Raw genomic sequence first — 64,668 nt, 5'->3', positions numbered from 1 at the left:
TCCCAGAAGTTCGTGGCAGCAGTCATATCATATTTAGAATGGGAGATTACCATTCAGGAGGTTTTCTGAGAGCTGTACACCAAGCTGTCTGCTCATGCTTCTGTACTAGACATATGACATCAGATGTATGAATAGCATAGCTGTGAATTCCCATTTGGAAAAAGCTTTGAAACAAAAGTGCTCAGTTTGCTTGGATTTTTCCCCTTTTCCTCAAATTTCTGCCAGTTCTCTTCTCCACCCCTCCTTTTTCATGTACTTTTTCTCTTTTCAAGTATTTTTCCTTAGGAGGAATGTTACCTTTTAAGTGCTAAGCTTTGGGGAAAGTCAGAAAAGCAGAATTGTAAAAAAGTAGCAAACAGCATCTTTCCCATCCTCAGGACAATAGCAAGAACCAATCTGACACCCAAGATTACTTATCAGTTCTCCCACTACTAAACTAATTTTAAAGAGGGACTGTCTCCAGTGAAAGAGGATGTGGAGACTCCTTCAGGCCTGGCCTGATGTAGTAGCAGATGCCAAAAATAAAGGTCTTGCTTCCATTAATGCTCTTGTCACCCTCTGGGACAACACGCACCACCTCTTGCTCCGGCCTGGGCTGTCCTCCCACACCCTTCACTCTCCTTGGAAAGTGTTCATGTCACATTTGTTCAGGCTCCAAACACATTTTTCTATCTGTCAGCACTGCAAGCTCAATCCAGCACCTAAAAATCAAACCATGTCCTGTCTGCTTCATATATCATTGCTGTCTATAATGATGGGACACCAGAGCCCAGCTGGAACAATTACTGATGTCGCGTGAGCCCAGATGCAGCATCTGCTGCTGTGCCCAGCCTGTCCAGTGAGCTCGAAAAGACAAAACCCCAGCTAAGTTGAACAAGTGCCCTGGTAGAGAAAACAAATGTTTTTGTTGTAAAGGACATGTTCAACCTTGGAGAAGAGTGTTCAGATTTGCACAGCATTTTTCAACCTCAGAGTTTTCCAAAGGGACCCTGTAATAAGCTGCTTCTCCTCAGGTGTCCTTCACCATTCTCACCTCAGCCACACCAGCATGCTCAGCCCCAATGGATGTGGCTGTGGGAGACCTGTGGTCTGGCTGGCTGCACCCCTCATTGGAGCCAGCTGTCGGCACAGGAAGGAATCCATGAGAGACCTCTGCATGGGAACCCACCTCGCTCCCAGAAGACACTCTTAACTTCATAACAGCACAAGCCCTGGTTCATCACCGTGAGGAGAGTGAGCACCAAGGACAGCGGCTCTCACCGTGCTGTGTCCTCAGGCAGAGATGATGTGGAGCAGCAACGGGAGGAGGGGAAGGCAGCTGACTGCTGCCCTGCAAACTCACCTCCACGCAGCCCTTGCGAGCCGTCTGCCAGGACTCTGGCAGTGGCTGTCCTGCAAACACTCCATTTACCATGCCCAGCATCGGCTCTGCTGTTAGCACTCTGGAGCACTACTCATCCTTGCAGAGCTCTGAGGGACTGCCTCTGCCCGGGAGCCTCTGATCCTGTCCTGGGGCACCTCACAATGCTACCACTGAAAAACCTCTCTAAAAAGATCAAAAGGCTGATCTTCCTCAGAACCTATCTCCTAACCCCTCTGCATCACTAATCCTCTCCATTTGCATCAAATTTTCCCTCGATACAGCACTCCTAACACAGCCCAGGAGAAAAGAGTTACCTTAGAGCAGTGATGATGCCATCAGACAAGATGAACAAGAAACTGATCCTTTTAGCACTGCTTAAGACAAGGAGTGACCAAGTCCTTGCACAAGGAAAAGGAGGGCAGAGCATTGCCTTCTACTTTAACCTTCTACTCTGGCCTGCAGTTGTAAACACCACCCACCAGCACTGGAGCAGCCAGCAGAGATTTCATGTCTGATGCCACAAAAGAGCTTTTGAGAGAAAACAGCAGGATTCAGAGTGAGTTGCAGATATGCCCAGGCGCACCCAGGGCTCTTTGGGTATGGGATAGCTCTCTCTGAAAGCACTGCCAACCTTACAAGTTTTGAGGGATCCTGGGCCAGAGCTGGAATACTCTCTTCTCCCAGGACCAGATTCTGCAGGCCATCAGTATAGATTGCATGAGTGAACCCTCATTTATCATGGCAGCAAGGTCCTCCAGGCTCAGTGCTCTTGAGGACTCTGTAAATAATTGATTTTATCAGTTTGCTGGTTAAACTGAAATACCAGGAGGGAGAAAAGGCATCTTGAATGAAACATTTCATCTCCTGTTTAAGTTTGGAGAATTCCATGACAGTAGACCTCAAAACAAAAATCTCTTCAAAGTGAAAAATGGGGAATGCTTCCTCCCAAAACATTGATGGAGAATGTTTTGTCCTTCTCAATATTTGGGATGAGAGGGTTTTTTTTCCCTAGCCAAAATCATTCACTTTGAATTTGGAAAGGGTTTCTCTCAACCTCAGCCTGCACTGTTGATAAATAAGATGTTTGACTGGAAAGCAGTGCTCTACCCTGGCTCTCCTACACATACACCATAAACACACTTCTTTCCTTCACTTGGTTCAAGCAAAAGCCTCGATACCAGTTGCAACAAGAAATTACTTTAGATGAAGGAAGAGACCAGGGACAGCAGCTGCTCCCTGTGGGTACTACTGCCTGGAAGATGTCCCTGAAACAGCATCTTTTATGATGCTGTGACTCCCTAATGCTGCTCCAACTGTCTCCAGCTCTCCAAGCACCACTTGTCTCTCAGATCTCTCAGTTCTCAGCTAGCAGAACAAGTCAAAAGAAGTCATTCCCATGAGTTTCCCCATGTACCACATGACATCCTGCATCTTGAGGGGGAGCTGAGAGCACATGTACAAACCCTTGCATTTTCTGTGAACTGTCTAAAATCATGACCCTTTGACAGCTACATCCTCCCTGTGGTTGCTGTTGCACCTTTCCCAACTTGTTTCTCCAGAGAGCTTGTGGGGAAATCCAGTGGCTTGCTCTGAAGCTTAAAGCATTCTTTCCACCTTCACTGCTCCTTTGATTTTCATTATTTACTCTTTCTAACACATGCTTCCTGCAAACCCTGTCATCCCAGAGCTAGCTTATGTGCATGCACTAAAAGAAACATAATCTGCAGCTGCTTCATACAAGGAAATTCCATCTTGGAGCTGCAGTGCCTGCAGCTGGGCTCCTACTGTTTCCACACTACGCAGATCTCATGCTTGAGGGCGTAGGGTGATCATTGCAAGAATCAGCGAGGGAGGCTTGCGTAGGAAGAGCCTTGAAAAATCTCCCAGATGTGCTGCTGTTATTTATTGCTTGCACTCCTGTTGCACTCCTAGTCCCCACTGAGATCAATCCTGGGTGTCAGGCACCGAACAAGTATAGTGACAGGGCAGCTCCTCATGCTGTCAAACTGAGCAAATGAGATGATGGTAACCAGCACCCTGCAAATCAGAGCAAAGAAGTGATTCACGCACCTGATGGGGGGAAGGCTGTGGCAGACACGGAAGAGCCAGTTGCACATGGTCCCACTCCAGTACCAAAAGGATGACACCAAATCCCCAATTGTGATCAGTGTTACCAGATCCCACTAGGAGAGGTAGGACCAGGCCCCTTGGGTGACAGGCTCCTGCAACTCATGCAGCATAACCAGATGATAAAGGATAATTATTTTACAGCATGTAGGAATAACAAACTTCTTTTCCAGTAACTCCCATCCAAAACTCCCCAAGAAGGAATCCCTTATTCCTGTTTACAAGGTGGGTGACAGCAGTGAAAAGAAATGTTCAGGGCCACAATGCAAACCAGGATGAACAGGGAGCAGTGAGTAAGCTAAGAGGCTGAAGATGCACAGCCCATCCTTGGCACCGTGGTCCCCCTGCACCCCTGGCTGCCTCGCAGTTCCTGTCCTGTGCATCCTCCCAGTTTTTTTTCATGGGACAGCAGCCCTAACAGGTGGAAAAGGGCCTGACCCCCTTCCTGGCTGTGTCTCCCTCGCAGCTCTGCTCAGCACAGACTGATGCTTTGTGTATTGTTAAAATATTGTTAAAAAGAAGCGCCTGCTCCTTTGTCTTTTTTCGGAATATTGCACATTTGTAAAAAAAAAAAAAAAAAAAATGTGATTAACAAGTGAAGACCTTGCCCCTCTCTTTACACAAAGAGGGAGAAGGAGATCGTTATGCAAGTTGTTGAATCCCAGCCGCTTCCCTCCGCACGGGGGAACGCCGTGGCGGGCAGATACGCGTCTCCCTTTGACTTTGGGACGCCCCCGCTGTCTGCACGGGTGGGGGGCTCCGGGGCGCTGCGGCCGCCGGTGCTTGCGCCCGCGGCGGAGGGGGGAGAAAGGGGTTAACTGCCCCCCCAGGCGGAGGGAGCTAGGACCCTGCGCGGAGCCCCTCCTCCCCCCTCCCCGCCGCGGAGTAGGAGAAGAAATGCCCAACTTTCCCCCTTCCTGCCGGCGGCGCGGCGCGGAGCGGAGCGCGGAGCCGGGCGGGCGGCGGCGGGGCTGGAGCGCAGCGGGCAGCGGGGGGTCCCGCCGCCGCCCCGGCCCCCGCCGAGCCCCGCCGCGGCGGGCGCGCCGCCGCCGCCGCCGCCCCCCCGGGCCGGCCCTCGCCTCGCCGACATGCCCGGGACGCTGCTGCTGCTCTGCCTGGCCCTGGGCCCCGCGCTGCGCGCCGCCAGGTGAGCCCAGGCGTCCGCGCCCCCGCCGCCGGGGCTGCCCCCGCGTCCTGGGCGAAGTCCCCGCGCCCGCCGCTGCCTCAGTTTACCCGTCGGGGCGGCGGGAGGGGAGGGCGGGCAGGGGGCTGCGGCGGCGGCGCCTCTCCGCAGCGGCCGCCTGTGGGGCCCGGGTACCTCCGCGCGGCCCCTCCGGCCGCCCCCGCCGGAGCCCCGCGCCGCCGCCGCGCCTCGCCCGTGCGCTTCGCCGCGCCGCGGACGGAGCCTTCCGTCGCCGCCCCGCCGCCGCCGCGCTGGCCGGGGCCCGCCGGGGCTGAGCCCCCCGCGGGGCGCCCGCGGCAGGGCACGGGCAGCTCAGCCCCGCGCCGAGCCGGGCTGCGCTCGGTGGGCCGGGGCTGGTGTCCCCCCGGAACTCCCGGGCTGGCCGCCGGGAGGGACGAGCGTGGCAGCGGCTCCCGCCGGCTCTACAGGTTGACGGGTGCTGCCCGGTGCGGAGCGCGGGGCCGCCGGTGCGGAGCGCGGGGCCGCCGGTGCGTCGGGCCGGGCAGGTCGGGAGGTCGGCCGGGGCCGGCGGTTCCTAACGCGCCGGTGTAAACAGGGATCAAGGCCCCACGCGCAGGGGGTTTTCCAAGTTTCCCTTTCCTTTTTTTTTCTCCTTTCCCCCTGCTCTTTTTTTTTTTTTTTTAAAAAAAAAACAATTTCTAGCCCTGCTACTGAGTTTAATGGCTGGATCGGGGAAAGAACATGCTGTCAGCAGATTGTTGCCCCTAGGGCTCAGAGGAAGAGGGATTTTACTGGCAGAAGCTAATTGGCAGAATAAGCTGCCTTAAAGCTGATCAAATCCCATTACAAATGCAGTCAGGGACAGGGAGCATGAATCCTGCTACTAAAGGTCTGGTCTGCCAAGGTTTCCTGAACTCTGGTGCTGGCAGAAGGATGGTCCCTTACATCCTCCCTTGGGGCACAGACTTCCCTGGGTCGAGGCAGGGATAACTGCCCCAGGCTGGGGATGGACAGCCAGCCTTGCCAGCATGCTGCTGCTCAGGGCACTGGAGGGCTGAGAGGGGAAACCTTGGTGCATCCCTGTTCCTGTGCCCTGCTGTCTCCGCAGTGCACTGCTGTGAGCACTTCATTTTGAGATTGGGAGTCATAAACTGCAATATCGCATGGAGGAGTAGTTAAGTCCTTTATCCTTCACCTGCCTTTAAGTGAGAAGCTTTACCCCATAGCTAACCCAACTTCCCTTCTCCCTCGTCTTTCATCTCTGCCTCTTCACTGAGTCCTGCTTTGCCAGAAGCAGGGTCCCTGGGCTGGGGGCTGATGGAGGAGGAGGAGAAGCCTGTGGGTGAAGAAGGAAGGGGGGAGAAAAAAAAGGAGCAAGTTATTGCAGGGTCTCTTTCAGCATTCCTTGTGTTGGCACAACTGCATGTTGCATGGATGAATTTCCCCTGCTTCACACTTCGTGGCGGTTGCAAGGGCATACGGGTAGTAGGTTGTTCGGGCTGAAGCGGCACACGTGAGCTCATCTCTCGGCAGAGGCTGCCGAAGCCGGTGCTGGAGCTGGCTGGGTGCTCTGTGCCGAGGTGACTCAGCACTCCCCGGACGGTGCCCGCCCTGGAGGCAAATGTACAGCATCGCCTGGGCACTGCGGCGGCTCGACCAAGTGGCCCCGCTCTCAGCCCCTGGAAGCAGGATCGCTGCACAGCATCGCACCACCCAGAAAGCTGGCTTGATGGATGGTTAAAACTGTGCAGACTTGACCAACAGGGCCACGTCGAGCATGCTGTGACAGGAGAGGTACGAAGACATGTCAGATGGGCAGGGTGCAGTTTAATGAGCCCCCTGTCCTTAAATCCTCCGCCAGCTTTTAATTTAGATTAATTTGCCTGAATATGCCTGTGTCTATAAGCCCTTGGAGGCATTGATATGGGTCGCAACAAGGATACGTTAGCATACAGTAATTAGGGTTGACGAGAGTGCTTTTTAACTAACTGAAATGTTGTCCTTGTGTTGCGTTGCTGTCTGTTCCTCTGGAGCTGGTGAGCAAGTGGGAGTTGTGTAGGGCCTGGGGGCTTGAATCTGCATTTGCAGAGGGTTAGATAGCAGGGCAGATCCCCAGGGGATGTGGCAGTCTTCTGGGATGTCCCCTGTTTCTGCACTAGGGACAGCTAAGAGGATGCCTGTCACCTCCCCAGCTGGTACAGGTTTTAGTATAAAATTTTAGCAGTCTTCTTCTTTGCTAATGCACCAGGTTGCATATAGGGAGTGGATACACGTCCCGGTCAAGCATCCTTCACTGGCATACTAGGGATGGAGCACTGACGTATTTGGGATCCCACAGCACAGTTACTCTCCCCCTCCTGTTGCTGAGGGAAAACTTCTCAGGACAGCTTTGAAACCGGGAGAGGGAGGCAGCCTGCCAGCACGTTGAGTGCCGGGTGCCACCGGCTGGGGCTGGGGTACTTCACTGTGCATGGCAGTGAGCACTTGCCGTGATGCAGAGCGTCTTACCTAGGCACGGCAGTAACACTGTTCTTGTCTTGCAAGAAACGGAGGTGCTGCTTTTCGTGTGCTTACCCATATGCTCAGGGGTCTGAACATGCTCAGACATCTGAGTAAAACAGGTACGTGTTTGAGTAAAACCAACTTGGGGAGGCAGGCCAGGCAAATAGCTTTGTCCTCCTGCAGTAATGCCAACAGCTGCCCGGGAGGTGACCAACCCCATCCATATATGCGAGCACAGCTGAAAGGACATTTGGCTGCTGTGCAGGCACCAGACAGGGGCTGCTGTGTCTCCAACCATGTTTGTCAGCACAGAGGTCTCCTCGCACTGTCCCTAGCTGTGTCCTTCAGCCATCCTCCCCTTTCCTGCCATGCTAGTGTTGCCTCCTGGCCCTACGGCTTGGCACCCAAGTGCTGTCAGGTAGATGTTTTGACATTTCAACAAGCAGAGGTGAGGGAACATGGCTCTGCCTTTTGTCTGGCTTACACTTCCCACGTGCAAGAAGCCAGAGCTGTGGGCCAGCACATGTTCACAGTACGTTCATGATCATGACGGGTTGCTGTGTGACACTTCCTTCAGCAGGTGGGGAGACCTCTTTGGCCATGCATAGCCCAATTTCTTCTTAATTCCTCTGCCTTTGCAGTAGTTTTGGGGCTCTTCTTGATTTGAATCAGGCCACTGGGAAGAGAGATTGAGGAAGAAGCAGAGGCCTCAAGTCACCTTCCCTCCCAATCAGCAACAGCTGGGGCAGAGGACTGCACATACACACAGGAAAAGTGCATTTTCACCAGGAAAAAAACTGCTAAAATGGCTTGATCTGGTTTTGTGGCCCAGGATTAGCTGTATTATCAGAAAGCATTTTTCTGGTAGTGCCTCTGCTTCTGTAATAGGGATATGACTCTTTGGAAATGCTATCCCAAACTTTAGGGCATTAATACCAGACAGGGCAAAGCCAGTTAAGCTTGCTCTAAGGCTGAGATCAGAGTAACCAGCCTGGTCTTGTTATGCCCAGGAGGAACGTTTAGGACTGTAGTCCAGCCTTACAGCTGGACTTGTCTCCAGTGGCTTTGTGTCCAGTGACTTTGGCTGGGCAGCAGGACATGCAGTGATCAGTGCTGGTCAGTAACCTGTCCTGCGCTGGCTTCCACTAGGGTCCAGTAAACACTGAAATGAGGTTTAGGTAAAGCTGTGCCCTCTCTGCTAAGGCTTGCAGGCAGCTAACATCGTCCTAAACACAGGCTGCAAGGGAAGGCAGCTGGGCAGAGCTCTGCTGAGGGCAAAGGCACACGTCGCTCCGTGAGCCCCGCAGGAGCGACTGGCCCCAGATGTCAGTTCTGGCCGGGTTTTGGGTGGGCGCAGCGGTAGTCCTGTGCCCATGCAGCCACTTGCAGAGGATCCTGAGGAGTTATCTGCTCAGCTGCGTTTCAAAGGCACGCTGCAGCAAGCTGGCCAAGCGAGCCCTGCGCCGCGTCTGCTCGGATAGGGAAGCACATCCTGACAGTGTTGCTTAAGACTCCTTAAACATTGTCAAAAAGTGCAGCGTGCAATCAGACAGGCAACAACAAGCTGATGTACCAACACCTAACATGTGGCGGCAGGCAGCCAGCTGCACAGAAGTGATCCCTTGTCGGGGAACACATCTCTGTGTCTGGAAGCTGGGGAGATGCAAAGAGCTCTAAAGTGATTGTGAAAGCAAGTTTTATCTGGGGTTTTAAAAGAGGAGCTTCTGATAAATTAACTGCAACATGTCAATTTAATGCTTTTTTTCCTCTCCAAGTACCTTTGCCAGGCTCTGCCTCCCCTAATACTGAAGGGAGATGGTGTATCAGTGATTACACCTTGGAGCTGCAAATCTCCAGCTGGGATGTGTCAACACAGTGGCAGCTCCTGCTGTGAGACCCTTTCTGGCACTGGAGCAGGTGACACATTGAAAGGGCAAATGCTGAGGGGGATGTGCTGGGTGTAGGATGGCTCAGCATCCTCTCATGCATATGGCTATGTCATTCTGGTGACAATGTTGTGAATGACCAGCCCAGAGCAGTGGCAGGTGGTTAGAATTTCCCGCGTGACCATGTGGACTTAATTTAATTAGAGGTTTTACGAAAGCTCCTTCAGGAAAAGGGGGAGGAGCAGAAGGTTTAGAAAAGGGTATGTTTGAAAGACGGTGAGAGAAGCTGTTAGCTTAATGGGTCATGTTCTGAGAAGGATGCAAGCTTTTTCTGCCTGGCTTGGAACTGGAAGATCAAAAAAAAAAAAAAAAAAAAAATTGTGGCTTTAAGTGGGAGCTCAAGCCCAAGGTTGGAGTGGAAGGGTTGTCAAGTACAGGGAATGGGTTATGTCAGCTCTTGGCTTTGGGGCAGATGCATTTGCATGAGGCTTTCATTTCCCAGGGTCTGTGCAGGGCAGATGGCAAGGTTCTTGGTAAGGAAGACATGCATGCTGTGTGCTTGGTAGTTTTAGGACCTTCTTTTCTCCAAAATGCTTTTGTTAGAACTGCCTGAAAATGCTGTTTGGTTGCTGTCCTCTTCCTTTGAGGAAGCAAGCTTCAGGTGTGTGTGTGTGTGTGTGTGTGTGTGTGTGTGTGTGTGTGTGTAAGTCAGGGCAGCTGAGGTAATTGGGGTTAACAAGGCAGCCCCAGGAGCTGGTGGTGCTGAGGGCAGCAGAGAGCTGGCAGAGAGGGCCAGGGAGGCTGCTGAGGAGGGCAGGGCTGGCCCCTCTGCTCCAGGGAGGAGCAACATGTTGCCAAAGGGAATATGAGGTGCATGTGAAGTGCCCTGTGACTGCTGCTGGCTAATCCTGACTGCTAGTGGGAGGAACCTTGTGTTTCTGGGGACTCTGAAGTAAGTAAAGGTGCCAGGCAAGTTGTGTCACCTTAGGAGTATTGCAGAAAGATCCTTGAGCTCCTCTGAGCAACGCTGGCCCTCCTCCTTCTGTCTCTGTGAAACCCAGCTATGCTCAGTCTCCCACAGCTCATCAGAGAGGTTCCACAGCAATTTCTCTTTTTTTTTCTCTCTCTCTCTGTTCCAGGTGTGAAAGCACAGAGGAATATGATTATGATTACCTCAGCATCAATAAAACCTGGGTCCTCACCCCTAAGGCACAGGAGACTGATGCCACACAAATCCTCAACTCACTGCTGAAGAACTATGACAACAAGCTGAGGCCTGACATAGGCAGTAAGTGTCCCTTGCGGCCACCCTTTGAGACTGGGGCAGCAGGTGGTGACCTGCCCAGGGGTGTCCTGTGTTCTCCATGTGGCTTTGTGGCTGCTGTAGTTGGGATTGCTGGTCAAATGGAGCCACACTGCTCCTGAATGCCCCCCACCTTTTTCAGCCTCTAATCCTCTGTCCTTTGCTGATGACCCTGGCCTCCTGCTCACCCAAACTCATTCTATTTCCTTTACAGTCAAGCCCACGTTTATTGATGTGGATATCTATGTGAACAGCATTGGGCCAGTATCTGTCATCCAGATGGTGAGTGGACATCGTTGCTACAATGTCATGGGTGTACAAAGCCTGAGTACATGGGATGTAGCTGACTCTTTGCTGCCTAGTTGGATTGCATCCCTCTGGCTAGATGTGGCATGAAAGATGTTGTCACAAGAACTGGATTTGTGTCCCCTTTTTGGGAAGATGTGCTCCCAACTGCTGATCGCTGGAGCTAGGGAAGCTTGACTGCCATCCCTGCTTAGGAGCAAGGTCCCCATATGTTGTAGGTGGGCTCAGTGACCAACCATGCTCGGGAAAGTGATGACGATGCTCTCTGTTCTCTGCTTGCAATGCACAGACAGATATCTCTGCATGGAGGTTTTGCCCTCTCCAGTCCTGGGGAAACACGAGCACAAGGGTGCTGGGATGCTTGGGGTGAACCGCACTGCTCCTGCTGAGGCAATGCCATGCTGGCTGGGAGGGGGAGCAGTGCAGTTCTCAGGAGGATTGAAATAGGAATCTGGAGATGGTTGCCATGGTAATGGTCTGATGGTGTGAAACTTGGGTGCCTAGGCCTGTGCCTGTTATGCTGGGGAGAGGCAGGGTAACTTGGATCAAAAGGCTGTATTTCTATACTTTACCATCTTAGATCGACGTCATCCTGACTTCAGCAGTTTCCATTCATGGCTCAGGCCCCACTGCAGCAGGAGTCGTAGAAACACTCAGTAGAGATGCTCTTTTCTGTGAAGATCCTCCAGACCTTGCAGCACTGGAGAACAACTGTTGACTGACTTTTCATGGGGAGCTTCTTCTCCTCTGAAGTGTTTCACCTTCTTGTTTGTTTTGGGGTTTTATTGTTTTGTTCCCCCCCTCCCGCCCTGTTTTCATCAAGAAACAAACTTGGCAATGCTGTTAGGTTTTGAAAACCATTTTTGCCACTGGGCAGTGTCATGGGGGAAGACAGGGCAGAGGCAGCTAGGACAATTTGGCTGCTCTTGTCTTAACAGAAAACTGAGCAGAAACCAAAATGGTCTCCCTCAAACCTGAAGAGTTTTCAGGACTGGGATGTGGTTTTACTTTCATGAAGTGGAAAACTTCCACTGAACAAACCTGTTTGGTGGATGGAGGAATGGCATTGTAGTGGTAGTACCACTCTCCTTCCGAAAAGTATTTTTATTACACTTTTGCAATAATATGTGCTTCCACATGGTGCCTGCTTGTAGGCTAGCCAGAGGGGGACCTGACTGGGCACTTACCTGTGTGATGAAGGCACCATCAGGAAGCCCAGTAGGGAAGGCCTCAAGTCAAGAGGTTTCCTTTGGTTGGTTTTGTGGGCCTGGTGCTTCCTGGAGATGTGGCTTTGTGTGGGTTGAAGTTACTTAACAGAGCCCTGTGAAAGAGGAGAGGAGCAATGGGGTGGAGAACACCACCACCATGTTGCTGTGGCCGTCTGAACTGAACTAGCTACCTGGATGGAGTGGGGAGCAGGCCATCTTCAAAGTGGCTGGGTGATTAGGGCTGCAATTTGAGTGATGCATCTTATTGAGTGGTACTGCAGCAATGCCTCCCCTGTGAGATTGGAGTAGGTCATCCAGTAACCGCAGAATAGGACCTGCCCTCAGGCCCTCAACTCTCCCTTCATGTAAGCTTGTGCTTGAACTCCTCTAGGAGGGTGTGAGGAGGGCCATAGCAATGTGATACTTTAGCACAGGTCGTGTGGATCAGGTCATTCCCAGGCTGTTGGCAGATATTGCAAGCTTCCCCCTGCATTGCTGCTCCAAAGCTGCATGGAGAAGTGTATGGGGCAGGGGTGCCCCGTGCCCCATACACTTCCTCAGCAAATGCAGTGCCTGGAGGTGGACTATGGGAGTCATGTGTATAGATGGCTGTCCAGTCTGATTTGCACTGCCCTAGAATATGCCAAGAATACAAAGAGAAACCACTGTGCACTTCTTCACTCCTATTTTCCTCTTTACCTGTTTTGTTTATGCCTTTCCATCCCTCTTGAATGCTTTGCTCTCCTCCCTGTTATAGGAGCCTTGCATGACCTTGCAAGGTTGAAGGAGTAGTGAATGACTTACAAAATCCAGTCTTGCATTCAGAGCTCTTCTCTTCTCCCAAACAGAGATACCAGGTGCTGCTGCTAGACTGGTTTCCTAAGAAACAAAGCTTACGCAATGGCGATGTGTATGTGAGAACAAACGTATGTATGTCCATCCCAGCACTTCAGTGACTCTTGCTCCATTGGCCTAACACCAACTATGTTTAGCAGTAAGGATATGGGCATCATACATATTCAGTTGCTCCTGTTTTTGCGAAAACAGAATGCCAGACAGAGACAATAGCTATCCCTGTTGAGGGAAAAGCTATTGTGTGAACTCAGCTCTTACTAGACACCAGAGAATCCATTCAGGAGAATGCTGCTGGAGACAGGCTTGACTGTTCCTAGAGCAGCTGAACCAATGTGCTTTGACTCTTTCTAAGAGTCAGCAAAAGCTTTTACTTGGTGTGAAATTGGGCTCCATGACTGCACAAGTTCCCCGGGGGTCCCAGCACACTTAATGCGAGTCAAGAGTGTGAAGGTGTGACTGGCTCTCAGAAATTGTCTGCATCTGTAGAGCTCTGCTGGTGAAGCTGCTGCCTCAGAGCTGATTTACCCAGCTGGAGCTTCCTCATCTGAGGAAGATATTGGTGCACTGGGTAACTGCTGTTAACGGAAACACTGTAGTGAGGAGCTGGTTGGCTGGGGGAGGAAACCATTCAGTCCAAATAGCTGAGGATGATTAGGCTTGTGGTATTTTGTGTCAGTCACAACTGGCTGCACAGTCTCTCCAAGGTGCCTGGATACTGCCAGTCTGGGGGTCCCTGCTGGGTCCCAGTCCCTTGAAGGAGGCAGTGCCTCTTGCCAGGTAGAAAGGCAGATCTTCCAACAGTAACAAATGATTTAAAGGCACCTGCATTGGCATTCCTAAGCAGACTATGAACCTTGTTCCTTCACCATCCCTTACTAACATCAGAATCTTTGATGCCCTTGAGCTTGGAATTCTTTCTCCTTGAGATGCTGTGTAGATACTGAAGAAGGCTAGGCCCAGGTCTTAGTTTTGGGTGGCAGCTTTTGGTCACCTGTGTGGGTGAGCGCTTCCCCCTGCTCATGAGAAGTTCATCCTGCTATAGCTTCTCCTAAAGAAAGAAAAGGGCTGCAATAAAGCCATTGTGGCTGGCCAGGATGCCACTGGGCTCAGCTACTTTGCCCTTTGCTTTGTTCCCCACACACACTTGTGCAACAAACAAAGCCCTTCTGTGGGTCCTGCTGTGAACAGCACTGACATCAAAGGTACCATCCAGATTGTCATTGCTGGGGAAGAATGATTCCTGCTACCAACACTTTACCCCTTTTTACAGAGCTTTTTTTAACCTGTGAAGCTCTGCCTCCTTTCAGGTCTCAGGCCTGTCTTGAATGCCAGATCTTTTTCTTTTTCCATACACAGCCTGAGACAATGCATAAGCAAGAGAACCAGGATTTGACTTGGAGCTAGATTTCTCCTGAGCCCCTGGTGAGATTTCTCTGAGATGCTCTGTCTGAGCAGCTGTAGCTCTGCTGCAGATAGAGGCAGTATAAGCCTGAAAGCCAGCTGGGGGGGAGATGCACTATTGATCTCTTCAGTGCATTGCAGTGACGACATCTTAGTAAGCATTTGTCCGTTACATGGCCAGGCCATGTAGAAGATAAAAACCTATCTCTACTTTTAGAGGATTTACCACCATTACTGTGGCTTTTCGCATAACCCAGTGTTGTCTGTGTATCTGAAGCCAAAGGCTGCAAGATTCTCCAACAGGCTGGTGGAATAGAAGACTCCAGTTTAAGCAATATAGTCTGAATATTGGATGTCCTATGATCTCTCAACCTCCCCTGAAAGAGTTAACTACTCACTGCTGCCTTCAGCCTGGCAATACTCTGTCAGTGCCTAGAGGCTAGTCCTGTGTAGCTGTTGCTCAACCTCAAAGTGATAAATCACATCAGGATACAAAAGTGATTCAGGTCCTTAGAAATGAAAAGGTGATTTGAAAATGCCCTGTGTTGGGTGTGAATTCTGCATCCCCCTCATCGATCACTTGTCATAAATAACATTAATATTCAGAAGTCAGCAGAAAGCAAACAAGTTTGGAGAGGGAAGAAATGCAAAGTGATTTCCTGCTATCTTTTGTAGACCAGAATGGCTGTCTTGTTTGCCATTTAGGTATTCAGGTAAACTCAAAATTCTCACCTCCCTGTGAAGAGGACCTGGCTCTGCCATCCTAAGGGAGAATGAAAACACGTTAGCAACCAAAATGAAGACCAGAGCTCTTGTTTCCTCCTGCCCCATCCCTCTGTTTTGCTTCCCTGCAATGCACAGGGTAGGAAGGAGGGTGGTGGGATGACTGGGTGCTCGCACCAGGCTGCCTGCAGCAACCAGTGGCCAGGCTTGAGCTGGCAACCAGCTTGCCGGTGGAGCAGGGCAATGCTCCCTGCAGGGCTGCTCACAGTTACGTGTGGCAGGGCAGGAGCTTGGGCAGGAGCTCCGGCAGGGCACAGCAGGAGGGATGGCTGTGTACTACCAGGAGGTGGTTACATGAGGTTGGAGCCTGTCCAATGGGCCACAGAGAGCCTGGGCTTGCCTGAGAGAAGATGGGCTGAGAGGGAAAGGGCTGTGGAAAAGGTGATTTTTGCATTGGACCCAAGTGCTGCTTGTTCCCACTGCTGCATATGCTGGGGTTTCAAAGAATGCCTGGCATAAGTGGCCTCCCCATTCCCTTGGACCCATCTCCTTTGGTTAGGATTGGGGCACTTGGTGTGTCCCAGGCAGCTGAGGTGAGCTGGCTCCGACCAGCAGCTAGCAGAGTGGCTATGTTTCCACTGTCAGGGAAGGGGTGTGCTGGGCTGCTGGAGCTGGCCAGCAGCACCTCAGTCAAATGCATTACTGCACAGAACTCAGCTGTCCAAGCTGTGCTGGGAGTTTGGATGCCTGTTTTCCAATCTCTTTGGTGCATCACAAATCTGAGCCTGGTACTTTGATATAGTGACAAAAACCCAACCTTGGTTCTCTGTGCGTGTTTGCAGGAAGAGGTGCCTGGGGAGGGCTGCAGCAGTGGAGGCCAAGGGAGGAGACTTTGGGTTCAAGTTTTCTGCTGACTGGTTGTTTGCTGGAGGGATTTGCCCCTGGTTTTGTTTTGTAATGGCTTTATTGCTATAGATTATAGCTTTAACTGATGTCAAGGGCTCCTCGAGTTCTGGGTCACCTTCCTTTAGGCATGTTTAATTCTCAGAAAATAATGCTGTAGAAGTAAAGCAGTTGCCAAATATTGGGACTGAATGTGCTTCAGACATGAAGGTGTCCGCGAAGTGTCCATGAGAGTCTGCATCGGTGGGAGCGAAAAAGTACTTCTGCTCCTGGCTTGGGGATAGAGCAGATCCTGCTCCAACTTTCTCCCAGAGACCTGAGCTGCTATGTTCTTTGCTTCCTTTATCATGTAAAACCAAATGCAAGGAGGCTCATGGTTAAGCATTTGGAGCATGGCATGAGTGCTGCAGTAGCCTTTTGGCCAAAGTGAACAGGGACTTTTTACTCCGTCCAGGGGCCTGCATGGTACCTGCTTCAGGAGTCTGGGAGCAGAGGCAGCATAGGTAGGGCAGGTTTGCAGGCAGGTGACTCCTCTCTTTGGTATGTGGGAGGCTGTTGCAAGCAGAGGAGATGCCCTTGTGTGGCAGGCTCTGTAGCAAGGCAGGCTCTTCTACTGGGATTGTGCACCACCTTGGTCCCATTACTTAATGATACAAAAGATGGAAAGTGCAAAATGCGCCTCTGTCATTCACCAAGGGCCAAATTCTGCTACTTCCAAAGTGCCTGTGACTCCTCTAGTGTATGAATAATCTCCTGCCTCTATTATTGCAGCAAATGATTTTTCTTGGATTTATCCCTGAGTGGGGGACTTGATCCCCGGGAGGGTGGTATGTCCAGATGCACATGTTCATTATTCCCCCTTTCTCTCTCTAAGAGATGCTGCACACCATTAAATTCATAATGCTCTGCCTGGCTGCAGTAGTTACCATGCAACACACTAACGAAATTGAGGATGAAGAACATATTTTCCCATGTCTGGAGTGTTGCAGAATAGATTTAATAGATTTGCCTGTATGGTGCATTTGTGAAAACCCCGTGAAAAAAAAGGGGGGGGGGAGAATGGGGGAAATGTTTATTCGTTATCAGTTGATGAATAACTAATTTGCAAACCTTGTCTTGTTAAATATAAATTAAATCCTCATTTGACACACTTTATAATTTAGACGTATAAGCACAGCATGAATGAAGAGAACTCCCCACTGACTGCTTTCATGTAAATCCCAAGTAGCCAGAGGAAGAGGGTTTGGATTTTGAAATTAAAGCTGGCAGAGGGAGAGTTTGTGAGGAAGGGGCTGCTGTGGCCAAACTATTTTGGGCGAGCTGGGGACTCTCTGACCCCACGTGGGGCTGCTCAGCCGTGCTATCTGCCGGCAAGGGGATGGCTTTGGGGCAGAGAGGCAGTGGCTCAACCCCCTTCCAGGGGTTGCTGCCCTCTCTGCAAGGCTCTTCAGCTGCTGGGGGAATAGCTGCTGAATTGCAGCTCTTTGGGAGAAATCCCCATCAATGCCACGTTATTGGTATGCACCGAGTCCGCAGCTGCTGCGTGGACGGCTGCATTGTTCCAGCAGCGGGGGCAAGGATCAGTGAGAGGCGCTGGGCTCTGCAAAAGCCGTACGGGGCTAAGCTGCCCTTGCTTGGAGCCCTTGGGCGGTCTGTGCCATTTCTGCGCTGAAGCAGAGCTGCACACCAAAGAACAGTGCCTGTGCTTTGCTGGAAGCAGTAAACGTGTGAGCCACTGTGGGAAGCCCTAGGATACAGCCTGGGCTGTCCTGCTGCGAGACTTGGGTTAATATCTTCGTTTCTTCTTAATAGATGGGGAAAGCAAGGACAGTAATAACTGTTTGGCTCTGAGGAACCCTTAAGTCTTGATTATACTTAGCTTTGGCTGCTTTGGAATAGGTAGGAAGGAAATGAAATTAAAATGGCATATTATTTAAGACGCTTGAATATGTTGCTCTGGAGCACAAGATAAGCCTATCGGTAAACGAAATTTGTTGCGCTCCCCCCCTTCCCACTTTCCCGATAATAATAGACTCCAGCAGTTGCACAGCACTTCTCAACTGAAAGGGCTTTAAAATGCTTCACAAATCATTTAGGAAGCACATAGCCTTGGTGCACCCACATCTTGGGTGTATTGCAATGCTAAAGCACCCAGCAGCATTTGGTTTGGCCTGTCCTGTGTGCATTGAGTTAGGCTTCAGCGTAAATCTCCTGAAGGTGCACAGGACATGCACTAATGCAATGTGCTAGGTCAGTTTTTGGTCCCTGACAAAGATGAATATTGTATAAATTTGAAGTCGTGGGGAATGAGTGTTGCCCTCCAAGGGGCCCAGTGCTTTTTCTGGCTGCTGGTTTCTGTGCCTGAGCAGTGGCTCAGCTCTGCTTCTCGTTGGAGCTGTAGGTGCAGCTTCACAAATACTCATTTGCTTGGAGAGTGCTCATATCTCTTAATTCCTGTATGTCCAGGAGCACTCGCCTGAGCCAGCTCCTGTGCACCTGAGTGCTGGAGGAGTGACTGATCCTCGTGTAGCTGCTCCTGTCCGCATCTGAGGGAGGTCGGGCGTGCAGAGAAGGCATCAGCCAACCTGTAGCCAATGTTTTTCGTTGCCTTAAGGAAAAAAATCATGAGACCACTGAAGAATAGCACCAATCACATAGGACTTTTAGGACAAATCACAAACCACGCAGAAGCAGCCCTAACGAAATAAATGAGTTATTCCTATCCTAAACATATCCCAAGAGCTTTCACAAGATTCAGGGTCTGCTCCCAAACCAGAAAAGGGCTGATTTATTCACTGTGAATAATTCAACCAGCTCCATTTATTATCCAGAATGTATACTAATCCCTTCCAGATATTTTCTGTGTGACATCCGTGTCGGTATTTTATTTATAGGCTGTTTACTGTGCAGAAAACAGGAGTCTGTTATCCACAAAGATGAACAGAAAGCTGAGGTTTTGCCTCTAAAATTGGTGCTAAATAAAATATGAAAATCTGGACAGCTGCTCCTGGGGGGAAAAGTGCTTTTCTTTAGAGGTATTTCTGGAGAGCAAACCCTGAAGTTAATTAATATCTGTGCTCCACTGCCAGACAGTGAATAGGGAATGTGGCTGGATTCACTCAGGTTTCTTAAACTCACTGCTGCAATATCAGTGCTGGTAAACAGGTGCCTTCACATAACCCACAGCTCCAGCAGGGCCTCTGGACTGCAGGCAATGTGGAAAAAGTCAACATTCATAATTAAGTGGTTTCTGTAAATTCCTTCATAGGCACCATTTCTGGCCTTCTGCTGGCAGGAACATCTCAAATCTGCATTCGTTTCATGCCAGCCCTCAGAGGAAGTCTCTCATTTCCTCAGCTGGTCTTTCTGTGGACTTGCGATTACTCTGAACCCTTGCAGGCTGCTGTGGACAGATGCTTTCTGCAGTCAACCTGCATCCTCGCCATGCTCGCCGATGAGTGGCTGTAACTCATAGTTCACCGCAGAAAATCTTTCTGATGTAGCTCGAGTCTGCAGCAGCTGTATCAAGGTCTCCCTTCCCAGGTGCCTCTGTCAGCCCATAGGTTTCTACATCTTGCTGGACCATGGGGACAGCTTTCCTGAGCACCCTCGTCCGGCCTGGGGAAACAGGCAATATCCTCTGTCCTGGCTACCTCTTTCAGGGCACAAAGAGAGGCTTTGTCGTGATGCCTGGGCGCGGAGGTGGAGGTGGGAAGGCTCCTTTGCACGTAGTGCTTGTTGTGGGTGCGAGCAGGGGCTCAGGCTCGGGGCAGCCGTGCACAGCTGCATGTTGCCACACAGAGCACCGATGGAGCTGTTTTTCTCAGAGGTGCATTAGCTAATGGAACTGCTCTTAGGTTTCCTGAATGCCTCTCGCTTCATAGTATGGAGATATGTATTTGTGGACAGACTAGGAAGGCTGTGTTTGATTCTGGTACTAATCTGTGCTCTAAACCTCATTAAATTGATTCTTCCAAGCCAAAGGGAAAGCAGTACTGTGTCAAATTTGAAAGATACGGGCTCTGTAGTTTGTCACTTGATGGGCTGAATTATTTTTAAGGCAGAGTTGATTTATCTGAACTGAAGGTTTTAGATCTCTCCACGGGAGAGTTCAGGATATTTAAGGTGCAAGAGAAAGGTCAAAGAGCTGGTCAGAGGTGAGGGTTTCCAGCCCAGGGAGAGCAAACAGCCAGGATCCTTGGGGAGGGGGTTTCTCACTCTCTCTTCCCACTTGGGACAAACAACCAAAGTTCTGAGACCAGCTGTGAAGTGTTTCTGGAGGAAAAGGGCTTTTTGGGCAATCAAAACATTAAATGTTAATGGCATTAATTTGTTTTTATTTCATTTTCGTGTGGTGATAAATTCTGTCCTAGAACTGTAGCACCAAAATAAGTATTTATACATAAAAGTCAAAATTAAATGAATCAAATAGATAATGGTAAAACACAGTATTTTGTAGTTGAAGAAAAATATTCTGAATGACCCAATGAAGTTGAGGTAATTAATTTTAGGCTGTGACATTTTTAGTTTATTTTCAACAAAAGCTCCTTTTTTTTTAATGGAAATGAGTTCCCTTTCTCACACCCCAAATGAAGCAGTCGTGTCATCTCCTCTGAAAACCTGCTCTAAATTTCTGACAAAACAGAAACCATTTCTCGGCATTCAGCAGAGGTAGATGACCAGAGGCAATCCACATCAAGAACCTCTTTATCCCTTGATCTTGTAGGCCAAATATTCAGAGTACTGCAGCCCATCTCTGTGCAAAGGAAGGGTTGTTTTCAGACCCAGTTCAAAGAAGTGAATGGAAACCTGCACAGGTCCCTGGCTGAGTCCTCTTCTGGCCATACTGAGTGGTGGAGGTGATGAGCCACTTGGTAGCCAGCAGGAGGTGGGATTTGCTCCCTCTCTGAGTGGGGTTGCTCACCTTGCCAGGCACTGCAGTGCTCCCATGCCTTAGGGCTACCCACCGGAGTGGGCAAGGCTCTAAACTGGTGTTTAATCGTGTGTAACACCGACTGCACGTGAGTAACAGTGGTGCAGTGAAAGTGCCTGTCTGCACCTGTGCACAGCCCAAAGGCTGGCAGGGCTGAGGATGCTCAGCTTCCCCTCTCCTTGGTGCTCCTGTCTTCTGCTTAGTGTCCTCTGTGCTCGTCTGAGACGTGTTTTAGGGTTGGTAGGTGGGTGGGCAAGCAGGTTTTCACAGCAGCCTGGTGTGATGCACCAGCTCAACCTTTCCTGCTGCAGACTTGCTACTGCTGCAGCATTTCCTGCCAACATCATTGAGATCAGACCCACCAGTGCCCCAGGAGACAGCTCCTCGAGACCCCAGAGCAACAGTGCTGGCTGTATAGGGCACTTCAGGTGGGCAGCAAGTCCCTTTGAGGCAGGGGGGTTTTGGGTTCTGTGTACTCTGACAGCAGCTGGGGACTCGGAGCTGATGGCAGATGTGGAGTCTGATGTAAGCCTCGCTCGCCCCATTTCATGACCAGAGGGCTCGGCCATGAGGATTTCCTTAGCTGTTCTCTAGCCTGCACTTAGCTGGAAAGGACTTTAACTGTTTGTCTAATTGGCTTTGTTCAGCTGGGCAATTGCAGATGCTGTGATAGTAATTCACCCCCAGGCTTCAGAAGCACAGGAGAGATGTGAATCAAAACCCTTAAGAGTGTGGGTGGGGGATCACCTGATCCCTGTGTGGGTGGGGAGCAGGGAAGGTCAGAGCAAGGACTTTGCAAATGGTGTAAGCCTTGTTTCTTACACTTCCTCCTCTAATTCACCTCTCTTCTCCCCTATCTTTGCCCAAGTATCTGTGTGTATCTTCCATGCGAGACCTGTGTCCTCTGAATGGTCTTTTACACTCTTCCATGGAGACACTGAAGTTTTCTTAGTAGCCTCGCAAGGATAAGGAGACAAGATGTTCCACAGAGATGTCGGGCAGAGAAACGGGAAATATTCATGGGAGTTAGGTTTGTTCTTGCCACCACAGGGAGTAGGAGGGCTAAGGCTGTAACTGCATGGTCTTCTCTTCATTTGCTCCTTAAAAAGAGGAGTTGAAGGCAAAGGCAGCCATAATGTTTAAGCTGATAATTTCCTTCCATGGTCTGGCAGTGGTGGATTGACAGACCTGTCTAGAGGCTTCAGCCTTAGTTTGTGTTGTGAATCTGCACCTCACGTGAAGGCAGGATAGCCTCTGGCTCAATTTGCCATAGCAAAGACCCACAGTGGTGATAGGGCTGGCAGCTATGTGTCTACTAGGGCACTACTCACTGCCAAACTGAGCAACATGGTGGTGATTCAGAAACTTAGGTGCAGGTCCAGTTACTTTTATTGCTCGCACAGACTGAAGCTTTGTTCTAGCATGTGGCAGGATGGGGAAGGAGCCAGTAAGACCAGGGTGATCTGAGAGCCTTGAACTGCAGGGCTCTACAGAGTTTGCCAGAGGGATTTGCAGGATAAATCTTGCAAGGAGGCTTGGGGAGAGAGGGTCTCTGCAGATAGGTGGGGGCTGGAAGGAATACTGGGAATGTCAAGTCCTCAAATTGCGCTGTAAGGAGTTAACTATTGCGTGAACCCAACCTCCCTTCCCACCACTCACAGCTGTTTGCATGTGAGCTTTGCATTCAGCTTCCTGCAGAGTTATCTGCAGGCTTTAGCTCAGTTCACGGTGATGAGGTCTGCTTAGATGCTGTCCCTTTTCTGTGGCCTGATTCATTTCTCCTAGCTGCTTTCCTCAGCCTGGTGTTCCCTTAAACTCTCATTAGGGCTGGACTTTGATTTTATGTTGGCATGAAAAGAAGGACTGAGAAAGAAAAAATAAAGTAGTGAGAGGGAACTAAATTGAGAAACTAGCAGGGCAGGAAGAGAAACTGGCAAGCACAGCAAGGGGTCATGAGAAACAACATGAAACAGGTTTCCTTGAAAGAGTCAGTGGAGCACGATATGCTCCCAGCCACTTTCCTCTTCATCTGGGGCCAGAAGAGAACAATGTCAGGAATGAGGATTTCTGCAGAGGGCACAAAACCCTGCCCCTCTGCAAAAAACAGAACTTTCTCGGATTTTTTTTTTTAATTTGCTTTTCCCTTGAGAGTGAGGGTTAGAAAGGGATTTATGCAGAAAAAACACTGGTTTTCTTCCTGGCTAGTGGAAGGGTTTTTGTGCAATCCCAGCATCCCAGGGGCATGGGTAGTATGGGTGCATTGTGCCTTCTCAGACCTGTTTTTGTGAGAGGACAGTGTAACGTAAGGTCTCAGGAGGTAGGCCTGTATCTCAGGTATTGTCCTGTCTCACTGGTTCTTGGAGAGCTGAATCATATGGCCCACCTGAGGCTGGTTTCTGTGTGGATGTTGTGTCACAGCTCCCTGTGTGTGACAGCCATAGGAGGTCCATCAGCCCCCTGCAGCTCATGGTTAATCTCTTTGACACAGTGCTTGGTGCTCATCAGAGGGGAGAGGTTCTCACAGAGAGGGGCATAATTAGAAGGCAGTAGTGCATTTCCTGCTCCTTATGCTCTCTCCCTAAGTTTCTGTGACTGATCACTGTCAGAGCCTGCTGGGACAGAGGGACATGGCCTGACATCGTTTTGGTTTTGCATACTGCTGTGCCATGCCATGTGGTTCCTGCCCTTGGAAGGGTGCTTCAGTGCCTAACAGGTGCAGAAGCAAAGCTCTTTTGGCTCCAATTCTCTGCCACTCTTTCCTTCCTGACTTGACCTCAAAACATGGCTTCTAAAGCAATTTTTCTCTCAGTAAGATTAGATTGGGAGGGACTTTGTTTTCATTGCATGACAATTGGCATCCAGCTGAGATTAGTAGACAAGGTCACAGGTCCCTACAGAGAGGCAGTTCAGCCTAACTAAACAAAGTGAAGTCCCATGGCAGAGTGGGAAGGTGGTGGGAAATGATGGGATGCTTGAATAGGGCCGTTCAGGTTGAAACCATTTGCCGGTTTGGGAAGGTTGAAACCATTTGGGGTATGGGAAGGGTAGAAAGGCATTTCTGGCTGAGGCAGAGGAGTGACTTGACTTAAACCCAGGGGAGTATGGAGAGGGTTATGGAGAGCAGGAGGAAGGGAGAGTAAGAGAAAAGGGAAAAGAGGGAGAAACCTAAGATGACCTGGGAGGATGGAATAGCAGCAAAGGGGATTGCGCAGCAGAGTCAGACCGTTAAGTTCCTGACCAGGAAGGGAAGGCACGAAGACCTCCACAAGGTGTACAGTGGGATACTTTAACTTTGCAAACCCCCACAAATAGTGCAAAAAGGACTAGGTGTAAATGAGAATCCTACCCTAAATCTCAGAGGGGCAGCTGACTTTGCCACTATCTGGCAGCAGAGGTAGGCTGTGCTGGGGTCTGGCAAACTCAGCAATGCTGCCAAACTGAAGGTCCTTCTGTATCAGGTTCCAGACTGGAGCGGGGGAGAAATGCCCAGCTAGTGAGCCCTATGCCCAGCAGAGTGCTTGCTCTACTGCTTTGAAACCACATAGCCACGTGCTAAAGGACTGAGGCACAGGGCATTTGTGAGTGTTTGGAGGAATCTCTTGCCATCCTTCCCTTCACCTGAGGCCCATTTCCCTATAATCTCAGTGGTACCACCAAGGTGGAATACTTCTCTCCTTCCTGCTTCTGCTTCCTAGAAGGTGGTGAGGCTGAGCAGGAGCTTGCAAACAGCATTAGGGGAACATAGTAGTCCCCAGAAGCGAATTCTTACAGAGCTCAGAGGGCAGGCAGAGATTTGGAGCAAGGAGCAGGTCAGAACTGGAGGAAGAGATTGTGTTCCCAGGCAGTGATATCCTTGGAGGTGTCTCTCTGGGGACAAGCTGACTGTCCCTGATTCTTCCCCTTCTACAAGAGCATTTAGGATGGTCACCTCTAGGGACCCGTGGGACCCTCCTATCCATCCTTGCCTTGTATAGGTGAGTTGCAGCAGTTGCTCCCTCAGTCCTGTGTGATATCAGACTGCTCACTCTGGTGTTTTATTTTAATCCCAGTGGGTGCATAGGAATATGAGGTGTAATTAAAGGAATACCAGCTTCTCATCTTAATCTCTTCTTATCTTGGAGAGGTAACTGCATGCAGTGAGACTGTGGTTCTTCCTCCAGCTCTTTCAAAGAAGATTTCTTTTTATCTTGTCAAACACCCTTAAAGGACAAAGAAACAAGAACACTTGCCCGAAGTGCTAAGTATTCTCTTCCAGTTATCTGATGTCCCTTGGTCCTCACCTCTTCTCTCCCCCCACCTCGTTTGACTTCCTGCACAGGGTTGCTTCAAGCCCAGCACCCTGGGGAGCTTTTAAGCATTCAGCAGTAAGGCTTGACATGCAAACAAGACTTCTGACGTGTGTGGCTTTGCTTTGCAAGCATCCCAGGTAGTTCCTAGAGATCACAGTAACTGAGCTGCATCCTTGCTTGTACTGGAAGGTGCTTACACATGACTTCCCACTCAGCAAATGTTCTGTCCTGGGGGTGGTGAAAAACAGACTATAAGAAGGCAGTTCCTTCCTTGTGCTGCTCTACATAATACTTTGTTGAAGTATTTAGTGTCTTCCCCCTTAATTACGTTGCCCCATCTGCATATAGCGCCCTGTGTCCATGCCTCTGCCTTTTCAATAATAACCTCGTGAGGGAGAGTGCAGACAGACTGTGCTTCTATAAACCAGAGTCCGGCTGATGTCATGTCTCAGCTCAAGGACTTTCCTTGATCCTTTGGGTAATAACTGTTAATCAGATGCTAAAATACACACCACGTCTAGGTCACGTGCCTGTGGGGCTCACAGTGACAGACTCTGTGCCAGGCTACCTTCCCATGAAAAGAGGAACAGACACCACGGAAATTGTGATGTTTCTTGGGTTTTCACATGAGGTGACAACGTCACTGAAGGACAGGAAGTGGTGTTACAAGGGAAAAGCTCAAAAGGAGGGATTTGGAGGAGAGAAATAGTCTGGAGCTGCTGGATGGCATGGAAATAAAAACCAGCTTTTCCTGGTTGACTAGTATTGGGTTACTCCAGAGCAGGATGGAGAGAAAGCAGCTGACATTCAAGCATGCTTAAAGCACTCTAACTTCAAAGCAGTTAATCTTCCCAGCATATGAATGGTCTACAGCTGGGTTACTGGAGGACGCCAGAACTCCAGCTACTCGTTTCTGAGTTTGTACCTCTATGGTTCATTCTCACCTTTGTTGCCATTTTTGTGTGAGGGAAGCTTCAACAGGACGGCGACTTGCACTGGGGAATGGCTGTCTCTGAAAGTGTATGTCTCTCTGTATCCAGCTGTGACTGGGAAAGATGTCCCTGGTTGCAGGCATGAGCAGAGGTGTATAGGATCATGCAGAGAGAGATCTCAGAAGCCACCACACGGTTTTTAAAGCCCCCTGTCCAGTTCCCACTTACAGAGACTCTGAGGGTAAGCCAGCCATTACTGGGGGTTTGCAGTTGACAGAGTAGCATGTACAGCATGTCCTGTTTGAAGGTTCCTGGCAAGAGCAATGATTTTTAACAGTGAATTTTGTATTATAAAAAGAATGCTGTCTCTACTGAGATTCCCTGGGCAGAGGTGAAAGGCATTCAGACAAGGACAGTGCTGCCAGTGTTGCTGCAGAAGTGAAACAGATGGGAAGTTCAGTGTGTCACCTTGAAAACACAGATCATAAGAGCTCTGCTCCTTTTGTCCTTCCAAGCTCCTCTCGTCACTCTGACATCACAGGCAGAAAGCTCTCTGGTGCCCAATTTGGGGAGAGGAGGACCTCAGAAGCATAATGGAAATTTATATTCTCTTTCTTTTGCTCTTTGTATTGGGGAGATAAAGCTCACTCTCCATTCACTCTGCATTTTGTACAGTTTTGTTAACCAGAAGGCACATTTCTTCCATCCCAGCACACCCCGGCACAGACCGGGCTCGGCATTGTCTAACCATGCAGTAAGAAATAGTGCCTGGTCCAGAACAGGGGGTAGGCATCCATGAGCAAGGTGTCTCTATTATCAGTGGGGCAGTGGCAGCACAGAGAGAAGCCTAACACTGCCCCACCACTCCTTGAAGTAGTTGGTGTCAGTCAATAGCTTACGCAGTTAACAGAAGTCCTCCCTGCTTGCTGCCCTTTAAGAGTGCTTGCACAAGTCAGGCCAGAAGCCTATGCCTGCCCACAGATTGTGGGGATAAATCTGTAAATCAAGTCTGAAGATTATTTTAAAACAAGACTATTTTATTTACTTACCAGAGTGCAGAGAGCGTCTCTAGATGTTTTGCTGTTACCGAGTATGTGCCTTGGGCCACGGAGCCAGCTCCTTGGAGCTGCCCAGGATTCGTCAGATCTGTTTGCAAGCTTGGAGGGAAGCGAGGGATGTCTGTGGAGGGGAAGCTGTTGCCTATGCAGAGTGTAGGGACAGCAAGTTGCTCAGCACGGTGCTGCTGGAAGGGGGAATGCTTGGGATGATCCTTCTTTTGCAGGAAAATGGGGAGACTAGAGGAGCGGCTTCCTGGCTTGCTGTGAGCTGCACAGGGACACCTAGCCAGGTCTTGAAAGAAATACACTCTGCTCCCGAGGCTTTGTCTGATAATCCCACCACAACTGATTTTCCTGAATTGCAGCACCCCCAAAAGGTTTGCCAATAAAACTTGCTTTTTTTGGCCCTGTGGTTAAGTGACAGCGTGGACCCATCAGATACATGTCAGCCCACCTAAAATGCTAGCCACCCTTCCCAGGAGAGCAACCTGTTTGATTGTACCACTGTGAGAGACCTGGCTTGGAGGTGCAAAGGGAAGGGAACTCCATGAATAAGAAAACTCAAAACAATAAAACCTAGAATGAAACTGGCAGGAGTATTAACTTCTCATTCCAGCTGTTATTTAGAATTTTTTGCAAGGTATCTCTCCTGTAAAGGAAAATGGAAGAATCTGTTTCCAGGTGTCTGTCTCCTCCATTTGGAGGTTTTCTTGTTTCTGTTGAATGCACAAGAAGTTGCAGAACACATCCTGAGATCCTTAATTTTTAACCTAATTTAAGAAGACCTCTTCATCTTGTAACCTTGCTTCTCTCTCTGTGGCATTTGTCAGAAAGCTGAGCTCTTAAAGAAAAACAAGAAAAGATCTTGCTGATGAATAGAGAGGAGCCATGCAGTGCTGATTCCTCAGCGCCCCATTAAACTCGCTCTTGAGGGGAGTCAGCTGAATTGCACACGCAAACCTGCTTGGAGGCATTTACAAATTACACATCACAAGGATCTTCTAGCATTGCGGAGCTGCATGCGTTTGGTGTGCAAAGTAACCTGCCAACACACGCTGCTGGTTTCAGGTTGTGTTATGCTAACCCTGTGAATTTAAGGCATTAGTTTGCAGCTGAGTGGCCCTAACCCTCATCTACTATGAACACAGGCTGAAACTTAACCCAGAATAGAGGGGGAAGGCTAGGCTGGAAGTCCTTGCTGTCTCAGGGCATCAGTGTAGGAGCTGGGGTCTGTGTTTGGCATGGGAAGCAGTTGGAGCAATGAAGGTTAGGACAGAGCAGCTAGGGTTGGGATGATGCCAGGAGCAGGGATTGTTGTCCCAGAATGACAACAGTGACCAGCTCCTACCTGTCCTGTGCTGGCTGCAGGCTGATTTCTGAATTCTTTTTTTATTTTATAATGAAAATTTGGGGATTTTGCTTTGAAACAACTTTTCGCAACAAAATTCTAGAACTTCTCATCTGAGCTTTTTTTTTTTTTTTTTTAATGGAAGGATTTGAAAATGGATTAAAATGTTTTTGTAGGGTTTGCTTATTTTTCCTTCCAAGACAAAATATTCCTGTCAACTTCATATCCCCATATTTCCTCAAATGCTCTTTTATGAGACAGATTGTGTTTCATTGATTGTTTTGAAAATTTACCATTTTCTGGAAAAAAAGTTTCCACCAGTGTCTGTGCTGTTGATATTGGAAAAACGAAGACTGATCAGTGACGTGGAGCAGTGCCAGACAATAAGGGTGACCAAGGACCGTTGGAGACATGCTGAAAGGCTGAGTTGGATCTGAGCCCACACAGCTAGCAACAGAGATGCTGCAGGGCATGCCTTAGCTTTGTATAAATGCATGTGGCAGTATGTCAGATAGGCAGTCTTCAGTATTTGCCTTACTAATAGTTTGCTCTGTTATTTCATGACTGAAGTTTGGTGTTACATTGTTTGCATGTCAACATGTGCATACTATTCCAAATGTGATCCAAATGACATAGTTAACTCCTGGAGCGACACCTTATTTCTTTAGCTCTTTCTGTTGAGAAAGCTAAAAAGCCTTTGCTTTTAGAGACAAGTTAACAGCCTCCATGTGCTGCACAGCAGATGGTGCAGTAATGTTGGAGGTGTATTTTGTAATAACCTTTTTCTACATGGGGATATTGAGGTAAAGAGAAGCCTCTCCCTGTTGCCAGAGAATGAATCAGTGGCAGAGAGAAACTAGGAGCGCAGGAGTTCAAGAAAAAGTGCTTCCATAAGTCTAATGGCCAGAAGTCATCCTGCAAAACTTTAGATATTCTGCCAAGGTCAGCCTGGAGTCTTTTTAAGGCCTGTAAGAGTGTGAGGCATCCCCAGAAGATGATTTACAGTACTTCATGTTGGCAACTCTCTCCAGAAATGCCTACCCCTCCTCATCCTGCCCACAGTCAGGTGCCTCCTAGTTTAATCAGCTCAGTTAGATGCCTACAGCTAAGGTGGATGAATCTGTGATATTCTGATCAATGTTCAGAGAAAGGTTTGAGCACTGATCAGCAGCTGTTTGGTGCAGAGTTGCAGTCATGCAAGGTACTTCAACAGCAATGCAAATGGTGCTTTGGTACCAGATAGGAACAAGCATTCAGGTCTCCAGGAACAATGCAAAATTGGTCCGTGTCCAAGTTTGGACCCAAAGCCTGGGTTCAGGTGAAAGGTCCACAGCAAAAAGGGTTTTCTCCTTGGTGCTAGTGTGGATGTGCCCTGAGGCCCCCAGGAGAGGAGTAGGTTGTTTCCTAGCAGTCCAGCATAGAGGAATGGATCTCTCCGAAGTGCTGAGGGAATGAGATTTGCAGTGTGAGATTTCTGAGGCAGGATATGTGGAAAGGAAAAAACATCACCCTAGACTATTTTTGTTGCCATTGGGGAAAGGAGTTTAAGAGCACAGAATCAAATGGGTCAGAGGACTGGCCATCCAGAGAAGGCATGAATTATGAATAGTAATAGCCAGAGATAATTATTGGAGAAATGACTAAAGACCAGAGCAGGTCTGTATAAATCTTGCTTCAGATAATTCTGAATGAAAATACATTTGTAAATACCAACATTTCCCAACGAGTTTCCCATTTAGAGGGAAAGGACTCAGCTCAGCTAATAAGTTCTTTCCCCATGAACAGCTGTGCTTATAACAGCCACTGAAATTAGATCAAACCACAAGACAGGGACAATAGCCACACAGACTTTCAAAAAAGCTCGGTGGCTTGTGTGCTACAGTTTTTGCAAAAGTTGACTATGAATGGCATAAGAGGAGCTCTTTAATACTGCTGCCTTCTGAAACTTTGAACTTGACAAGTGCTAACTTGGGACATCTGACTCTGAACTCTGCAAAAACTTTAGCATTGGATATTCGAGACCTGAATGCTGAAATTTACAGCAGGACATTTGACCTGGGCTGCCAGCCCAGAAGTGATATCTCATAGGTTATCCCAATTAGGAGGTGAAACTGATGATGGCATCATATGTGGATTTATCACTGTGTTTTTGCTTGCTTCCTCCTATGCCAGAGGTGTTGCTGGGGAAGAGCAATATAGGTTCATAGCAGCTCAAATAGGATTTTGCAGAGGGATTTTTGAGGGGGCGGGAGAGGTCAAAGGCTGTGTCATTTTGGCTTTGACATCTGGCAAGGAAAAGAAAATCTTCTCAAGCAGAAGGAAGTCACCCTCCACACCACTGTCTTTTTCTTGGGCTCCCACCACCCTGTTTTGTTCCTGTTGTGCCAGCCCCTCTTTGCACACTTGTGGGCTCTGTCTTGCTGCTTCACAACCTGAGCCATGCCTCCACTGCCCACATGCCCCATCTCCAAACAGCACCCAGTGCAATCTAGAGCATTTGAAAGCTGGAGTGAGCTTTCCCAGCTTCCTCCTTCTGAGCGGTGGACATGCTATGCACCTGGCTTTGAAGGCTGCTGTTATTCTAGCTTTCTGCCTCCAAAAGGGAGATCAGTGCTTCCTCATGACTCTTTTAAATCAACGGTGGAGGTGATGCCCTCACTTTGAACATGCTTTAGCCTGAGGTGTTGCATCTGTCCCCACTCAGTGCTACGTTAGGACCTCATCCTCATCACCTTGGCTCATCCCTGTGTCTGACCAGGATGGAGGGAGTCAGCCACAGAGTGAATCAGCTGCCTGTCAGCAAATGCTCTTTTCTCTTAATCTCATTCCTATGCAAGGGATGTTTTCAGTACCAATCGCTTTCATCACCAGTTGGCTGACACTGGAGCAAGGGCAAGAAAAATGAAGCAGGGAGTCGTGCACTGCCCTGCTCTGCCTCCCCCAGGCAGGACACGCTGTCCAAGAAAGTGCCCTAAGAGCACTGCATCTATTTTAATGGCATGGTTTGAGGAAGTCGGCTCTGAACCAGCAGTGAGGGTAGCAGAGGGAGGACGCGCTGCAGTCATAAGAATTCCACCGACATAAATCAATGAATGGAGGAGGAGAGTGAGAGGGAGAGATGGCAAAGTCGGACACTGTTCACTTCTGCCAACCAGAGAGAAAGGGAAGCAGTGTCTCCATTGTCTTGGGGGCTTAACAGGAAGTCAGAAGAGCTGGCAGGAGCAGGTGACAGCCTTTAGCATGAGCTGGCGGAATTGAATTTGGGGGTCTGGGTTCAGACAGCCACTGAGTGCTGAGCATGCTCCTGCATGGCACTAATTAGCACCTCTGCAGGCAGGTAGAGAAAAAGGCTAAGGAGCAAATTGGCTCACTGCAGCAGCAAGTAGCAGAAGAGTGGGCTAATGATGTGAACCAGTGCCTGCTCAGGCCAGTTGGAAGCAGCCTCCCAGAAGTGCTAGTTATGGGTGGGTTAAGACACCCTGTCTCTCACTAAAATCAAAGATTCTTGTTATGGTGCAAACTCTGTTTTCTGACTGCAACAGGCTCAAGCAAAGTCTGATTGCCCTAAGAAGAGTTGAGCCCATAGCAAGCCCTGTCCTGATTGGTTTCCTTTCCTAGTCTTCTGCAGTGGGTAACTGCCAAGGAACATTTAATGCCCCAGTTTTTCATATAAATACTAAGGATAATAGTGCCCTGGGCTAGCTGGTCCACTTATGGTCTAATCTGTCCTGGGAAGGACAGATTCTCATCAGCTTTATGCACAACAATACTGTTGCTATTTGTAAAAATTAAGTGTATGGATCACTGCTGGACTGTATCCTAACATGTAATAGAAAGAATGGTCTGCTTGCTTTCCCTGGTGAGCTGGCAAGCAGTCGTCCTTGCCTGTGTTTGAAAGGTGTAGCTGAACTGTTAGGCAAGTGAGGGCAGAACTTAGGATTGGATTCAGCCAGTGCCTATGCTGAATATTCCTCTGTGCCAAGAAGTGTGCTCAATTTGAGCTGTCTGGCAAGAGGAAGCCAAAGTCCTTGTTCATACTATCTTGGCTTTCTGGGCAAGGGTAAGGCCAAACATGCTACAGCTCGGTCTACCAGCCAAAACACAGTGTTTAGCTCTTCTAATATACACTGCAGAGGTTCTGACCCTTAGCTAGAGATACTCCACACACCGGGAAAGGTGTGAGTGGTCACCAACAGCTGCTCCCAAGCATAAGAGTCAAATGTTCTGCTTCTAACTTCAAATCAGTAGCCTCAAAACCGGGAGACAGGGTTCTGCCTTCCCTGAATCCCTCTCAGAAAGACATGTTCTTTCTTATCTTTGACAGGAATACACTATTGATATCTTCTTTGCTCAGACATGGTATGACCGCCGTCTTCGTTTCAACAGCACCCTCAAGGCCCTCACACTGAACACCAACATGGTGAGCCGCATCTGGATCCCAGATACCTTTTTCAGAAACTCCAAGCGGGCTGACTCCCACTGGATAACCACTCCTAATCAACTCCTCCGCATCTGGAATGACGGCAAAGTTCTCTATACACTCAGGTACATGAGCAGGCACTGTAGCTGGCTGCTGAAAAGAGGGAATGAGGAGCAGATTAAAACAGGAGATTTCCAGGTGCCCTGAGACAGAATAGTGGAAATGTAGGTGTCTCATGGTGCTCAGGTTGCCACACATCTGGCACTTCTTGTAAAACAGGCTTCCACTTCCTGAGATGAAGACTCCTGAAAAATCAAAGCATTTTTTCCAAATTGTACCCAGAAAAAAGTTAGAAGTATAAATGGTTTCCCAGACAAAAATCCTTTAAATATTTGTGTTGGTCAGTCCAGCTACTTCATTTTGATAATAAACATTTGGCTTTTGTTTCCATAAATTCCCATTCCCAAAAATGAATTTGACAAGCTCACTAAACAAAAAGCTCATTTGAATGTGAAAATAAGATCTTTTTCCTCACTTTGAAAATATCCAAATGTACATTTTGTTTTGCTGCTGTTTTGAAATGTTTTTGCAAACAGACTGAGCTTTACCAAATTAGTCTCCCTCTTTCAAGGAAGTGAAAATCCCTCTGTTAGTTACATTGTGGTGTTGGAATCAAACTACTTTCACCAGCAAAAATTCTGAGGCTCTGTCTCTCTTTTTCTCTCCCCCAGACTGACTATTGAGGCTGAATGTCTGCTCCAGCTGCAGAATTTCCCAATGGACACTCACTCCTGCCCTCTGGTTTTTTCCAGTTGTGAGTATCCATATCTTAAAAATAGTTTTAGAAGGCAAGTAGTGAAACCTCAGCACAGTAAAACACTCCCCTAGGGACACTATCCTCCTTTTTAGCTACATTTTCACCTAATCTCTATGACCATCTTCCTAGGCCAATATCCACCATGCCCTGGAGCATCCTCCTACTCCTGGACTAGGAAAGAATTCAGAGTACAATTCACAGCATCTGAGTTCCTCCTTAACCTGGACAGCCAGTTGCAAGTGATTATTTCACTGACTTTGTGTCATTCTGACTTACTAACCCTAATGTATCCCTCCAGCTGGCACCAGTCCTGCTTAGCATCTTCCCACAGTCTCCTGCTCTCTGAGGGGCTGGTTTGACTTTCCAGACCAAGAAAAGTCTAAACCTCAGAGGTGCAGGCCTACTTTCTGTATGCGAGGCCATCAAGAAGGGGAGATATTCACAACTCCCATCTCCATCTCTGTTTATCTGTTCTCATCAGCAGAGAAGGCTGCTGATCTGGCACATCTCCACTAGTAACTTAGCAGGGATCCTGGCTGCACCAAGAAATTCCCAACCCCATGCAGTGGCTGTAAAACTGGTGTAGTCATCTTCGTACTGGTTTCCGTGCCACTGAAGAAATGCAGCTCACATGGCTTGGAGGTGCTTCAGAGGAAGGCAGTGTGCTGAAGAGATAATGTCCACTAGTTTCCTGCCATCCCTCATTCTTTGCTAATTAACAGTACATGCCATACACGCTCAATAATTAGAAGCACAGTTTTAGTTAGCTGTCAAACTCTTTCCTTCCCTCCTCTGAGGGGCTGTCTGGTAGGTGTAAAAGTCCCTGCTTCACACTAGGCTTGTATCTTTGCCAAGAAAGCAGAGCCAGGAGAAGCCACACTCCCTCCTGCAGGAGCCAGGTCTCCTTCTCTGTGGGGAATGCACCCTTTCTTCTCCATAGATCAGCTCTCAGGGTGATGGACAGAGATTTGCAGGGCAGCCGTGACCATGCTAACCTCCACACCAATGGCTTTGCATTCCTGGTGTACCCACTTCTAGGAAGGGAAGCATGAGGAGAGGCAAAGGCTCCTCACTGCCCTGCTATCAGCACTCCACTCCTCACAGAGGGTTGGTCCTATGCCTGGCAAAAAACGCATAGAAATGAAGTATCCTGAAAAGAAGGGCAGAGGAGAGCTGAAATGCATAAGGACTTCAGGCTGGGGGAATCCTGTTATACAAATCTAAGTCTCCTTCCCACTATCCCTGTGGTTAGAAAGGCTCTATTTCTGGCATTGCTTTTCCCATCCCTTGGGCTCAAAAGCTGCCACAAAGGGAGATCAGGTCCCTATTCCTATTGCATGGGGAGTATGCGTAGGGAAATCTAACCAAGGGACGTCAAAAATACCTTCCTGAAAGTTTCAGATGTGTTTACGAAGCATCTACAGTAAGATGCCAAAGCTGTTGCAATCAGGGCAGGGGACAGGATAGAGGCACATCATGTACTCTCTCCCTATATGTCACTGCCTCTTTTCCAGATGGCTACCCACGTGAGGAGATTGTCTATCGCTGGAGGCGCTATTCCATTGAGGTCTCTGACCAGCGCACGTGGAGGCTTTACCAATTCGACTTCACAGGGCTGAGAAACACCTCAGAAGTCCTCAGGACTGGGGCAGGTGAGGCAGAGAGCCAGCTCACGGAAATACCAGCATGTCTGATACTTTATGAGAGACAAAGGAGTTATCAGGCAGTTCCATGATGGTGGGGAAGGGAGGCTGCAACAGTACAGAGTTAAGGGGAGTTAGACCTGATGTGAAGAACCTAAGACTGCAGAAAACGGGCCTTTGCTAGAGGGAGCAGAGATAATGGAGATGAAGGATGAGGAGAAGCAGAGTATGGGGCAGGTCAGAACTGCTAACAACTGTGGACTGTGGGGGGATAATTGCGAATTAAGCTGCCCTAATCAAAGGGTTCCAGAGGGAGAGGAGATGGAGCTCAGATGCCCTCTTTCTGAACCACTGGCTGGCTGAAGTTATTCATTCTTATTTGAGTAATTGCTTACAAGCACCATCTTAACTCTAGAGCTGTTGGTTTGCTTTTGTTCAATACTTACTATGAGCATCTGAAAAAGAAGAACCTCAGCTGTAAGTTGTCAAAGAGCAATGAGGATATGCAGTACCACATGGCCTTTTTCAGGGATAGAAACAGAGGCTCAGCAAAAGTTATTGAAGGACGTGTTTGTTGTAGCTCAGGTAGTTAGCTGGCAAGCCAGTCAGTGAGCCAAGTAGCCTGTTACAGCTAATTAACTTTCTATAGAACAAGAACCCCTACAGCAATCAGTTGAAGATGGATATTCTCTTTATGTCTTGAGTTCTTCCCTGAAACTTTCCCAGATGTGTGCTTTTCAGTGTGCTCAGCCACACAGCCAGCCAAGCAGCCAGACAGCTAGCCAGTGAGACAACCACAAAGCCAACCCTCAAACTAGCCACAAATTCAGCAAGTCAGGCAGCCACAGAGCCAATAAGGCAGCAGGGTAGCCACAAAGCCAGTCAGCTACAAAAACAGCAAGCCAGCCATGGTGCCAGCAAGTCACAAAGGCTATTCAGTTAGCCACACAGCTGTCTATGAAGCTAACCAGCTGGGCAATCACAAAGCTAGCCACAAAATCAGCCAGCCATGCACTTCAAACAAGGAAACCTCAACAGAAACATTCCAAATTCTCAAACTTCACTGATTTCTGTGTTTTCTAGGAAGCCACATTATGATTCCAATGTTTCTCCTGCTCTTTTCTAGGGGAGTACATGGTGATGACAGTTTCTTTTGACCTGAGTAGACGTATGGGTTATTTTGCCATTCAAACCTACATTCCCTGCATCCTGACCGTTGTTCTCTCCTGGGTTTCCTTTTGGATCAAAAGAGATTCTACACCAGCCAGGACATCTCTGGGTAAGAGGCAGGTTGTTGCATATCTGGTTCTTGTTGAACTCAGCAAGAGTAACAGGCTGACAGTGTTAAAAGAATGAAAGATCCTAAAGCACTTCACCATTTTTTTGATGCCACTCAGCTTGCTGGAAGATATTGCACTCCTCCATTTTCCTGTTTGCGACATTCTCTCCTCAAGATCCAACTGAGTGCCTGGCTGGGCTTGTCTGGATCACTGGGCTATTTCAGGCTGCCACAAGATTTGTGCATCTTGATCTAAGACCCTTGTGACAGCTTCTTCCAAATTGACCATGTAGTATTCTCACACCCTGAAGGGAAGAGGGAAGGGGCATGCCGTGGCATTGCAATACTGTCCAAAGTTCTCCTGCCGCAGGTATATGTTCTACATTTCCTCATGACTTCTCAAGGGCTAGGGTAGGTCCAGCAACATGAAGGTTTTTGAGTCAATGAGCAAAGTTGCTCAGCTGTATTGCAGAGTCCCAAGTACTGGCAGAAGGTGGAAGCCCAGCAGGTACAAGTTTTCTTTGTCACTCACATCACAGTGGGAATCCAGGATGTGGCAACAGCCCCACTTATTGCTGAGTAATTTGGAGTGGCTCTTCAAAGCAGTATAAAGCTCATGTTGATCAAATCCTTCTCTTTTAGGAGCTAGAGAGTTCTTCACCAGTTTTAACACACTTTGTCTGTATCTGTATTTTGCATCAAGCTCTGCTTCCCAGTGCTGTCTCAGCCCTCCTTAATTGGAGATAGTGTTGCCAGCCCTGCAAGCCTCTGCCAGGAGAGAGGGGAGCAGCAAAGGGCTGTTAGCATCAGGCAGGGCTAATCTGAGCTCCTCTGTTCTAACCCTCTCTCCCCACCTTGCTTGCAAAATCAATTTCTTTGGTGCCCCCAGAGAAAGCAGCAGGAGGAGAAACTGAGTTTCATTTCTGATGGAGGTGAGGGTATGCCATAGTCTGTGACTGCAGAGGGAATAAACAGCAAAGGGCAAAATGTTCTACGCAGCTGACACTGCTTTGGTGGCTGCCTTAAAAAGCACAGGCAGGTTACCCCAGGAGAGGGGCGCTCTCTGTGGGAAGGGACCTCAGCACGTCAAGAATAGTATTTTCTCTTGACAGCCCCTATTGTACTTCATACAAATGACCCCCATTACAGTTTAAATCCATCAGGCTACATTAGGGAGATGTAAACCCTGCCAGTTCCATCAGCATTTCAAATATATAGGAAGTCATATCACAGCTGCTAATGCAAATACAGCAGGAAAATATGAAAATCTCTGTGCTCCCACCCAGGGCCATTGTGGTGAGCGCAGGAGAGGGTAACATGCAGGCATATTTAGATCAGTGATAGAGAAGGAGGAGCAGGAAGAGTTCCTGCATATTCTCCACATCCTAAAAGCAATGGATGAGATCATGATACTCTTAGAGCTGACCTTTGTTGGCTCCTGATACTTGATCTCTGGAAACAGGTCTGTGAGCATTACTGCTGTTTCAAAAGCTATTCCAAGCCCCATTAAAGTCAAAAGCAATTCCTTACCATTTCTGCCCATTCAATGAGCTTTGCATTGGGCTAAATTCATCCAGGGAACAAACGCTTAAAGACAAAGGGAGGACACAAACCGGGCCCTTTGCATTCTGGGCTGTGGTTTATATCAGCCAGAAATAGCAGTGCTATGATGTCTGTGATACTGTCATACTTGTTGCTGGCTCAGTTGGACATCACTCACCGAGTCCTAACTCATCCATTGATTGTCCAAAGCCATCTGTCCACTGTTATAGCCCATCTTAGCATGTCCTTCCCTTAAATTCTCCTCTCATCATCCAAGCAGCTGTTCCTCTTGTGCAGCCTTAAACAGGGGCTGAGTTTTCCATTCCTTTAGTAGCCCACATTGATGACCTATGTGACCTGATTTCAAACAGATCTTATTCCATGGAATTGTCACAGGCACTGCAGGACCAGAGTCTGGCTGAGTAGAGTGAAAAGGGGAGCAGGCCACCAGAGGCATTTCTCTCCCATAGATACTTTTTGAGCCATTAAAAACATCGCAAGAACATCAGCCCAGGGAATAATGAAGCAATTATCTGATGTGTTGCACCAGGATCCTTTTTTTTCTTTTTTTCTTTTTTTTCCTTCAAATCCCTCACACACAGCCATGCACCCAGAAGGGCAATGGGATTCAGGAACAGACCATTTTAGCCCCAAGGCTACAGCTCATGGACCCATCTGGGAGCCCATGTGTTTCATTTTGCTGTACCAGCAAAAAGCTGTGGGACAGCTATACAGCTATGCTGCCCTTTGTGGTGTTCAACTGCTCCCCAACGAGTGCTGCACAGATCCTTTTCCTACAGTCTGCTCCCTCATACCTTCCTTTCAGTGGAGGGGGACGCTCCCCCTAAACCCCAGACTGTCCAGGCAGGCCCTTCAGAAAGGAAAAATGTGGATGTTTTGGCAACTCAGAGCATGCAGAAGATAGAAATGCTCCTCTTCATTACCTGAACCAACTCTTTTCCCTCTTAGGTATCACCACTGTGCTAACAATGACCACCCTGAGCACCATCTCCCGCAAGCACCTTCCCCGTGTTTCCTACATCACAGCAATGGACCTCTTTGTCTCTGTGTGCTTCATCTTCGTCTTCGCAGCTCTCATGGAGTATGCCACACTCAACTACCTGGTGGGAAACAAGAAACCTCTGGAGCACAACAGCAGGAAAACCAGGCTGGTATGTCTAAGGGGCCAGAAGAGGTGGACATGCTGTTAGAATCCCAAGCCATTTAGGAATACCCTTCCTGCGCTTACACTGGAAACTGCTGAAGTTATTTAGTTGCTTAACACATCAATCCTATGTACATGAGGCCCTCACACCTTGCTTTGTGCCGGGTCAGAGCACCTGAAAGGTGAGACACAACCAGAAAAAGCCACTGAGACTCCCTTACAACAAGGGCATCCCCCTGTCAGAGCCAGGCACCCTGCCTCTCTTCGCAGTCACTGGAGAGCTTGCAGAACAGTTTAGGGTGACCCATGACCAAACACAAACATCTACTTTAAGATGAGGCAATACACACCGAGGCTTTCCAAGTCATACTGATTTGATCTACATGGCCTCTGGAGGCATCTTAGATAGCAGAGATCCAGAAAACCTAGTGTCTTTTGTGGTCGATCCATAAGACCTGCTGAGTGTGGTAATAGTAAACTCAAGGGGCCTTTATGCCATTGAGATCTGTTCAAGTTCATGGCAGGTACTCCTCACACATCAGCTGAAACAGGGCTCTGAATTGAGTCCAGATTGAAAACCAAAAGGCCAAATCTCTTCCTCGCCAGCCTCATTTCCCAGCATGGGTGGAGAGAGCTCTTCCATAAAACTGATGATATACCTCATCTCCTGGAGCAAGAGGTTATGAGTCACAGCCTTGTCCCAGCTTTCCTCCTGGGCTGCATGCTGTGTCTCCAGGGACAGCTGAGCTCCAGCTGAAACCAAAGAGCCCCAATTTGCTGCACTGAATATTAGTGGTAAAGATGGAGAATCAGAGCATTTAGATCTTCCTGTCTAAAGCTGTGCCATAGGATGCCAGCAAAGTAACTTGTAGTCATGCAGGGAGCTGCCAGTCCCTGCAATATGCCAAGGTGGTGATTTAAAACCAGGTACAGGGGATAATCAGTCATCCCTCTCCACTGAGTTGTGTGCAAGCTATGAACTGCCTAATTGCTAGTTGCATAAGTTTCTGAACACTTTCTCTTGTGTTTTCTTTCCCTATAATCTATTTCTCCCTCCTTGTTACAGCCATCTGCTGGTGTCCAGGTGATGCCATCTTTCACCACCATTAACATCAACAACATCATGCACTGGCCACCAGAGGCAGAGGAAGATGAGGATGAAGACCCTGGCTCCCCATGCCTGGAAGGGAAGGAATGTGAGAGATTCTTCTGCTGCATTGAGGACTGTCAGACAGGGACGTGGCGGGAGGGGAGGGTCCGCATTCATATCTCCCGCCTGGACTCTTACTCCCGCGTGTTCTTTCCCACTGCCTTCCTGCTCTTCAACATTGTCTACTGGATTGCCTATCTGTATCTCTAGCTGTTCTTTGTCCTCAACTGGAATGGACTGGAGGCCAGCAAACTGGGCTCTTCAAGGAGCGTAAGAAATACCGTCTCTTCCTGTTGTAGTCAATCATCAGTCTGAACAATCCAATTTGGTGGTTCCTTCTTCCTGCTCTCACCTCTTCTGAGAAGAAGCAGACAGCTCTTTTTTTTAGTTCTCAAACCTGTCTCTTCAGAGAATCTTTCCTTCCTAAACAACCCTTTCTCCAACACTACCAGCATCTGATTCCTTCTAAGATGGCCCAGAAAAGTCCTATTCCTATCAAAAAGTTAGGGATTTTATCAAGAACAAAAACCTAAATGTGCTTCATTTTTTCTATCCAGTCTTGCTCCAAAATTCCATGGAAAGTGATGGCAAATTGAATTTTATGCATAGTTTTTAAGTCTGCAGAGGAAATAAAACAGATTTTATAACTTCTATACCACCTCTACCAAGGCTTTGTGGGAGTGCTAGAGACACGGGAAGGTCAGAAGAGAGGGGCCAAAGAGGCCTTCCTTCTGCCAGGAGCTAGGATTGGCCAACATACTTTGAACCTGCCCAGAAAGCTGGTTCTGGGTATCCTGTAGGATATCTGGGAAGCATTCCTCATGGATTGCTCTGCTTGTTGCACATCATGGTACCTAAGGCATCTACCCATTGAGGCTTTGCTGATCCTCATCAGATGACAAAAAACACTTCATGACTCTAAATGGCTGCTATCTTACCAGGACAGGATTTCTAAGGGCCATTGGTGGCATCCTGCCATGTGGTCAGGACTTTGACCAGAGTATGCAGCTTAACTTTGGGCGTAGCCAAAATGAGGAGAAAGCTCTTATGCTACAAAGACCAGAAGGTGTCTCATATGCCTGTTGTGAGGTAGCTGTCTTCAGCCTGTCTCAGATGAGCCAGTGCTCTCCTTCACAAGGACAAGTGTTAAAATCCTCAGATTTATGCACGGTAGTAAGTGCTAACCTGAAAAATGGGTACTAGGGAAAGGAATACTAGCAACTACCCCAGCACCTACCAGTGATAGGGAAGAGTTCCTGCAGCTGAGATGTGTTTCCTTACTTTCTTCTTTTTAATATTTACATTAAAAAACAGACTTCACTAAAACTGTATGCCTTGTCCCACTTGCCACAAATCTATGCCCCTTTTCTTCCCAGAATCAGGAAGGGGAACAAGCCAAGCATGGCATTCGCCATCTGCCCTCTTTGGTAGCTCTCAGGAAGCTCAAACAGAGATGGTTCCAAGTGTTCTTGCTCTCCTGCCAGGTCTCTGTCAGCTGTGACAGGAACCATTGACGCCTAAAACAAAATGGGCTAGAGAAAAGTGAAATACAGTCTGAGTTGGGAAGAAACTGCATAATATAGAAGGGGAAGCTCAGGCCCAAGGTTCATAAGGTATAAATCAGCTGCTTCACCAATTACACTAACTGCTGATTTGGCCCACAGCAGGAGCGATCATGAAAAGCAGTGTAGTATGAATATTTACTTACTGCCTAAATTAAAATCAAAAAATCTTTTTATAAACAGCATGTTTTAGAAACAGTTGTTACTTGAAAGGCTTGTCACAAGAAGAAAGCTGGCATGGCTGCAGAGAAAAAGTTAGGAATGGCTGGCTAACAGGGCCAGGCTGGTTTATATATTCTTAGACAGCAATTTGATCTGGTTTAAAGATGGATTTTGACACTTAAATCTGATCTGAGTAATGAAGTGTCATGTTTAATTCATTCATAAATACAGCTCTACCTTAGTTCCAAAGGAAGAGCTAGAGTGCCTAATTAAGTACACAGTAGTACAACACTCTGCTAAGTACAACCTAATGGGGTCAGATCAGCATAGCTCTGGAAGGGCAAATTGTGCCTGCCTAACCTGTTACAGTTCTTTTAAAATACCAAGTAAGAGATAAAGGTTACTCAGAAGCATAATTTGCTCAGCTACTCCAACAGCTTTTGAAAGGATGGAAAGAAATTATGACATGTGGTTCTAACTGAGGAAATTGATTTAGTAAAAGAATTATTAAGGAGGTTCTAATTAGAGAAAATTAATTGAGGAGAGGGGGAAAAAAGAATTGTTAAGAAGGCTCTAATTAGAGGAAATTAATGTTTTAGAGAGAGATACACAGAGAGGGAGAAGTACAAGAAAAGAATCAAAACAACTTCCAGACGAGGAGAGCTGCTGGGTGATGGTGCTGACGCCCAGCCAAGCGGGATGATGTTCTGCTTCTGATAGCAAAGCACTCTTAGATGTAGCAATAGAAAAACCTCCTATGACTCAACTGTATGCTGACAGGGAACTGGATTAGACAGAGATCTGTGATCTCTGTTGGGAGCCAAAAGGAAAGAGCATCCTAGATTAAAAATGGTTCACGTGACACTGAGTGAAGCGTGTCTTCACATGTCAGAAGGCAGCTGCTGCTGTGTGTGTAGGAGGGGGCACCCTGGTGGCAAACCAGGGCCCATGCCAAGTGTGTTCATAAACAGTATGATGGTATAAAAGGTGTGCAGGCAATGTAGGCTGTGGTAAACACAGAAAGCAAAATCTGGAATGGAGCTTCTGAGAAAGGGCTGGTAGATGGAAGAAAATTAATGTATACATGCAAAAAGAGTCCAAGCTTCTCCAATTCATAGGCCTCAGAGCACTTGGGATCTTGGATGAATGCAGCTGATCATCGTGGACATCAAAGTAAAGACATCAGCACTGTAAGCAGCAGTATGTTGAATTTAGATCTTTTAAAGAGTGATCCAGGAGAGCAGCAAGTTATACAGGAGACCTAAAAAGATGATAGGAACTCTGGCAAAGTAGACTTGAAAGATTATAAATCTTCAGCAAAAAAAAAAAAAAAAAAAAAAAAAAAAGATAAAAACTAACATACACCTGGGTAATTTAACTGATGATGGAAGACTTGAGAGTGACTTGACAGAAGAAAATAGTCTAGCGTGGGATGGAGCACAAGCAGCTGATTGCTAAAGCTGGGGAAGGAGTTGGGGGGGGGGTCTTTTTGGCTTGGGGAAATCTGTGCCCATCATAAATAGCTCAATGAAGGTATGCACAAATTCAGTCATGTTTTTAAGTTTCTACAGTATGTAAGAAAAGAAAAAAGAAAAGAAAAGAAAAGAAAGAGAAATCCACCATTTTTTGGAATTACTTTGCAAAGCTCAATTTTCCCGAAAAGAGGTTTCCCGTTTCCCCTCTACAGGCAGGGATCCCAGAGCACAGAGACATTCAGCAGCTGTGTGCTGTTCTGGCAAGCAAGGCGCTAGGAGCCCAACCCCATGGCTCCTGCCCAGGATGGGGTAAACCACCCACCTTTCCCTGCATGCTGTGATTTCTGCCATCGCCCCAGCATGGGTTACGGCATTGCAGTGGCTTTCAGACTAGGACAGCTGCTGCCTTTTTACTGCTGTCCGACTAGGTTGCTCCAGGGAACATAGCCCTAAAACAGCAGGCTAATGATTGAACTGGAAGCAACAATATTGACATTTATGTTTTATGGCTTTTTTTTACAAGACGAAGTCACAAAAATGTTGGTTTCTCATGTCTTTGTCTCATCCTGTTCCTAACCTTCCCTTCCAAATGATGCCATGTAAGGGACTGTTTTTAGACTGTAAGCTCATCGGGGCAGGCACACTCTTACTGTGTGTGTGTTTGTGTCGGGCCTAGCACACTAAGGCTTGATCCTTAGCTGAGCCTTCTGGCTGCTGCTTATTATAGATAATAAACAACAGTATGGACTGTCTGGCTCCAAGAATGCTGGCTATCCACTCCATGTATGCAGGCTAAAAATTGTGTGTGTGTCCCCCCTCCCCACACGCTGTCATTACTGAAGCTGGGCGATATCTTCATTTCCCCAGAGAAAAAGTTATGGTTGGAAAATATAATTTCCTCAACATACTAATATTTCCCAAGGGGAAAAATATTGGTGTGCTATTTTTAGAGTCAAGGGAGATTTTTCTTTTATTTCTTTTTCTGTAAAAAAAGAAAGACAAAAGTTGTCTCAGAAGCGGTCTCTGCCACTCTAAATCAGTGATTCAAAAGCGAGCAAAGCCTGAGGAGCTGCTGCGAGCCCAGCCCCGGCCCGCGCAGCGCGGCAGGGTGCGCAGCGCCTTTCCCCTCGCGCCTTCAGCGACAGGGCTCGCCGGTCGTGCCGGACGCGCTGGGGACGTAACTGACCTCCCCGGTCCGCCAGCCCGGCAGCCCCCACCCTCCCCGCCGTGCCGCGCCGCCAGCCGCTCCCCAGCGCCCCTCGAAGCAGCCGAGTTACTGAGGGAGCACGAAAGGGAGCGCTGAGGCTAAATAAAAAGGTATTCCCCCCCCCCCGCCCCAAACACAATAAAATCCCTACAAAAGATGATCTTAACGCATGAAGCCGCGCACCAGGCCCGCCTCGGGACCGCCTGATCCCGAGCTCCCTCTGTCTCGGCTCTCCATCCCCCATGAAGCGGCCACTGCCGATGCCGCGGGCTGCTGCCGTGCTGCGGCCTCTCCTCAGCCCTCCGTGGGGCTGCGCGCGGCTCCGCCTTGCCCCGCTCCACCCGGGCTGCCCAGGCCGCTGGTGCAGCGCGGGCGAGCGTCGAGCCCCATCCCGCCTGGCCTGGCCCAAGGGTGCGTGGCTGCCCGCGACATGGCGCCCGTCGCTGTGGAAACCGCTGGGCCGCTCCAGCTCCCCACTCCGGGCATTTTGAACGGGATCCTCGTCCCCTCCCCGCCTCGAGCGCTGGCAGGAGGCGCAGCGGAGCGAGCAGCCCCTCCAGGTGCCGGCGCTGAGCGCGGCCGCACCTCTGGGGTGATCGCACCGGCCGCGCCATCTTCCCCACGGTCCGCACCCCTTCCCTGGGCGACGCCACTGCGTATCCCCGAGAACGAGCCAAGCACCAAAGGCCCTGCAACAGCAGTGTGGATTTTTTTTTTTCTTGGCGCCAGGCCGGCCTGTAAACGCTGCTGGGATGGCTGCTTTTCGGCCTCAGCCCCAGGGAGGCGCGTAGCCAAGACGTCGGACACAGCCTTCACATTTGGTCTCCAAAGGCCTCTTTCTACCACTGAAACTCTTTACCTGAGAGTCTTCAGAGGCCGTTTATGAAACAAATCCTGACAAATGTGTTCCTCTTCCTGCTGAAACACGCTGTTTCTCTGCCCAAACCTTGACAAGCAGAGCGGGCACAATGAGTGGTCATCATGCTCTGGCAGGTCTAGATCCAGCCGCTTCTGCTCCATCAGGACAGACAAGAAGAGGAGAAACTCTGTGCTGGCTTATTTCACACCAGCTGAGTACTCAGCCCTCAAGAGGAAGAAACTTGTCTTCTCTCTCTGGCACAAACTACATCGCTTCAAGCTTTGACAGTTCCTAAAATGTTAAAAACATGAGACCGTGATAGGAAGAGGGGGGAGAAGGAAATCTATATTAAGATGTTACTTTCTACATTCCTAAAATATATTCATTATGATTTGTCTCTGTCTTAATGCTTTGATTTATAGGCTTTGGGAAGACTGAATTTGAGAGCAGGCTCAGCTAGCAATTTTAAGCTCTTGTGGAGAAACACAAGGGAAGAGAGGTGGCATAAAGGCTTTTGCCATCACAACCACAGCATCATTCAAGTTGGGTGCTGCCATCTCAGACCAGGATGTCATGTGACTGCTACATCCAACCATTACCTTTATCGTCTCTGTTGTCTAGCTCTGTTGTTGGAGAAAGTTGACCCAAGCATTTCACTTCAGGAGCAGAACCTGCTCATGGAGAAATGGTATCAGTTACCTGACAGTACAGCACAACCCCTGTCAGCTCATTAGGGTCAGGAGGTAGGTGGTTGACCATGCCGGGAGTGTCAGGGGCACACCTGCACATAGCTGCAATTACTCCATTCCCATTAGACTGGTGAGGAAACCAGGGTAAATGCCCTATGGCCTGCAGACCTTGAGCAAAGAAAGAGGTGTGCTTGTGGAAAGAAAATCTGTTTTCTAAAGATTGTGCAAGAGGAAATGGACCCAAATTTTTGCCAGAGGAATTTCAGGTCTATGCAGTTATTCCTATTGCTGTTGCTGATTCTTTGAATTGCTACCTGGCATGATTTTACCTCTCTCTGTCTGTTTCTTCACCCTCTCCCGACACCTTCCAAACAAGCAAAAAAATAGAGGCAGGCAGGCCTCATCCATCCTAGTTGCACTTCGGGCACCATCTCAGCCAGTATGATAACAACAACACTGCAGGATGGAAGAGAGCAACTGAAACCTTAACAGTTATTCTAAGGAGGTCGGCATAGCAACATCTCCAGAGAGAGCTCTCCATAGGGTCATTTCCACTCACTTTAAAGCCCACTTGGGCTGCTGGAGTGCTTTCAAATGGACTCAGAAAAGCTGTTAATTAGGATTAGCAGCTCCAGGAACATCAAGCCACACTGCTCCAAGCTGAGCCATTTATCTGAGACAATGCAGGCCTCTTGACTACCCAAAGTGCAGGACCCCACACTTCAAGGCAGACAGTTCTGGAGTTGGATGGCAGAGCCATCTGGTTACCTGTGAGAGACAGCTCCTACCCTGCCAGCTGCACAACCCTGCAGTGTCTGTCCTGTGACCAGATCACCCTTTACTGGACTTGGATGTTTGGCAGATCAAAGATGTATCAACCAGCTGCCTGGGGTATGGGAGAAGGCACAGGCCCATCTTACTAATACAAGTTGCAAGTGATGTGAAGTCTGTTGGGCATATGGTAGGTGCCCTCCATGATGTTCGTGGATGATGTCTATGCCATAAGAGGTCTACAGGGCTCCAAGAGAAAGTTATCATTGTAGACAGGAAATGGAGACCGTAGATGTCAGGATGCTCTCTCAAGGCCAGTCACAAAACACAGGGACAAATAAGACAGTCACTTACGTTTTGTGATTGCTAGAATATGACCTTTATTCTAATGCCATAAGCTTCCTGCTCTTCATCAGTGTCTAGCGTAAGAGGCTCACAGAGAGTAACGTGTCCCTGGTGTGTAACGTAGAAATACGATGGTAACACAGAAAGCCGGCTTAACAATAGCTTTTGTCACACTCAGGAGCAACAAGCTGTGGGAAGAGGCTGAGCCATCTCAGGACTGTTATTGGGCTGATTTGTGCCTCTCATGTTACCGACCCTGGCAAATCTCCCAAGGCAATCTTTTCTGGACACCTCCTCCTTCCAAATACGAGGTGAAACACAGATCTTTGCTTCACATTCTGCTTTTCTTAGTGTTTTTATCCCCCAGGGTAAAAAACTGCATGAATCAGAGGTGAGTTTGAGATGAGCCTTCACAACTGGGAGTGGAGTACTAGTTCCCTTGCATACATGTCACTCTATTTGGAGAAATACATTAGGTCTGTTAAAAGAAATACCTGTGGCAGCACTTCAGGCATACAAACTGGAATCTGTCTTTCAAGATCATGCAGTTCAGGACTGCTGGAAATCATGCTTTCAGCTGTGCCTAGCATAAAGTGAAAAGTCTTCCACTATACTGAAAACCAGACCAAGTCAATTTTAAGGCAGAATCTGAGCTCCCATCCTTCTCTCATTTTAGCCACTGAAATCATGTGGCCTGAAAGAGGCTACATGACTACAGTGACCTGCCAGGCCGGAAAAAAAAAAAAAAGAAAGAAATTCCTACACAGAAGTTCAGTCTGCATCTCAAAGATGGTAGGTACAAGCTGTACTCCTTGCCTTAATAGAGGTCTTTTATAGTGTTCTTTTCACCTAAGTATCCTTCATCAATCAATCCTTCTTCCACAGAGCTTCAGCCAACTCCAAGCAGTGTGCAACACAGACCAACAAGTCAGGGGAAAAAGTCAAGGCAAAGTGCAAGAATGAAAAGCTGGAGGAAGAATTTAGTGAGCTAGAAATATCACACCTTAAAGAAGTAATACACGCAATGCTAGGTGACTAGGTCTGCAAGTGAGCTTAGATGTTGGTGGCTTGGCCAAGCGGAAAGACTAAACCAAAAGCAAAAGGAACATCATGACTTTTCTGGAATGATCTGAAAGCCCTTGCATGCCTCTGCTGCCCAGTACCACCGGACCACAAATCCTAAGAGCTCAATGGAGAAATATGCTGGGCATATTGAGGCATTTCTCATTAACTTCCCAAGATTTCTCAATATTCTGCTTCTCAATATATTAATATGGCAACAAATTACAGATGAGGGAAAAGCGTCTCTCCCTAAGCCATCCAGAGAACACAATGCAACAAAGCAAAATCATAACAGACAGAAACTTCTTGTGAGTCATCATCATTTCTGCTTTCCCTCTCCCTTTCCAACATTTTTGATAGTCCCAGAATTGTTCCATGCAGCCAGGAACAAGAAGGTACCTACTCCTGCTGCAGGCATAAACTGCTTTAGTCTAGAGGAAAAAAGATGATTTTAAAATGAGGACAGACTTTATTTTCATTTTACATAGGTAATGGAAGGGAAAAGCAGTTGCATCCTCAGTTTCTCTCTGTTAATGCACATACTCAACAGAGTTTGATGGCCCTATTATGCCATGTGCATGAAACAAAACAATTATCCTCACCATCACACCACATATGAAAAAAATTTGAATACAGCAAAGACAAGACAAGAACAGTTCTGATCAATGAAAGATAAGCCAGGGTACTACTTATATATGAATATATATGAAGTCAAATGAAAGGAGAACAGCCCAGCGCCTGTGGAACAGGGAACACTTTTGTTGAATGTTCAGATCTGTGTGCCCAAAACACAAAGCATTTTCTATGGCATCAATTTTGTTGTATCCTACCATTTATTCCAACTTTTGGGTTGATCATCAGCTTTCATTGATCAAAAAGGAAGATAAAAAACTTTTTCTAGCTTGATATTTAAAAAAAAATATTAAAGAAACATTTATAATTTCTTTTCCCAACTTTGTAGAACAAATGCATTTGCCCTTAAAATAAGTTTTATTTGATCTGCATTGATATTCACAGAGTAATCCACTTCTCCCTGGCTGAAGAGACTGAAGTGTTTGTCACAGAGACTTCAGATAAGTCATTAATATATGTTGCTGGTTTTAGGGAACGTAGAGTCACCATTCTATGGGGACTACAGGTAGCCAATATTTCTATGGTGTTTAGGACATGAGTTTAAATTCAGTGCCAAAGCATGTGTTTGTATTAGGAGAAAATGTAGTGTGCAGAATATTGGCCACATCATTGAAATTCAGCTCATCATGTTTCTAATGTGGTTGTCTCAGTCGATGTTTTCAACTTTAGACTGGGGAAGAGAAGACTCAGGGGGGAATCTTGTCAATGTGTATAAGTACCTGAAGGGAAGGTGTCCAGAGGACAGGGCCAAACTCTTTTCAGTTGTCCCGTGTGACAGGACAAGAGGCAATGGCAAAAACTGAAGCACAGGAAGTTCCGCCTGACCGTGAGGGGGAATTTCTTCCCTGTGAGAGTGACAGAGCACTGGAACAGGTTGTCCAGAGAGGTTGTGGAGTCTCCTTCTCTGGAGATATTCAAGGCCCACCTGGATGCAACCCTGTCTAACACGCTCTAGGTGACCCTGCTGAGCAGGGAGGTTGGACTAGATGATCTCCAGAGGCCCCTTCCAACCTTACTGATTCTATGATTCTATCTCTTGGGGAAGCTCAAAATTTGGTCAAAGGGAAGGTTAAGGCAGGGCCAGCATATCACCTCTGAGGAAGCTGTGTTCCCCCACTTACTACAGCAGAGTGTTCATAAAGACTTGTCTGGTGTTAGGGGGCTACTTGTTGGCTCCTACAACCTTCCCAGTTACTACAGCCCTCCATCAGACCTTACCCTGCTCTATATCCATACGATGCAAGACCCCCAAGAAGAACTACCACCTTTGAACATGAACTAGTGCCAAAATATTTTGCCACTAGCTAGCTTTTGCAGAAACTGTTTTCACCTGCTGATTAACTGGGCTCCTCTCCAGCAGGAGGTTTGTCCCTGTGACTCTCCAAAATGCCAGGTCAGGAGAGAGCTATGGTGCTGTACATGATGGTTATTCAGGTTAGGGCACTGGCATGTATAGAGCACTCTGTATTTTGCCTTCATGGACGAGTCAGTGCTCCAGATTTCCCGGGAGCCCTCTTGAGAGAAATGAGAGTGGCTCAAGTGAGGTCTCAAGGGAGGAGACAGGTATATGGCTGACACCAGGATTTATAGAAAGCCAGAAGAGCAAGATATGAGCTTAAAATAAATTTTACCCAAAAAGGCAGATGATAAATGCAGAAAAACATGTGCTCTGGCATGCAGTTCATGACTTTGGGAAGGGAGAGCAGAACAAAAAAAATCCCAAAATAATCTAAAATTTCTACCACATAAAAATGAGTCAAAATAGAAGCTAATCCTCACTGTGATCAGATTCTACAGCAAAGTCAGACCTCTCCTCAGAAGGTCAAACTCTTTGTAGGCTGCTTAAAACAGATGCTGGGAGGATGAAGCACAGAGACCTCACTTTCAAGCAGATAAAGAGCCTACTGACCCAGCCCACCTATACCATGCTGTGATGTTTCCCAGACCCCATCCCAGTCAAAAGGCAGTAGCTTCTACCCCTTTCCACTGCACAGAGGCAGTTGAATAATGCTTCAGAGGCTCCCAGTACCTGGGAGCAGGTCTCCTTCTGCAGGGATTGTACCACTGGCTCACACTCTGGCCCAGGCCAAATCATTCCATCCTTTCACTGCATTCAAACACCCTGCTGAGATAGAAGACACTGAGATTACCTCCAAAGAGTCTAAACAGAAGAGCAAATGACTTGATTCAGGCACTGAGACCCTACATTAACTTTTGATCTAGTTAATGTTACCAGTCTGCTGAGGAGAAAGTACACTGCTGAGCCAGCCAAAGCCAACTCCGAGGAATTCTGATGTGCACATTGGTGTAGGAAAGCAGATAAGGTGTAGGAAAGCAATGTACTTCCAGAGTATGTTGCTTAGGCGACACAGCTGTGGGGACACAGGTAGTCCAGACACAGTGGTCACCCCCTCTTTCATACAGACAGCACAGGAAGTATCTACGTCTCTGGGACAGACGGGACACAGCCAACCCTTCCTTGAGCCCAAGGTGGGACATAGTCCCTAACAGGACCTGCTCAGTGACTCCTCTGCTCATCTCAGGGACTGCTGCATTGTAAAGGGATATTATTGTATTGCAGAATTTATTTCAGCTACAGCTGGGAAATGTAATCAAAGCAAATGCAACAGCTCAGGAGGAATGAGAGTAGGATTAGACATTTATATGAATAAGAATAGCTTCTGCACTTGCTGTAATAAAAATATAACGATCTCAGTTCTCATGTGCCATGGCAGAAGCTGGATCTCTGAACAAGGTGCTAGAAAGAAATTTACTCTCCTGGTAACAGTTGCCAACAGTCCATAGCATTGGATTGGTAGCCACTAGCCATTACTGGTGGTCATTGTGGGAGGCAAAGCTCACTGGGTAACACATGGGCTTGTTCTGGAGCTGCTGAGTTAGAGAAGGAATGCAGTGGACTGTAAGCAAAAATGAAACAAGTACATCACTCCCTTTCTCTTTGAATTTCTCTGCTAGATCTTTGTCCCTTACAATCACTGAGTTTCTGTATTGGGTTTCAGGGATCCCTTTGCTTGGTTTGGTTTGTTTTTGTGCAGTGACGGATCACTGCCACCTCTCATTTCCTCCACCCCCACCAAGCTGAGCAGCCAAGCTATAATAGCCTTAGTCTCAACTGATTAATAAACTGGCTTGATACTGTTGATTTCTTTGGACCATTAAACCTTTCCCCTCGTGACTGGTCATTAATCCCCCAAAGAGTCATCCTAGATGAGGCAGTTGTTAGCCCCATCCATCTTTTTTAAGGCCTCCATTTGCAGCAGAAAGGAGCAGAGAAAGGGGGGTGGGGGGAAGAGTTTGCATTTGTCACAGTGCCATCTGTTTCCTCCAGCTACACGCAGCTATACCGGCCCTGCCTGCATGCCAGAGCTTAGCCTTACCACAGAGGTGAGGGCTGTCACTCTGCAGTCTGAACCATCCACCAAAGAGCAAGATACTACCACACTAGGCACTTGGGGTATTAAGCAAGACCAGAAATAAGCGCTGGCATTTGCTTCCTTAATTGCAATGCCTCTGGCTGGGGCCAGAAGGCATCGTAACATATGGTTACTGTAGGAATATCTGCCGTATCAGTTTCAGCGGATATGCTTTCAAACAAACAGGTTTAGTACATGAGTTATCCAGAGCATCACTACCTATAGTTCTAAGCCAGTCCCCTTGGTTTCTTAGCTTCTGTTTCTAATTCCAGTGTCTGCCTTGTTAAAACAGTCCACATCTTCTACCAGAAGACTGGATTTGCCTTCATAATGACTCTGGAAACTGACATTTCTGCCACCCCAGCCTCCCCATCTCCACTTTCAGCCTCATCCTCCATTTTCAGTACATTCTTCCTGGTTATTTTTCCTTAGCTCTTCTGAAATTTGTGCTGTCCCTGAATCATGTTACCATGAGCCATGCTTATGGGCTTGGACTGGGAATGGCGGGAGCAAAGTTGTCAGATCTCACACTGTATCCTCCAAAGCTGCTCTCGGGATGCAGCATGCAAATTGCACCTGCCAAACTACAGTCAAATGGCTCTGGATTTTCAACTTAAAAACTTGCAGCTATTTTTCTCTCTCCTACCTCTGGACAGTTACAGCTTTTGAACTGTGGATTTTATGTCCTTGTTAGATTTCAAATGTGAGTGGCATCAGTTCATCTGAGGAGGGAAGTGAAAGGGACTGTTATCCACTGTAACTTCATGCTCTGGCTGTGTTTAGGTTTAGAGAATGTTTATGAATGGTGTGTGTTTAACATCAGGTTTTATAGAGGCACTTCCAGGTCATATAAGCCTGTCAGCTGGAACCAGTGTGCATGGGTAGGATTTCACACAGAGCAAGCTGTGCCCTGCTCCAGACTGCACCCCTACACATTGCCATGCTGCTAGCAGCCTACTAAAGCACTCTTAGAAAGAAAGGGAGGGAAGGTGCTGATTCACAACTTAGGCTTTGGACTACAATTATCTCTGCAACTAGTTGTGCCAAAGTTGGTGCTGTTGAATCTCCATGTTCAGGCAATATCAGAGGATATAACTTCCAAGTTTAAATTGGCAGCTTGAGTAAACCAGGATGTTTTTGCTCCCTCAGCATGTCCAAGAGGGGCAACAAGAGAACAAATCCCTATCACTAGCACAGTTTGGAAGAAGACATCTCCATCCTCAGCCAAAGAGCTGCTATGTTCCTCATTAGACATTCCATGTGGCTGTGACAGTGGTGCTTCATCTCTCTATACCTCAGCTGCCTGCTATAACTTCAAAATGCCCATGGCAGTTCCATCATTTCCATGGCAGACTTCTAAGGCCTTCAAATATATCTTAGATGAACAAGCAAAATCCGTGTGTGTTCTCATCAGGTGCCTTGGTGTGCTGCTTTGCTATCAGTGAAACCCATGGCTTGGCACACTAGCTAGCGCTCACCAGGTTAATACAAACACAGGTTTGCAGAAATCATTTTGGCTTTAGCAATGGCTTGGCTGGTGCTGAGTGCGCCACACTCAACCAACAACAGCTGAGCTCCATGGGGAGCAGGAAAAAAGAGAAAAACAATACATGCATGCAAAAACCATCAGTCAGGCTCCTTTTAAATGATTGATGCAGTGCACAGTGGAAGGCTTTTCTATTCTCAAATCTTCACGTGGTTATATAAACCTTAACTCATCCAAGCTACGGAGGGTCTGTGTTTGTTTGTGGGCATTAATAGCTACTGTGGTGTTATAATTAGACCAGAGAATGAGGAGTCCCACAGGGAAAGAGGGGAAACCCCACATCACTCAAGTTAGTTAAACATTCAGGGAAATAAAACATAGCAGAGAGGTTCTGGAGGGAGCAGTGCTCAGGGGAGGGAGGCATTACAAGCACTGCAAAAGTTGTTTCTGCCTCTCTTGAGTCCATCAGATTAATTATGCTTATTAATTATTTAGGATGCTACGCTAATAATTAGCCCTAAATAATCATCTCAGCCACTGGAATAGCCCCACCCAGCTCCCAAGGATCTCATAGGGCCTCACAGATTCCCAGGCAGTCTTCTCCCTTGTTATCTGTGTCCTTAGACTCCCTAATGCACCCTTGGAAAAGCAAAAGTTGGTGACACAGCAGAAGGACCATGCCAGCCAAGATCCAGTCATCCACCAGATATCTGAACTGGGGCCTGCGGTGGAGTGTTATGGGAGCTCTTTTCACATGGGAGGGCAGAAGGGAGCAAGTGGCTCAGATGCTAGCAGCTTTCTTAGGGGTCCTCACTGGGTGCAAGCCCGCATTCAACAGGGAAAGACCACAAGGACCTACTGAGCTGAAGCTTCTCTGGGGGGCAGCAGGGAGCTATGGCCTGGTTTCACTGGCCCTGTCCTCTAGCTCTTTCTTGAGCACCTGTCCAAAAAGAACTTTGGTGTGATCCCAGAATCATACCCAGAGCTCTGCTTTCCCCAAATCTGTCACCTATTTTTTGTGCTGGAGTTCCCCATGGTCCATCCCAGTGGCACTCATGCTTGTAGCATGATGCTGTGATTTCTCCTCCTGCTCTCGCTGGCGCATGAGGTTCATGCCAGAGGGCAGGAGTGTACAGTTTCCCTCCTTTCCATCACATCAAGTGGCACCTCATGACTGAAGATTTAACTCAGCCAAGAGTTAACAGATTTTACAATTTTTTTACCTGGAGAAAAACTAGTGGACCCACAGCACCAGGGAACCCACTCTGAAAGCCAAGAATCAGCTTTTCCTCTCTGCATCGAGCCTCTCCTTCCTCACTCAGGCAAGTCCTGCCTGCTGCCTGGCCAGATCCTGGCTCATCAGCCCAGCACTTGGAGTGATCCTGCAGGCTGTTTCCCAACCTCCCAGCGGTTTGCATAGTGTGGAAGTGTCACAGATTAGAAACAAGAGAGCAGTGACTACAACATAAAAGTAAACTGAATAATTAAAGAGGGGAGCTGTTCCTCGCAGAGAACAAAATGAAAGAATTGTGTGATTTGAGCAGAAGTGACCTTTATACTTCATTACAAGGAGGTGGCATCCTTATAGGGTTATTAATATTTCCAGCTGAATTAGCTTGGGTTAAAAATGGCTCAAAGGAATGAAGGGGGAGAAAGAGAGCATGTACAAAAATGTATCATATTGTCTTTCTCTCCTCCTCTTTACTTTTTACTTTTTTAAAAAAAAATCTGTTGAAATAAAAGCAGAAGAGTTGAATGATGAGCACTGTCCCCTGGGAATATGGCTTTGTCAGAAAGAGTAAGAGCCACAAAGTGACCTGGCAGAGAGCTTTTCCTCCACACAGGCTGTGCTTCAATGAGAAATCTGCATGATGCCTCTGTTGTTGCTTCCCCACGTTCTCTTTCAGGGGACGCCTGCTCTCAGTTATTGTTCACACCTCTCTTGGCCAAGCAATTCTCCTCCCTGCTGCCCCACAAGACACATCCCCAGTCTCATCAATGAGGAAATGGACTACTCTGCTCAAGAAGCTTCACCTCATCACACTCTGCAAGCATTTACATGCTGATAAGAGGAAGGGACATATCTTCTCCTTCTCAAATGGAGACAAAGCCAAGGATTATTTCAGCACAGGACCGCCTGTAAAATGTCACTGAGAGCAGAGCTACTTCAATGCTGTATCTGACAGAACTTCCTACATACCAGAAACTCTTTTTTTTTCCCCCCAAGGAGAATACATAAAATAACCTGTACTTTAGCACATCGCAGCAGAGGCAGGTCCATGCAGTCTTGCAAGAACATGACAGGCAATGATGTCCCAAAGTACCACACAAGTTAGATAAGCAAAGCTGAACTTGGTGATTTGAACTACAAACAAAGTTGCAGTTTTGCTGCTCAGAGCCTCAAGGTATACAGAGTTGTGCTTTTTGTTCAGATCACTCTATCTTGTATTAGACCCATTGCTGTCTTTGTAGATGCAAAAATGGTGCTACCTTCATAACAGATCCAGGAGCTTGGATGCTTCCCCACAAGCCTGACCTAAACAATTTCTTTTAATGTCTCTCTCTGCCCAGCAATGACAGACAGCAGAAAAATCCACCCAAGCAAACAGAAGAAGAAAGAAACATGAAAGCAGGTGCACATCAATAAGGAATGAGGGTGCTACAGTGGAGCCTGTGATCAGCCTCGTGGGCTGCATTGTTACTGCAGTGATTATCTCCACACCACCCTTCTCAGAGTCAAAGGAGACCACCCTCCCCTGCCCCACTCATGGAGGTGATTCTTGCAAATTTAATGAAAAAAAAAAAAAGGAAAAAAAGAGTTTAGGCTTTGAAGCCACCATGAAATGGACACAGTGGCAGCTATTGCTCTGATGGCTGCTGAATCACAGCCCCTCACTTATTCATAGACCTCTTCAGAGCACTGGCAGCAAAGCAGATAACAAATGCAAGGGACCATCTACTCTCACCATCACAATTTGTTGTTATCCTGGCTGTAAGGGAGATACAGCATGACTAAATGAGATACCATCAGCTGCACCAGAATGATGTATCAGAGGCAGGTGGAAGATGCAAGGCTCCTCACCAACCAACCAGTATCTTCAGCTCCATCTGAGTGTTGTCTCCAACAAACCCACAGGTTCTAGTCTCTCACCATACAAGATTTAGCTGGTGTCTGTTACTACAGCTGAGACCACCATGGCCTTTAAAGCTAACTTCAGTGTGAAGAAGTGCAATGCTTTTATGACCATGGAAAGGAGAAAACTGAGGCACAGAGCACATGTGCCCTCAGCACATACATGGACCCTCAGCTCCTGGTGCTAATAACAGAACATATTCCCACTGCTTGTTTGACCTCCATATACGAAGAGGGAGGCAAAGTCTATACAGAGTCTTGCCGCAGTCGCAGGATTGTTACCTTGATTCCAGCTGGATGAGAGCTGAGTGTGGCCTGGGGTGCATCCACAGACTGGAGCTGTACAGCTAGCAAAAGTAGGAATCAGTTGGCAGGATTGCCATTATCTGTGATGATTCACGGGCCACAGAGACCACAGCTTGACTTGTAGATGTCACTGGGACCTGGTAGTTAAGGAAAAACATACTATTTATGAAGTGGGATGAATTAAAATTGCTGAGATATAGCACACATGGGAGCTGCTGCCAGCTTTGCAGAGCAGAATGACTCTTCAATGCTACAGGACTCTTTTGCAGGGCTTCTCTGCAGGGAGACCATGTGGAGCCGCTAGGCAGGAAAGGCAGGATATGCAGAGCTGGGTCTCCCAGTCACGGTCAAATGGGTTGGCTTTCTAAACAGCTTCCTGTGGCTAGCTCACACTGTGCTGCTGCTGTGGTTCTTTTTTTACCTAAGAATTCTCTCATAAAACAGATCAGAAGTAACTGTTTGGACTACACATTTGCTGTGAGAACTTTCATATGGGCTGAAAAAAACAATGATTTTCAAAGGAAATGCCCATGGGTGTGTTTCAGTGCAATTCCTCTGAGCAAAGGAAGCTTAGTTTTCCATGGAGCTGTCTCAAAGCTGAGAATCACTGAGATCTAATACAGGGTTGAGCTTACAGCAAGGCCTGTCCCCCAGCAAGGTTACTGATAAAATCTCTGTCCAAACTGGTTATTATCATGATATTTATTGGAATTTCATCCAATCCCCTGATGTATTTAGGTTGAATTAGGTGACAGGTGAAATGTTATTGAAGAGGGAGATGGAGACAGGTAGGCAGAAAAATAATCTATGTCTCGTTTAGTTTGTTTCAGCTTTTAATACTCAAACCTAAACTGATCTGAAAGGACCAGAGGCAGCAGCAATTCCAGCTGCCCAGCTGTGATCTACTAATAAACACAACAGGGCATCACAGAAAAAGAAATGAACAAGTAGTAGAGGAGAAAAAAAAAGAGCGAAGGGTCAAGACAAGGAGACATGAGGTGCTGAAGACCCTTTGCTCACCTCAATAACCAAGGCTCAGTCTAATTCCACTAATGCAGAAAGCAGTAACGGCAACAGTTTATTGTCTGAACACTGTAAAGTGAGACTTGGTACCAAGACTAATACTCTCAGATGGAAAGTAATTTTTCCTTGCTTCGACAGCAATTTTGCTCTATGTTCAATAGCTTATGTGCGTTATCCAAATTCACGCAGCCCTCCCATCCCTCCCTCTCTGCCTACTCATACTCACCCACGCTCCTTCGACAAATGGCTCAGGATGAAAAAGGGATTCAGGATTCAGAGAGATACAAGGAACATTTACAAGCATTTAAAGGATGGCCAGGATTTGGGATGAATCACTAAGAGAAGCATTTCCTCTGTCCCCAGTGCAGGCAGATGACAAGGCACAAAGCAAAGCCACATTAGCTCTGCTACAGTGGTTGCTGTTGACTAGATATTGCAAGGCTGGATTTGTCTATGGACAAGGCAAGTTTCCTGCCTTCTGCCTGATGCCTTGTCCACAGGCTGCAGTGCAATATGCAGTCCTGAGTGGTCACTGCCACATACTTAAGAGATCTCCTGAATATGGCCTTTTCCCCATTTGCAAGGGAGCCAAAGTCATTCCCGACTAGGAGTACCAGTAAAATTGGAGTTGCCTTAAAATCAGCATCTCTTTCTGGGCTGAGTGAAGTGCAAAGGCACATATCTGCAAAGATGTCCACGAAACACCCCTGCAGCAGAGGGAAACTGGTGCCAGTACCACCAGCTGTCACAGACCAAGAAGGGGCAAGCTAACTAGGTCTGGGTGACAAACTAAAGTCAGACTCCCCCTCTAACCCAGCAACTGAGCAGCAATATAAGGGTGTGCGTCACCACAAACATCATCCTGTTTCCATGGAGACCAGATTAACAGTGTGGCAGAGAGAAGCTGCACTCCTAATCTCTCCCAGAGAAAAGAGCTTGCCGATACAAGGGACTTTCAAACATCTTTAATCCAAAGTCAGGTTTTTCCTTTCCATGTTGTTTCTAATCCTGATAGTGGTTACTACACAACCCTTAACCTAGGGCAACAACATAGAGGAATCCAGGTACCCACCGCCTCCACAGTCCCTTGCTAAAATAGCATCTGCCCTCCTCTTTTGTAGAAGTTGGGCTGTCTTAAAAGTTAATACTCAGGTGTCCCAGCCTATCACAATTTAATTTTAAGTAGTCTTAAGTGGTCTGCAAAAAGTTAACTGCATTGGTGTGCTTGGACCACGTTCTGGTGATAAAACTAAGCACTGAGAATGGAGACCACCATGTCCATCAGCAAGAAGATTCAGCTCTGGTCTTTTATAAGGAATCAGACATCTTACTGACTTTCTTCCCTTGACCTTTTGCACTTCCTCCTGTGTTGCATGCCAGGTAAGACCAGATGTCAGAAGAGCACAAGGTGATTTCCACAATGCAGTTTAGTTGCACAGTTTTAGCTAAGGACTTGTTGGCAATTGGTTTCCACAAAACTAAGTTTGACCACTATCACTGCAAAGAAGCTCCATGCTATATCCTTTGCCTCACCTGCATTTTGGTTGTGTTGAGTCTGTATCTGTGCCCATGAAGAAGCTGAGGAGAGTAGCTTCTTCACAGAACATCCGTGGGCAGGCCCTGGTGAGTTTAGGTAGCCTGATGGGAACAGCCACACAGCAGCAGGCAACCTGCAAACATCCCCCCCGGCTGGACCTCCATGCTCCACTCCAGGCTGAGGTAAGGCCTTGGGGATTGGAGTCCAAAACAATTCTCAGCCTAGTGGTAAGAAATACAAAACCTCAATGAGAAGTTAGTGATGGAATGGTGAGGGCTCCTGGCTTTGTGTTGTGGATCCTAGACTACAAGGGCCAAGAAATCTTCTTGTGCAAACCCTAGCCTTCCCCAGGGGAACCTCCTCCACATTCCACACTTAATCTTAGTTGAGAGATTAGGAAGATTGTTACCGTGACTTCTACATTTAGCTACCCTGCAAACACAAGCACAGCAGAATGAGGTCTGCTTCTTCTCCAGATCTTTTTGGCTTGGTCTATCCATTTCTTGATGGACAACTGATGTTTCTAAATGCTTTGCATGTTCTCCCCAGCCCTCCTTGCCTATCTGAGGCAGGGCCCTACATTTTCAAAGCATCAGGCAGGGGTCATCACTACATAGCTCTTCTTGATTTTCATGGAATTCATTGTAATTTAGCCTCAGCAGCTCCTCTAAAACTCCAGGCCAAACTGGACGTTGCATGCAGCCCTCCATGCTTACTGTACTGTCGGGGTGCACTGAGGGCTGTTGAAGCTGCTTGTACTCTGCTCCAGCTGTGCTGAGTCAGAGGCATATGGAACAGCTCTGGCTGCTGAGCCAAACAAGACATTTAAGGCTTTACTGCCTTCCTGTTGCTTCCAGGAGTTAAAAGAAATGTGACTACTTGCTGTCTCTTCCCTTCACCCCAATACTTTGTCAGGAGATTCCTGACAAAGTTTGACAGTGTCAGATGAAGGAGAGAATGTGACTGGGAAAGTTCATTTCAATCTCAATTTCATTCTTGTTCTTCTCATCAGAGGAGCTGATTTTGTGCTGTGCATAGTCATGGTTACTTGCTTGCACAGCCCTTGCCCCAGACGGTTGGATCTTATAAGTCAGCAGTAATACGAAGTCTCACCTGAGTCAGCCCTCTGGCCCTCCCCTGGGATAATGCAGGTTCTGAGGCCTTTCTTGGCAGTCAATACACATGCAAGCTCCAAGCTTCCTAAAAGACAGTTCTAACACTGGCACAATCTGTGTCTTGCAGCTATGGGCAATGAAGAGTTGGTTTCCTCTCCAGTCTCAGTGAAAGGACATCTTTAAAGAACCAGACTCCTTCTGATCAGCATCTTTGATTTTAAGACAAGAGCTCTGTTGTGGACTAGAGCTGGCATTTGGGATAAAAGAGAGCAAAAATATATGCAGCAGATTTTGGGACAGTGTTTACTACATCTATTTCCTTGGTCCTCCTTTCAATTAAAGATTCTTGCAGTTTTTCTCATGGCTGTACAAAGCAAACAGAATTCAGTAGAAAAGGAAGCAAGGGGCAGGCTAAAGCAGAGTGCTACAAAGGCTGTATTTACAACAGCTCCTTCTGTAGGGTTTGACTAGTCAAGTGGTAGGCCCCTGGATGCAGCCTCACATCCATGGCTACTCCAGGGCAGACAACCAAGACTATTTCATTTGCACAGGTCCCCAAAGTCCACCAGGTCACCCCTTCAGCCAATCTGTGACACTAGCCCTGACTACCAGAACCTGAGATAAAAATTCTGAACATTATTATTAATGTGCAAAGGAGGTTGTACTGTCAGTGATGAGGCCACATCCAGAGGCCACAATCAAAGACTTCCAGGAAGGATGATCTGCAACAGAGTGGTGTCTGCCTGGAATCAGCCCCTCATTCCTTCATCCAACTGCGAGTGAGGAGGTCTGGGCAGCATAAGCAAGAGGAAGGAGTAGGAAAGAAGCTGGTCCAAGTATGCCATGGAGGGAGAGGACATGGCATCTGTCTTCTTACCTGTGGCCTTTGGGCACCTCAGTTGTCCTTGTGGAGCACTCAGGACAATAGTGTGGGAAGGAGACTGAAGCGCATTGGCTGGCACCTCAGGCAATTCCTCCTACTCACAGGCAGGGTGCTTTGCAGGGGGAGGGTGAGTAGGGGGACCACTTTGCTGACTTGGCCCCGGCTGTCTGGCCCAATGTGTCTTCAACAAGGTCTGTCATGCTCCATTGCTGTGGCTTGCTTTTGCTGGAGGGCAGGAGCTCAGCAACAGAGAGGCAACCAGAGGGAGGAAAGCAGGAAGAAGGGGCAGATGTGATGAATAGATAGTGTGAGAATAATAAAGGAAGACAGCTGGCCTAGAAAACTCAAAGATTAATCGGCAAGAAAAAACTAAAGCTAATTCCAAAGTGCATGGTTCCTGCTGAGCCCACAGCAGTGGCACTGCGTAGTGCTGGCTCGTGCCTGATTCAGCAGCTCCCATGCAACACCTTGCTGGCAAGCAGGAGTCATGGCCAGCACCTAGCCGTGGTTGGCAGCTGCCAAAGCACGTCATGTCAGCATGGTTTAGAGCCAAGCAAAAGCAGACGGCTGCAGGAGCACGGCTTTCCCCACAAGCAGGCACCAGCTCTGTGCAATGAGGAGACTGGCCAACCTATAACACACTGTGCTAGCAGTACAAACCCGCAGACCTGAGCCTTACAGAGCCTCTGCACCCCTGGCAGCATGCACGCACAGCTGAAGCAGACTGAAGGGCCTTGGCATGGCTTCGGTACTCCAGGCTTTTAATGCTGTTATTATCCAAGACACTAAACCCCACCAAAGGATCTGGGCAGGAGTCTTAGCACTGCCTTGATGCAGTTATCCCAATAGCCCTGGGGAGGCCAGAGCTTAGGCTTTCCTGACAGGGCTACACTAAACACTGAAGCAATAGCCCAGCCATCACCCCAGCAATTCGGACTGTGCTTTCCAAGCTGACTGAGAAAAGGGGTAACGAAGAAGGGAACATACTGCTTTATTCTCTTCCAGCCATCACCTCTCCGTTCACAGGCCTCTCTCTCGCAGGGTAGGAATGACTGCACTCACTTAATCCTCCCCGCACGTATTCACACTCCTCCTTTCAGAGCCTGGAGCTTGTCTTGAAGAAGTGAAAACAGCCACTACAAAGTCGAATCTAAGTGTCAGCTTCCCATTTAACCAACTCTAATTGCCAGCTGAGCAGATGGTTAATCTCTGAGAATGAGCTGCGATAAGGGTGTTGCTGAGTCCCCATAATTGCTAAAGAGCAGCCATCGAGGATGCCAGGAACTGGCCAATTATTCTCTCTAGCCTCTCTTTTTTTTCTTTTTTTTTTTTCTTTTCAGTTTTATGAATTTGCAAAGAGCTTTCTTTGCCCCAAAGCAGCCAGTGTGGGATCTCTCAGCAGTTCAATGGGGTTGAAGAGATTATATTTGGGCTGGCTAATCCTGTGTAGGCAGGGAGAAGAAAATGGGGGAGGAGGGGCAGCAGCAGGGATCCCAGCGTTGCCTGAGCCCACTGTGGGGAGGAAGAAACTGGAAAGGCTTTGGTGTTACTGCTCTGGACAGGAAGTGGAGGGAAGGCTGCATTCGCAGGTAACTCCCTGAACAGAATTCATCCCAGCAAGGCAGTACTGGCCCTGAGTACAAATCACATCCAATTTCCAGCTCCTCAATGGCTCTATTAATCAGCTCCACAGCCAAGCTGGCTCAAACACTTAAGCTTGCACAGCTATCGTATTCAGCACTGAGAAGTTAAACTCTTCTTGCCAAGGAGAGCAGGCTGGGGCGGGATGGGAAGTCAGCCATCCAAATCCCTTCAGCATGCACCAGCAAAACAAAACAAAACAAAAAAATTCCACCACCCACCCAGAAGACAGGAAGACTGCAGATCACCTGCATGCCTCCTTTTGTTTAGGTATTTTTCTCAGCCTTGGAAGAGGGATACAGTGGGCCAAGCGCTCAGCTAGTATGATTAGCTCTCCAATTTACAACCCTGCAAACAACCAAGCCTCTGTCTAGTTCGATGCTGATCTACATATACAGGTAGCAGAGCATAGCTCACAGCACTTTGCTACCTTTGCAGCTGTTTAAAGGCTGAGTTCCACACCAGGCATCTCATGACCATCCCTCTGTTGCTGCTTTTAAGTTGCAGCATAGCAACACTTCTTTGAACTGACCATAAAAGCAGAAGCCTTCAAAGCCACCAAAGGGACTGAGGGACTCAGTCTATCAGTTTTAATGATACCAGGTTTGTTCTTCTTTAAAGAGAGTTCCTAAGAGTCTGGATACAGTCACGTTATAGATGCACCACCCCAACAGAGGGATGGTCATGAGGTATCTGGAGAGGAATCCAGCCTTTAAGCAGCTGCCAAGCTAGCGAAGTGCTGTGAGCTGAGCTCTGCAAGCACCGTGAGCTTCACACACCAGCCCTGACCGGCCCAGCCACCTCTGAGTAGCAAAGGGAAATCCAGTGGATTTGAGCTCTTTGCTGTGATGGGCAGCTGGAACCACCTGGAGTAGCTGAGCAGCAGAAAAGTAAAGAACTGGAGAAAATAGAGTGGAAAAGTCATGGAAAGACCATCTACTTTGGCCTTATGCCTTAAGACAGGGTAGGTGGGAACTCAAGAGAGCTGGTTCCCACCACTGCTCCTCCAGGGAATTTCATCCAGTGATTCCTACACAGACCTCATGAG

At 47.9% G+C, this 64,668-nt stretch overlaps 1 protein-coding gene across 1 annotated transcript; it reads left to right on the top strand.

Moving 5' to 3' along the window:
- The first annotated feature begins 4,555 nt into the window (after positions 1 to 4,555).
- GABRE (gamma-aminobutyric acid type A receptor subunit epsilon) lies at positions 4,556 to 44,260 on the top strand. The gene is made up of 9 exons (XM_062584659.1): positions 4,556 to 4,637; positions 10,162 to 10,310; positions 10,540 to 10,607; positions 32,606 to 32,826; positions 33,433 to 33,515; positions 35,033 to 35,170; positions 36,288 to 36,440; positions 38,952 to 39,154; positions 40,214 to 44,260. Exons 1-9 carry the CDS (start codon positions 4,579 to 4,581, stop codon positions 40,505 to 40,507), a joined length of 1,368 nt encoding a protein of 455 aa, XP_062440643.1. The 5' UTR covers positions 4,556 to 4,578; the 3' UTR covers positions 40,508 to 44,260.
- Positions 44,261 to 64,668: the final 20,408 nt, after the last annotated feature.

The sequence above is a fragment of the Rhea pennata genome, chromosome 11 (assembly GCF_028389875.1).
Source record: "Rhea pennata isolate bPtePen1 chromosome 11, bPtePen1.pri, whole genome shotgun sequence".
Taxonomy (NCBI): Eukaryota; Metazoa; Chordata; class Aves; order Rheiformes; family Rheidae; genus Rhea; species Rhea pennata.
Note: the sequence above shows the minus strand (reverse complement) of the source record. Positions and strands in the feature narration are given on the sequence as shown.

Coding starts and splice junctions, on each gene's coding strand:
- GABRE (XM_062584659.1), top strand. CDS start 4,579: ATGCCCGGGACGCTGCTGCTGCTCTGCCTGGCCCTGGGCCCCGCGCTG. Junction 10,608..32,605: donor CAGTATCTGTCATCCAGATG/GTGAGTGGACAT, acceptor TATCTTTGACAG/GAATACACTATTGATATCTT. Junction 35,171..36,287: donor AGTCCTCAGGACTGGGGCAG/GTGAGGCAGAGA, acceptor GCTCTTTTCTAG/GGGAGTACATGGTGATGACA.